Source organism: Brachyhypopomus gauderio, unplaced genomic scaffold (genome assembly GCF_052324685.1).
Source record: "Brachyhypopomus gauderio isolate BG-103 unplaced genomic scaffold, BGAUD_0.2 sc354, whole genome shotgun sequence".
Taxonomy (NCBI): Eukaryota; Metazoa; Chordata; class Actinopteri; order Gymnotiformes; family Hypopomidae; genus Brachyhypopomus; species Brachyhypopomus gauderio.
Genome location: NW_027507175.1, coordinates 23,092 through 86,421, shown reverse-complemented (window position 1 = coordinate 86,421; position 63,330 = coordinate 23,092). Strand labels below are relative to the sequence as shown.

At 48.1% G+C, this 63,330-nt stretch overlaps 2 protein-coding genes across 2 annotated transcripts in view; one reads left to right on the top strand and one right to left on the bottom strand.

The window, feature by feature from the left end:
- Positions 1-3,281: 3,281 nt before the first annotated feature.
- On the top strand, positions 3,282-24,623 carry LOC143504968 (roundabout homolog 2-like). The gene is made up of 11 exons (XM_076996077.1): positions 3,282-3,405; positions 5,962-6,237; positions 7,155-7,280; positions 12,216-12,375; positions 13,352-13,615; positions 14,519-14,730; positions 18,515-18,700; positions 19,280-19,432; positions 20,006-20,269; positions 21,255-21,455; positions 21,723-24,623. Coding segments are annotated over exons 1-11 (1,902 nt in total). The 5' UTR covers positions 3,282-3,347; the 3' UTR covers positions 21,725-24,623.
- A 19,377-nt stretch (positions 24,624-44,000) lies between these two features.
- LOC143504967 (roundabout homolog 1-like) overlaps positions 44,001-63,330 on the bottom strand; it is a 34,528-nt gene continuing 15,198 nt past the window's right edge. Inside the window, 16 exon segments of the mRNA XM_076996076.1 lie at positions 44,001-45,182; positions 45,588-45,799; positions 45,900-46,115; positions 47,730-47,900; positions 48,130-48,442; positions 48,444-48,642; positions 49,837-50,073; positions 50,188-50,323; positions 52,069-52,182; positions 53,187-53,528; positions 54,812-54,966; positions 55,915-55,957; positions 57,534-57,560; positions 59,584-59,787; positions 61,153-61,324; positions 62,673-62,794. Coding sequence (XP_076852191.1) covers positions 45,168-45,182; positions 45,588-45,799; positions 45,900-46,115; positions 47,730-47,900; positions 48,130-48,442; positions 48,444-48,642; positions 49,837-50,073; positions 50,188-50,323; positions 52,069-52,182; positions 53,187-53,528; positions 54,812-54,966; positions 55,915-55,957; positions 57,534-57,560; positions 59,584-59,787; positions 61,153-61,324; positions 62,673-62,794 — 2,678 coding nt within the window. The 3' untranslated portion in view covers positions 44,001-45,167.

The following is a 63,330-nucleotide window of genomic DNA, read 5'->3' as shown; positions in this document are numbered from 1 at the left end:
AGTGTGGTGTTGTAGAGGGTGGAGGTGTTGTAGAGGGTGGAGGTGTTGTAGAGGACAGTGTGGTGTTGTAGAGGACAGTGTGGTGTTGTAGAGGGTGGAGGTGTTGTAGAGGACAGTGTGGTTGTTGTAGAGGGTGGAGGTGTTGTAGAGGACAGTGTGGTGTTGTAGAGGGTGGAGGTGTTGTAGAGGACAGTGTGGTGTTGTAGAGGGCTGAGGTGTTGTAGAGGGTGGAGGTGTTGTAGAGGGTGGAGGTGTTGTAGAGGACAGTGTGGTGTTGTAGAGGGTGAAGGTGTTGTAGAGGACAGTGTGGTGTTGTAGAGGGTGAGGTGTTGTAGAGGACAGTGTGGTGTTGTAGAGGACAATGTGGTGTTCTAGAGGGTGAAGGTGTTGTAGAGGGCAGTGTGGTGTTGTAGAGGGCAGTGTGGTGTTGTAGGGTGAGGTGTTGTAGAGGACAGTGTGGTGTTGTAGAGGGTGGAGGTGTTGTAGAGGACAGTGTGGTGTTGTAGAGGGTGGAGGTGTTGTAGAGGACAGTGTGGTGTTGTAGAGGGTGGAGGTGTTGTAGAGGACAGTGTGGTGTTGTAGAGGGTGGAGGTGTTGTAGAGGACAGTGTGGTGTTGTAGAGGGTGAAGGTGTTGTAGAGGACAGTGTGGTGTTGTAGAGGGTGGAGGTGTTGTAGAGGACAGTGTGTGTGTTGTAAGAGGACAGTGTGGTGTTGTAGAGGGTGGAGGTGTTGTAGAGGACAGTGTGGTGTTCTAGAGGGTGAAGGTGTTGTAGAGGCAGTGTGGTGTTGTAGAGGGCAGTGTGGTGTTGTAGAGGGCAGTGTGGTGTTGTAGAGGGTGGAGGTGTTGTAGAGGACAGTGTGGTGTTGTAGAGGGTGGAGGTGTTGTAGAGGACAGTGTGGTGTTGTAGAGGGTGGAGGTGTTGTAGAGGACAGTGTGGTGTTGTAGAGGGTGGAGGTGTTGTACAGGACAGTGTGGTGTTGTAGAGGGTGGAGGTGTTGTAGAGGACAGTGTGGTGTTGTAGAGGGTGAAGGTGTTGTAGAGGACAGTGTGGTGTTGTAGAGGGCAGTGGGTGGTGTTGTAGAGGGCAGTGTGGTGTTGTAGAGGGTGGAGGTGTTGTAGAGGACAGTGTGGTGTTGTAGAGGGTGGAGGTGTTGTACAGGACAGTGTGGTGTTGTAGAGGGTGGAGGTGTTGTACAGGACAGTGTGGTGTTGTAGAGGGTGGAGGTGGTGTGTAGAGGACAGTGTGGTGTTGTAGAGGGTGAAGGTGTTGTAGAGGACAGTGTGGTGTTGTAGAGGGCAGTGTGGTGTTGTAGATGGCAGTGTGGTGTTGTAGAGGACAGTGTGGTGTTGTAGAGGGTGGAGGTGTTGTAGAGGACAGTGTGGTGTTGTAGAGGGTGGAGGTGTTGTAGAGGACAGTGTGGTGTTGTAGAGGGTGGAGGTGTTGTAGAGGACAGTGTGGTGTTGTAGAGGGTGGAGGTGTTGTAGAGGACAGTGTGGTGTTGTAGAGGGTGAAGGTGTTGTAGAGGACAGTGTGGTGTTGTAGAGGGCAGTGTGGTGTTGTAGAGGGTGGAGGTGTTGTAGAGGACAGTGTGGTGTTGTAGAGGGTGGAGGTGTTGTAGAGGACAGTGTGGTGTTGTAGAGGGTGGAGGTGTTGTAGAGGACTGCTCATGTCTGATGTGCAGCCTTCAGCTGGAATGACTGCTCTCCCCTGGGCCCTGTTCTGGCATTCAGCTGACATGTTAGAGGGCTTTTAGTCTGTCAGGACCCCCCCCCCCCCGCTACCTCCCCACCTCACTACCTCGCCCCCCACACCCCACACTGTGCCTCGTCTCATTAAAAACCTGGGGCAGGAGAACTCCCATTATCCGTCAATACCCCCCGGGGCACAGGAGCTCAGGCCGTCTCCCAACGCCTGCCAGAGTCCTGCAGGCCCAGGGGTGACAGGACCCCGCGGCATGCCCCCACCACCACCATCAACACCACCACCACCCCCCGCCGCCCCCCACCACCACCAACACCACCACCACCCCCACCACCATCAACACCACGAAAGGCGAAAGAGATGGAGATAAAGGATGGAGGGGAGAGGGAAAGAGAGAAGAAGAGAAAGCGTAGAGCAGAGAGGAAAAGAGGGAGACTGAAAGAGAGAGGGTGTGTGTGTGTGTGTGTGTGGTGTGTGTGTGTGTGTGTGTGTGTGTGTGCGTACCACCTCTGCTGTGAGACAGCTCATTTGCTTGTGTGTGAGTGTATAGTGCCGTCCCGGTGGACCTGCTGGGCGGAGTCTCTGGCCCTGGGGTGAACACTTCTGGGATAAAAGCAAAGAAAAAGAAGTAGAAATACCAGAGCCATTCCTCTCTCTCTCTCTCTCCTCTGTTCTCCTCCCTCTCAGTTCTGATGTTCTCCTCCTCTACCCCTTCTCTCCATCTCTCTCTAATCACCTCTCACGTGATCTTTTCGTGGGTCGGACGTTAGCATCGTTTCTACGGCGAGACACGTTCCGTTCACACTGACTCAAATTTAAGAAGGGAGGGCGGGGCAGTGGGGCCCATGGTAACGTGTTGCCCATGGTAACAAGCTGAGGAGACATGAGCGAATGCTAAAGTGGTGGTAATGGCCCCCTGGCTCTCACCCATGACAGGTTAAAGTCTTAATGACGGCCTTTATGACACACACACACACACACCCGCGGGGGGACACACAGCACCTGTTAAATTAAAGCCCCTACACACACACACACACACACACACGCTTGTAGGATGTAATGGAGAGAAACTCATATAGTGTGGAAAGCAATGGTGCAAGAAGTGAAGTGAATTAACGGAGTGACTGTGAGAATCATGGACAGTGTGTTGTGTGTTTCTCATATACCACACACAAACCCCCCTCACTTTTTTTTTTTTTTGCTAAAAAACAAAAGCTGTGTCAGCATGTGAATACAATACACACACACACACACAACACCCTCCATATGTTTACCTTCATGTCTGTATTTGTATTTAGACTCCTGTAGACTCCTGTCATGTCACAAATTCATTTCGTCTCTATTGTATCTGAACACTGCCACCGTACTGTCACGCTGGCGCTAGTGTGAGCGTCGGGCAGTAAGACTCACCACCCCCCCCACCCCTCCATCACCACCCCCCTACCCCCACACCTATTAGTTCATTTGGAGACTCCTTTATAATACAGTACACTAATACAGTAATACAATTTTTTCTGTAATTGACTCTCTCTCTCTCTCTCTCTCTCCTCTCTCTCTCTCTCTCTCTCTCTAGTCGCCCTGGTATCCTGAATTCCGGTGAAGCCAGTTATCCTTGGTTGGCGGACTCCTGGCCGACCACCAGTATGCCTGTCAACAGTGGCTCTGGGGGATCCAACGACCTCGGCAACTTCAGCCGTGGAGGTGATGCAACACTCCCACACCCTGCCCACACCCCGCCCACAACACTCCCACACCCTGCCCACACCCCGCCCACAACACTCCCACACCCTGCCCACACCCCACCCACACCCCGCCTACACCACTATCACACCACGCCCACAACACTCCCACACCATGCCCACACCCCGCCCACAACACTCCCACACCCTGCCCACACCACTATCACACCCTGCCCACACCACTCTCACACCCTGCCCACACCACTCTCACACCCTGCCCACACCACTATCACATCCTGCCCACACCACGCCCACAACACTCCCACACCACTCTCACGCCCAAACCCCACCCACACCACTCCCACACCCTGCCCAAACCCTACATTTACATTTATGGCATTTAGCAGACGCTCTTATCCAGAGTGACTTACAAAAGTGCTACGTAGTTGCTTGGAATCTCCAAGGTAGTATAGATCAGGGGTGCCCACAGTTTTCAGCTTGCGAGCTACTTATAAGATGACCAAGTCAGAAAGATCTATCGGGGTGGCGGCGAACGTAATTTGTTGAGCGGGGGGGGGGGGGGGGGGGGGGGGGGTGTGGCGACGTAATTTGTTGAGTGGATTGCAGATTGGCTACCGTGAATGTCAATCAAAATACAACCGTCAGTGCAGATGTGCGATTCATCTACTACTATTTTATGTGACGCGATCTACGCACATTCCAGGGTGTGGGACCGACACGTCCGGATCGATCGCGATCGACGTAATGAGCACCCCTGGTATAGATAGTCCTGAACACAAGGTACTCTAAGCTGGAAAAAACCACTAGACGAAAGTCATATGATACCTAACAATTATGCCAAGTCATTATTATACCTAAATATACACATCACCTGAGGAAAAAGACAGTAAGCACTTCCTATAACCCAATTATGCACAATACCTGAGAAAAGGACAGTAAGCAATACCTATAACAAACACCTGAGGAAAGAGACGATAAAGCACAGTAGACGAAAGCATAATTATGTAAAGTGCACTTAAAAGAGGTGGGTCTTCAGTCGTCGTCTGAAGACAGCAAGTGACTCCGATGTTCAGACACACAAGCGAAGTTCATTCCACCACCTTGGAGCAAGGACAGAGAAAAGTCTGGATGCATGTCTCCCTGCCCACACCATGCCCACTCCCTGCCCACACCACACCCACTCCCTGCCCACACAACCGCCCACACCACTCACACCCCGCCCACACCACTCACACCCCGCCCACACCACTCACACACCCCGCCCACACCACTCACACACCCCGCCCACACCACTCTCACACCCCGCCCACACCACTCTCACACCCCGCCCACACCACTCACACCCCCGCCCACACCACTCTCACATCCCCGCCCACACCACTCTCACATCCCCGCCCACACCACTCTCACACCCCCGCCCACACCACTCTCACATCCCCGCCCACACCACGCCCACACCCATCTGGAAGTCAAACTACTGCTCATACCAGAAATTTGAAAGCATGATAACACTCTCTACCCACATGACTCTTGTTCTTTGGGTATTTTCATGTTTTGCTAAGATGTATTCCTGTATGCATACGGCCTGTTTGTGTGTGAATACACACACATACATCAGAACACAGGGACGCTCTCACTGGGCCACTCTGTTCACAACGTCACTCTCAGACTAATAGAGGGCGTTCTGGCCTGCTGTCATCCCCCATAGAGCAGAGGAGAGAGAGAGAGAGGGGTGGATACAGACAGAAAGAGAGAGGGAGAGAGAGGGAGATGGAGAGAGAAAGATAGAGTGAGGGGTATGGGGAAGGGAGAAGAAGAGATACTCACTGGTGTGGGCAGCAGCTCGTGAAGGACAAGCACAGCTTGAGCAGCACAGATGAGACACTTCACACACACACACACACACATATACGGACACTCAACACACACATACGTCTGCACGCACACACGCGCACACGCACACACACACACACACACACACACATATACGGACACTCAACACACACACACGTCTGCACGCACACACACGCACACACACACACACACACACACACACACACACATATGGCACTTCACACTCACACATAGAGACACTTCACACACACACACACAGAAACAGACACTTCACACACACAGAGACACTTCACACACACACACACATAGACACTTCCGTCATGACTGTACATCATCTCCCCTTCAGTGAGCGTGCAGACACACACACACACACACACACACACACAGACACACACACAAAGGCAAACAGATGCAGACACTTCACACACATACACATACATGCAGACACATACACACACATACAGACAGACACATACACACACGCAGACTCACACACACACACACACAGAGACACACGCACACACAGAACAGCAGTGTTTTTTTCTGAATGGTAGGGAGGGAGATGAAGAGTGTGATGGTGTGCTGAAGGACTGTAGTAGACAGAGGAGTGGAGAAGCGAGAGAGGACCAGCGCCTCACACACATCTCTCCCTCTCACTCATCCCTCCCTCTCTCCGTTTTCAACCCTCTCTCCTCCCCTCCAGACGGGATGCCCGCCGGCCAGGCAGAAAAGTCGGGCACCATGCTGTCGGACGGCGCCATCTACAGCAGCATCGACTTCACCACCAAGGGCGGGTACGGGGGCGCTAGCCCCGCCTCCCAGGCCACGCCCTACGCCACCACGCAGATCCTTCACTCCAGCAGCATCCACGAGCTGGCGGTGGAGCTCCCAGAGGCCCAGTGGAAGACCTCCCTTCAGACCAAGCAGGAGATGACCAGCCTGGGTTACTCTCTGCCTGACAAGAATTCCTGCAACAACAGTGAGTGGGCGGAGCCTCTTGCGGGAGGGGAGGGGCCTGTGGTGGGAGCGGTCCATACACTTTGCGTCGAAATGCGTGTCTGTGTGTGTGTGTGGTGTTACTGCTATAGCGCTGTTATAGTGTAATCTAATCAGCCTTTTGAGATGAGGCCAATTTTTCTATCTAGAGATTGCCTCCAATTAAAAGTTCTGTCCATGCAAAGTTGGATAAGTGTAATGGGTTTCAATGCAATTGTTTCCACCCCTTTATTTTCTCAATTGTGTTTAGGCTAAAGCGTTTCAGGCCTTATTATCAAAGCTTTCATGTATTTCAGAAGTGCTTTTTAAAAACAAATTCATTGGATTGCATGTTTAATAGGCTCAAGAGATGTATTACATTTATCATGTTCTGTGCAATAAGTGGTCTTTGATCTGTATTTTAATTACAACTCTGTTTCAGAATATACATGATGTACATTATGCATTAGACATATACATGTCTCAGTGTTTTACTGAGCAGTTATTAGAATTTTTCTGAATAAAATCTAGTGTTAGATCGTTTTGAATGCGATCTTCCGTCACTGTACAGGGTCAGTAGAGGTCAAAGGAGTGCTAAAATAATCAAACTAAAACAATAATAATAGTAATATCTTTTATGAGCAAAAAAATAACTGAACAGAAACGCACACGTGTGTGTCTCCTTGTATGTCCGTGTCTCTGTGTCTCCTTGTATGTCCATGTCTCTGTGTCTCCGTGTGTGTATGAGTGTGTGTGTGAGTGTGTGTATATGTGTGTGTGTGTGCGTGCGTGTATATGTGTGTGTGTGTGTGTGTGTGTGTAAATCTCAGGCCGTTGGCTCTAACTGCACGTTCTGCATGCGCTCACGCTTGTCCTGCCACTCACCTGACGCCACTGTTTTTGACCTTCAACCCCCACTAGCACTCCTTTTCATTCCTGACTACCGATTGGCTGATGGATTGTCTAATAGAATGCCCCACAACCAATCACAGGATTTCAGCACCACCAGTTCCCACAACAGCTCAGAGCGGAGCGGCAGTCTGTCAGGTTGGTATAACACTAGGACACGCTCCGCAGGCCCCGCCCTCTCCTGCCCTCCTCCACCCGCCTTCCTGCCCCCCTGACCTCTGCTCTGGGTTACAGCCACCAGGTAGTCACACATCAGCATGTTCATAGGTTGAGAGTTCTCCGCAGGTAGGGAACTGCCTGTAGCGTCTGCACCAATGAGAACCCTGGCTTCACTAGGGGGGGTCCTGCGAGACTCCGTCCAGTCAGAGATGGTGCCTACAGTTTTTACAGTGATAGCAGCTTGAAACTGATAGGATTCTGCCCCTAGTAACACATTTACATGTTTTTGCAATAAAGCACTTTTCTGTTCCTGCAGAGATCAATTAAGGCCCTGTTACAGTCGTCGTCCGAACGAGAACCGGTAGAAAAAGATTTAACAAGACTTCTAGAGTTCACCAGAAGGGCTAGAAAGCTTTTGGACTCCAGATAGTTCAAGGACTAAAAATGGTGCACTCAACAACCGATTTGCCGTACATGATAAATTTAGCAACGATCTGAGCATTGATCTACAGATCGATTCATCGAGCAACTCATCCATCGATTAACTGCCTGCATGCGGCGTTAGGGGAGTGGCCATTAACCCTTTCTTGGGCTTCCCCACTCACACTGCTTTCAGCTCTGCTGCTACACTACACCACCTTAACCACATCCACTACACCACCTTAACCACATCCTCCTTTCACCTGCATAGGCTGCCTAGGCAGGCCACTTACCACCAGTACACACTTTGCTGTCTGGTATATATGGACCAACATGATGCATAATTCATTGTAATCCACACACACACCAAAAAACATACACACGTAAGTGCACAACGCACGCGCACACAGTTATACTGACTATAAACACCCCTCTCCCCACCACACCTCATCCCTCGCTCTAAAGTTCACTACCTTCTATAAAACTCGTCTACTGAATATTACTGTGTCATTCAGAGGGTGTAAAGACAGTCCTTCATCTCTCTCTCTCTCTCTCTCTCTGTGTCTCTCTCCATCATAAACCAGAACTGTAACTGTGCTGTACCTTTCTCTTAACAAAGGCAGCAAGGGGCAAATTTCTCAAGTGCCGGGCCTCGGGACATTCTTAGAGGTAGTTTTCCATCAGAAAGCAATCCAGCCTCTCCAGTCTTAGAGGTGCACTTATCAGCAATCCAGGAAAATGCCAGACCGACCCTGGGCCCGAATAACCTAATGATCAACCTAATGAAGCCAAATCAATTGTTTTGTTTTTTCTAAAGCATTTTAGATAATAGGAAAGGCAAAGCTCTTTACCGTCTAGCCCGAGCAAGAAACAACCCACTCACGGGCGTGTCTGGCTTCAAGCCAAGCCAAGTCCCATAAAGACGAGACACAGTCCACCACTACTGCTTTGTCTAAGTGAATGCTGTTGTGTACGTGAGCAGGATAGCATAAGTTGGAGACATATATATATACATATATATATATATATATATATATATATATATATATATATATATATATATATATATATATAGAAAGAGAGAGAGAGAGCACTGAACTTGGTAATTTCATTTTATAAACAATAAGTAGCAAGCTGAGCTACTTTTGGAAGCTGGTTGTTCCTATTGGTGATCGGAGGCCACTGATAGCCCTTCTCCACCAACGAGGAATGGGTTCCGTTCCGGATTACGATATGACTGATTAAAAAGGACGAGACACCTATTAGCAGATGTGATTGTTGCGTTGTTAAATAATATGAAAAAAAAAACCACTCCAAGAGTGGCAGGCCATGTGACTGGTAGTTGAGTTCCTGGTTAGGGCTCCGCCCCTCCTGTTTGTTCATTATGTCACCAGTGTTTACAATCAGACATTTTACATCATGATGGTTCTGACTACGAAATGTTGTCTGAAGTGTGAGGCAAACGAATCACAAAGCAGTCTACTGTAAACAAGCAGCGATATTAAATCAAGTGCTGAAGGCCGTTGGAAATCCACCATGATCCATAAAGGGTGGGAGCATGAAACGAGATCTATCCCTATGATGAGAGAGAGAGAGAGAGAGCGCAGTGGGGTTGAACACAACGAGATTGAGAAGATATCCCAGGCTTGTATTAGCATTTCTAAAGAGGGAGGCCATAGGCCAAGCTGCTCTTGATTGTTTCCCGAGCTAGCATGTGTGCTCCATTTGCCTGCCCCGGGATATTTTACCTCGCTATCTCAAATAATTAGAAGATATGTGGTTGTACAAACTCCTACTGAGTAGAATTTTAATTGGAGGTGTGTTGTGCAGTGGGAGTTAAATGTCGATAAGGTGGTACAGGAAGCATGTCTGAGAAAGGCTGTAGCTCTGAGGCATCTGAGAGCTTTTGTGTGTGTGTGTGTGTGTGTGTGTGTGTGTGTGTGTGTGTGTGTCTTTCAAATTTCAAAAGCATAAATGTAGTTATGTTCGCTGGCTTGGTGTTGTTCCAGGTGGCTGCATTCAACTACATTTTTCCGCATAACTGAGTCATAATAAGTAAACGTTAATATGTGCATGCAAACGTACAGAGGATCATCTGTGATGCTTTAAGATGAAGGTCCCAGGGTTTGGGTGTGGTGTTTGAACCGTGCACCAAGCCCGTGTGCGGGGGGAAGACTCCAGATGCTTCTGCGTCCTGGGGTTCTGCAGCCAATGTGGTGCTGCTACGAAGCCTTTATAGATGACAGAGGGAGTTACGGACAGCACGTGAGGAACTTTGTGTGAAGGCAGCGCACTGTCAGTGAGTGGGGCTTTCAGCTTGAGAAGTGATTCACAACTGTCTGAAAGACAAGGCAGGGATGAAAATGAGCATAGAATAACTGAAAGAGAAAGAGGGAGACAGAGAGGGGGAGGGAAAGAGGGGGAGGGAGAGAGAGAGAGAGAGAGAAAATTACTGAATATGAACAGGGGAGCTGAAGACTGATGGTGGCTGTCCGTAATAGGCAGAGGAATAGAGACGCTGTCTCTTGTGTTGCTGCTGTCGGTGTGTGTGTGTGTGTGTGTGTGTGTGTGATGTAGGCTGCTGGCTTCTCCAGTGCTGGATGAACTCTTGTGTCCGTAAACGTTGCCATGACGCTCTCCTGGGCTGCACCACTGCAACCACGTCAGTAAAAGGCAGCAGGGCAGCCAACATTTGGGCGTGGATGCATTTCAACCACTGATATAAAGTATATTAATTATTATAGATTAGCAGTCTCAGCCACTGATCTATAATATGTTCTTTATTAGAGATCAGTGGAATGACCAGCTCCCCCCAGGGGTCTGTCTACTTCCTGTCCGGGGCAGACATGATTTCAGGGGACTGGACAGAGTTCCGTTCAAAATATCGATGGCCTCTCTTCAACAGAGAGCATGACACAGAGCGAGAGAGAGAGAGCGGAGGGGGAGAGAGAGAGAGAGAGTGATTGAGCGATCACACTATTTCCACATTTATCGGCCGCAGCCTAAGTGTCGCCCAGAGGAGCGATTAGGGAACCCAATTACTTCCCCCCCCTTCACTTGTACCGTCGCCTCTCCCGCCTCTGGCCTGTTGTTATTTCCTTTTATTACTAGCGTGCTTTATTCATCTTTGTTTGACACCTCTGTCCACCTAACGCCTGTGGAACAGTAGTGTTCCCTCAGCCAGAAGCTCCTCTCCCAGAGCCCCTCTCTAATAGGCGCGCTGCAGAGAGCGTCATAAACGTCTCACGCTCGTGACAAATCTGCTGTTTGTTGTGTGGAGTCCCAGATGCTGGGCTCCACCCCCTCTTTCTCTCTCTCTCTCTCTCTCTCTCTTCCCTCTCTCCATCTCCCTCCCTCTCTCTCTCTGTCTACCCATCTCTGACGCCAGACAATTTTTACTTTTGCTACAAAGGACAAAAAAAAAAGACTCAGAAGTGTTTCTTTTGTTCGTTTGTTTGTTTGTTCTTTGGGAGTGAATTTTGTAGCTATGTCATCATGCTGGTCTCGCATATATACCGCCGCCTTGCTGTGCTCCTCGGGCCACAGCACCACACAGAACCAAAGTCGTGTAATGTAGTGGGGGTGGTTACAGGCCACGGGCGGAGGGGTGGATGCTGACGGAGAGGACTCTCCCTCTATTCTCTCCACCTCGCATTTGTCCGGCTGGCTACGTCAGCCTGCTTACACCCATCTACACAGCCTGGAGTCACGGTCCGCTGTAGCAGCATGTAGCCCTAACTAGTCCATAGGGAGTCTGACCACCCATGCTGCTATCCCAGAATGCACTGCTCACGGGCCAAGGTTCGATGGAGTCTTGTTCTTTTTGGACTGTAAAGAGGTTCTAACATCTTTACATGAACTGTATTGGCATTTAAACCACAAGGATCCACATGGCCAAATATCTTTTATTTCAATGTTACTATAGTAACTAAATAATTCATAGTAGTTACTGCTTATTATGCTTTAAGGTTATTAATAGAATATTGATCCTGGAGTTTATGAGATTAAGCCAAGGACACTACTGAAAGAGAGCTTAATTAATCACTAGTCTGTTCATTCGTGTGCCTTCTTGCAGTGTTAGTGGTTAAATTCTGCTGTGAAAATCAGCTCCAAGGTTCAAGTTCTGTTTCACTGGCTCCGCCCCCCTCCACATTCCGTTTCCTCTGCCGTCCTGTATCATGCTGGGCGGAGCAATGAAGGAAGGGGAAATGAAGCCCGCCCCCGCAGACTGCAATCAGACTGGTGGGCGGGGTCAATACTGGGAGGAGGTCATATTTCACACCAGGCTTCAAGTGAGGAGAGAAAGATGCCGATGTGTCTCTCTCTCCCTGTCTCCATTGTGCCTTGTATCCTCGGAGCCCCTGAGACAGCAGGTACCCGTGCAGATAAGAGCCTTGAGAGGCGGAGCTAACACGCAGCGCCAGGCGGGTGTGGGCGGTCTTTCGGAGCAGCGGCACAGGGACGGTCTGCAGTCATGATCGCTTGTTTCCGCAGGTGGGAAAGGGGGGAAGAAGAAGAAGACCAAAGCAGGGCCCAAGGCCACCAAGGCCAACGGCTCCGGCTGGGCCAACGTGCCCCTGCCCCCGCCCCCGGTCCACCCTCTGCCAGGCACGGAGCTGGACCATTACCCCAGGGAGCCGCACGACGGAGGAGGGTAAGCCAGACAACACGGCAGCCTCCATGCCAACAGTGGGTCCTCTGCAGACAGCAGGGCAGGTGATTGGTCACAGCTACATCAGGGGCCTCGTGTGGACGGTTTGTCCACGAGCCGAACCAGCTTCTAGGATCTTGTTCGTAATGTATTCTTACTCTTCATTGCCTGAAGGGTCTCTGTGTAGGTATGGAGATGTATGGGACCTGTACAGTTATTATGAGAGTCATTATGTAAGCTTACATTTGGCAAAAACAGTACCGGGCTGCTGTTACTAACTGACAGTGTTCCGTTTAAGGAGACACAAGAAGAAGTCATTTTCCAGTCAAGCATGGGTGTTTTCACCAGCCTTCGTGTCAGCGTTTTGTCCCGTCGTGTTAAGAGCAGAGCGTCTCTGCGCAGAGGCAGGAAAACAAGAAGGCGGAATCACAAATTAGGTCTCTTGCTTGAGAGGTGTGCTTGCCTTTCGACCCCATTCATTTCCGCCACAGAGAGTCATCTTGCTTAATAGGCTCTCTGGCAAATGAGGACTCTCCTGCACTGTAAATCTGAGCACTGTCTTTAATGGCTTCAGCTTAAAACCATTATGTCCTCTGGGCTGTGCGCTGACAAATTCCTTTAATGAATACTGGCTTTATGATGAGTGTTTTCCCAGTGCTAGGGCCAGGCACGCCACCCTCACCCTCTTGATGAGGATGACGACAGTAAGCAGCCCGGACTTGTTTGCCCTCAGAGGCCAAACGAGATGCAAAGATATCGCGCTCTTACAACGGACCAATTATGGAAGTCAAAATTAATTTGTATAAGAACCACAGATGATTATTCACAGTGGAAGTTTGTGTTGGAGCCATTTTGTTTTTCTGGCCACACCTCTCTCACTCTTTCTCCCTCCTCCTTTCTTCCTCCCTCCTCCTTTCTTTCTCCCTCCTCCTTTCTTCCTCCCTCCTCCTTTCTTTCTCTCTGCTCCTGGGGACGGCAGCTACGAGAGTGACGGCTGGGGTCCTCAGCTGCCCGTGCAGACCTACCTGCACCAGGGTCTGGAGGACGAGCTGGAGGAGGAGGAGGAGCGTGTGCCGACCCCGCCCATACGGGGCGTGGCCTCCTCCCCCGCGGCGGTCTCCTTCGGCAAGCAGTCCACCGCCACGTTGACGCCGTCGCCTGGCGAGGAGGTGCAGCCCATGCTCCAAGCGCACCTGGACGAGCTGACGCGGGCGTACCAGCTGGACATGGCCAAGCAGAACTGGTGAGGGCCCAGTGGCCGCCGCGGCCGGACCACAGAGGTGCCGGACGTGAAGACCCGGGGTGATGCTTACGAAATAGGCCCATTTATTTGACTGACGTTGAAATTGTGTAAACTGTGTAAATTTGAGTCCAGATTTCCAGATAAAAAACAGAGGTAAACAAACAACGTGCTATAAACTCCACTGTCGGAATGTCACTCATTCCAGTAAAACTCACTAATCAAGGTTTTCCCCCCCCAAACACTCCGCTTCTCCCGTTTAGACTTAGGAGTAAGATCGGACTGTCGTAGTTACCGTTCAGTTCCCTTTGCCAACTCTTCCCCTGTGGGCTCTGGGTTTGAGCAGCTCCACGTCATCCTACTACCCAGAGAGCCAGCGCGCTCATTACGCCACCCGCCCGCGGAGGAGCGCGTCCTGCTTGTCAACAGGGAGAAGTCACGTTCCCGGAGTAACGACCACGTTACTCCACGTGCGTCTTTGACAACGGGGGGGGGAGAGCCCGTGATTATACAACAATGCTGACGTTCGCTCACACGCGGAAGAGTCCTGACTGACTGGGACACTCCGGTCCGACAGCAGGCACGTCTGGGGCCTTCACCATTGTGTCTTCCTCAGCTGCAATTAGAGGGCGATTGTGTTAGCAGTGCGGCAGGCTGCAGTGTGGAATTAGCCGAATTGTCCCGATTCATCCGCGACATGACAGGGAAAGTTTCAGGAATCGCAAATTCGCCGTGACAGGTCGTCCTCCCCCCCGCCCCCGGAACGCATCTCTCTCGTCTAGAGGTGCCGTTTGACACGCATTGTCTCCAGCTGACATGCTGTCTCCCACTCAAATTTGGAAATGTTCGTGTGTGTGTGTGTGTGCAGCTGCTGAAGCATTCCGTATTTTTTATTTTTTGGCGCAGGCATATGCAAGGAGGCCCGTATCCTCCCCAAGCCCCAGCACCTCCTGTAGGATACATGTCCAGCACCCTCATGTCTGACATTGAGACGGACCTCCCTGATGATGATGAGGATGATGAAGAAGAGGACGAAGGCTACGAGATGTCCCCTCCCCTCCGGGGAATCGAACACACACCTGGCTCCAGTATGGACAATTTGGACAGCTCCGTCACAGGTAAGCTAGAGACTACACTGTGTCTACCCCGCAATAGGACAAACAAGCTACATCTAGACAACAACTATTGCAGACCGCAAGCCCTAAATCATAAAAATGACGTGCTTGCATACTCTCACGTTAAGAAGAGAAGCGATACGCGCGAGTTCTGGAACTTCACAGTCTTCGTCGTTTAATTAGCTTCTTATCCGCCAACCGTCTTTTCCTCATTTGACGGATTTCAATCAGCGTAATTGGGTGAGGAGCCCAGCTCCACTCTGCCGTGCACCGGGACAAAAGGCAGGAGCAGCAGGGCCAGAAACGTGCGATTACGCGACGGCCCCGCGTGTGCAGCACGCCCTTATCCCCTCCCATATCAAATTACAGCTCAAAGCCACGTGCGGTGCAAAGGTAAAACAAAGAAAACAGTCGCCCGCTAATGATCTCTCATCTACATGCAGCATGTTTCATTTCAGTTATCGCGTTATGATTATGTTAGCAGTGTCTGTCAGGAAGGCATTTGTGAATGTTTGCATTTATTTACACGTTTAAAGGATGGCATGGCATTGTTTACGTTTACAAGGCAGTGTAAATCAAACGCCTTGTGTCACGTGTGATGACGGGCTAAATAGCTAGGACATCTGTGTGGACTGTATATGGGACAGTAGTGTTGGTGATTGCGCGTGTGTGTGTGTGTGTGTGTGTGTGTGTGTTATTTCCCCTTTACCTGAAAATGAACATATTCAAATTGGGTTTGTTCATGCAGTTGGTGCTAAACTCTCCTGAATTATAATTACCACTATGAGAAGAGATAAAGAAAAGTCCATGAATTTTAAAAAGAGGCCGTCAAAATGGAGAAAGAGAGAGAAGACAGAGCAACAGAAAAGTGAGAGAAGAGAGAAGAAAGAGAGAGTGTAACTGGATACCAAACCTGCCTACAGCCCATATCTGTATTTTTTCCCAGGCAGATTTGGAATAAATCTCACGTCCGGCTCCCCAGTTCTGGCCAAGAAGCACCATTTCCATTTTTACAACTTATTGGAGCGCTTTTATGGGCAGTCTGTCATAGGGGACGCGTGAGACGCATGAAGGGTATGACATTGGAGGACTGGAAGCTGAGAGCCTGTGTTTTCATGCCTCTCCTTCCTCACTGACCACAGCGCAGAGGGCAGGAGGGTGAGCAAACGTCCCTACACACCACCTCTTTTCCTCGCAGATGGAGTGTGTAGTCTGTAAAGTGTGTGTGTTGTGCCGTTAGTAGACACCCTTCGGATTTGACCTCCAGCACCCGCCATCGAGGTCTCGAATTCAATTTTCAGCACCTCTGCTGATTACACACAGGAATGGAAACCTCAGCATACAAAACAGACACAATATACACAATATACAGAAGGACAAAGAAGAACGTGAAGATGGAAAGACCGAGGGACTGTTTGACCGATACAGATCAAACCCAGTGAGCAGGAGGGTGGGATCCGCTGGAGCGTACCCTCCTCCCCGGGACGTGTGTCTCTGTGGCGATGGGCCCAGACACCTCGCGGGGCTGATGTGGTGTAGAAGGCGTTTGGGTCTGGGCCTTATCCCCAGCATCTCTCCTCCGCATGGCAGACAGGGCTATTTTCTTTTATCTGGCCATGCGGCTGCCTCGATCACCACTCTGACAGCAGCGGCCACTGTACGAGCTCACGGAGATACGGTGAGAGAGAGGGAGAGAGAGAGGGAGAAAAAGAGACAGAGAGCAGTGACGGTTAATCGTCTAGATCTGAATGTAGGAGCAGAAGCATGCTCCAGCTGGTCTGCACACAGCAGTGGCTGGGCGGAGCGATAAATGCACCTGCCACAATAAAAGTTCTTTAAGCAAGAGACAGCACAAGGCCCTGCAAGGACGCTACACTTCCCATGGCTGTGTGCTGAAGGGGATGTGCTGCTGCTCTCCCACCGATGGAGGGAAATCAAAAGGGAAACCGGGAGTGTGTCAACAGCCGACAACGCCACCCAATGCCAGCAACGTCACCAACGCCACCCAATGCCACCCAATGCCAGCAACGTCACCAACACCACCAAAGTCAGCAACGCCGCCCATTAAGAGCTTAAGCGGCTTTAGCGTTCGCTAGCATTCGCCGACAAAGCTCAGCACGGGACGCCCAGAGCAAGGTCACATGTCCCCAAGGCAGGAGCAGTCGCCCGCTCGTCAAGGGGAATAATTACGATGCTTAACGATATGCAGATGAGGGCCAGGACCGGCGTAAATCAGCTTTAGCGCCAGCAGGGTGCGGGGCGGCTTTTATGACCCAGATAACTCTGCTTAGCAGAGCCGCGAATATTAAATAGGCGTCAATGGGACAAGTAACCCCCACTTCTGGAGTGGGGGGGGGGGGGGGGGGTGTCATTCAGAACTGTATGTACATCACAGAATTATGAACTGAGAAGTCATTTAATTTAAATTAGCTGTTTTAAGTGGTCCATTAAAATATCCTATATGGCTTATATTTGAAAAAAATCCACAAGGGATAAAGATTTCTTTGATTTTGAAACATTAGTAAAAAGTACTACATTTATTAATAGTAATATATGTTAGTAATAATAGATTTTAATAAAAAAAACAACTGTTATTATTGGTGTTGTTATTAACTGGTGAGCTCCACAGGCATCCCTGGGATGAAGATAGTTTTTGTGATTGTTGTTTCCACCTGCTAAGCCCATACCCCCACGTAGCAGGGCTCACTGGAACCACCGCACACTCTGAGACACATTTAGCCAACACATTATTAGTGCTGACATCCACTCGCAGGATCCGTGAGTGTAGCGCGGGGTTCCACCGGGCAGAATGCTCCCTCCGTGAGGGGGGTAGGGGGTGGGGGAGTTGGGGGGGGGGGTTGATGCACAGCAGAACATGGCCTGGCTTCACAGCGAATTCATTACACTTCATATTCCCATGGAGACAGGAGGACCCAGGGGAGGTGGCTTTCTTTTTGGTGAAGCTATGCACTGTTTCAGTGCTGAGACAGGCAGAGATGTCACTGGCAGGAGGATTTTTTTTGGTTTTATTTTCTTTATAGAAACATTTTTTCCTATGCTGTTGTTACTATATATTAAAACAGGGATTTTTATTTATTTAATTTAAATTACAAAAATGATTATCGTTCTCAAGAATCACAGTAATATTTGGTGTGGACCCCTATCTACATTAAATCTACAGAGATCTGGCTTCTCTGTCATTCATATGGAAGGTCACACTTTGCTGGAAACTACGTCTCCCCAGACATGTTTCCACAGTCAGTCACACAGAACCTTGCTGTGAATCGATAACTAGCAAAAGACTAGCCTAGCTGTAAAGAGTGAGAGAGCCTAGCTGAGTGTTCTGTAGAGAGTGAGAGAGCCTAGCTGTAAAGAGTGAGAGAGCCTAGCTGAGTGCTCTGTAAAGAGTGAGAGCTTAGCTGAGTGCTCTGTAAAGAGTGAGAGAGCCTAGCTGTAGCGTGAGAGTGCCTAGCTGAGTGCTCCATAGAGTGAGACAGCCTAGCTGAATGCTCCGTAAAGAGTGAGAGAGCCTAGCTGAGTGCTCCGTAAAGAGTGAGAGAGCCTAGCTGAGTGCTCCGTAAAGAGTGAGAGAGCCTAGCTGAGTGCTCCGTAGAGAGTGAGAGCCTAGCTGAGTGCTTCATAGAGTGAGAGAGCCTAGCCGAGTGCTCTGTAGAGAGTGAGTAGCTAACACAAGACTCCTAACCCTAGAAACTCATCCCAGAAAGCAAACAGGATGAACTCCTCCCCTAAACTCGGTAAACTCACGCCCTGTGGCCACTGCTCCCAGGCTCCATGGTGAACGGGTGGGGCTCGGCGTCGGAAGAGGACCACAGGCCCTTCTCCAGCCACAGATCCAGCGGGGGGAGCTCGTCCGACGGCTCCCTCTTCACCCAGTGCAGCTTCGCTCGGGCCCTGGCCGCCGCTGCCGACAAAGCCGGCTACCGGTTGGACGGCACCGGTCTCGGCAGGAGAGGTTTGTGCGTGCTGGTCGGTCCATGATCAGCTAGACCTCTGGACGCGCCTCTGGACTCCTGCCCCATCTCTGTCTCTCTGCGGCTCTGGGTTCTTGCTTACTTATGAGGTTTTGGCTTCTCAAATTCTTGGCTGTTTTAGTGGGTCGTGAGAGGAATGTGGTACTAACATTCTTTTATTTTTCTCATTTATTGGGGCATCGTAACCACTTTCCTTCTGTAAGAGTTAGCAAGATGAAGCTGGCAGTGAACCTTTGCAGCTGACCTCTGGGATGTGCATGGCTCAACGCTATGATGCTAATGTGGTATTAGTCGTCACAAACGTTTGGTTGGGCTCTCACTGGCTTTCTGGAATGGATGCCCTGATCTCTTCAAACATCTTCACAGGAACCTATTTCAGTGCTTGGTGGTTTTCTTGCCTTACAAACTACAGCAGAGGATGCTGTTATCATTCCATCCCTTGTTTTCCATTTGGCTTAGTGTCCCTCTCCTCATTTCCAGGTGTGCTGCTAAGCTACAGAACAAGCATGACTCCCCATAACCCTCCCTTACCTGTAATGACTCTCTTACGCCCTCTACAGACAAAGGCCAGAGGCATCGCCCCATCAGCCCATTCTCCACAGACAGCAGCGCAGTAGGCACACACAGTCTGGGGCACCAGCGGGCAGTGCGACCCACACGCAAGCCCAGAGGGCCAGGCACCACTCCCCACCGCAGGGACCCAGGTGCTGACGGTAAGCCCCGCCCCCAGCACACCCACATTACTGAACCAAAATGAAGTACCAGACTCCTTAAACATCAGAATGAGCATTAGCAATAAGCTAATGAATAATGTAGAGAGCAAGGGTACATGGTTAGCGATTAGCATGTTTGAGTTAGACCTTAATCATTAAATGGATGACTTAGTTAAAGTAATAATAGGTAAACATGGCTTTCCTCAAGCCATCAGCACTGGCGAAGCAGCTAAGTTGGAAACCCATGGCAGGTGTTCTCTGCTAGTTTTAATGCCAAGGGCACTGTGTCTTTTACCTGTCAAAAACCTACTGCACCATTTCACATTTCAAAAATTGTGGCAAGCCATAATGATTTTCAGCACAATTACCATATTGCCATTTTGAAAGGCTTGATACAGTTAGATGCCATTGGCGGTCTGTGTTCTCACCCATTGAATGACAAGGTTCCACAAATGTATGCACAAACTGCAGATCCTGCCTTTTGGTTACATTTTCCTGCTGTTACACTGAGAAAAAAATTACTCCCTTGATGTTTTACTGTGGGTGTGTGTGTGTGTTATGTGTGTGCGTTAGACCTACCTCCACCCCCAGAGCCACCCCCCTGCCAGAGCCAACGTGGGCAGGGGCCAAGGAGTGCAGGCAGCCTGGGTAACCCCTCAGAGCGAAAGGCCTCGTCTCTGGAGAGGCAGCCCATGGTGGGGCTGGAGGAGGTGAAGAGCTCCCTGGAGCGCCAGGCGCGGACCTCTCTGGAGCGCCACCGGCAGGCCCAGGAGAGACTGGGCTCCATTGAGAGAGCAGAGGAGGCCCGGAGGGCGCAGAAGAATGGCCCTGCCTCAGGTACAGCCGGTGCGAGGTGGCTATGAGAAACACTTGCAACAGGACACTATGAAGACGTTTGCTAGTAGCACTAGTAGTAGCGGTTAGTAGTTAGCTAACAGTTAGCTTAACTGATCAACGATTTAAGAAACAATATAGGGGAAGGGTGCCCAGATCCTGGATACAGACATCCAGATCCTGGAGAGGTGCCCTGATCCTGGTTAGAGGTACCCAAATCTTGGATAAAGGTGCCCAGATCCTGGGTAGAGGTGCCCAGATCCTGGGTAGAGGGGGTACCCAGATCCTGGGTAGAGGTACCCAGATCCTGGGTAGAGGTGCTAAGATCCTAGAGAGGTGCTAAGATCCTAGAGAGGTGCCCTTAGCCCTGGTCTAAGGTCAAATTCATAGGAGAAAATTATTATACTGTTCCATACAAATCCCAGAGTTGAGAAATAACTGAGAATGACCTTCATTCCAGTGCTCAACCAAGCTTTACGCATGATCAACCGGGTCACCTGGACTGGCACATCCAGATGTAGACCCAGGTGTTCAATTAGGCAGGCTGCTGTGACAAGAGCTGCACCTGGAGTCAACAGACAGGCTCATCTGCGGTTCTCTTCCCCATCCCTAAGCGCTTACCCTGGCTAAGTCTGGGCTCCTTCAGCCGCAGGTGGCCTGGAAGCAGCTCAGATGTACTCTAGTCACCCAGCTTTGCATTCCACGAGCATGTATGTCCATGTGTACAGATCAACCTCTCTGCATCGTGCCTGGGAGATCATTAGGGCCAGCGTAGAACAGAAAGCTCTCTTGTAGGAGACTAGAGTTCAGCCACACCCAGTGTGAACTTCTGAAGCTCATTAGGATTCTCGCAACAAAAATAATCGAAGACCAGTTACTCTAATCAGCTCAGTAAGTCTGACAGCTCATCTCATGCTGGGAGAACTTGATTGGGCATATGTAGTAACCTTTGCTTCGGTGTAACGCTTGTTGTGTGAACATCTCACAGAGGAGGCCATACCGCCCTACAGCAAGCCATCATTCCCATCTCCCGGGGGCCACAGCTCATCCGGCACGGCGTCCTCCACCTGTTCCACAGGACCCCGGAAAGGAGAGAGCTGGAGGGGCCAGCACCATCGGCCCAGCGCCGAACACGCCGACTCCGGCTACCTAGGAACCAACGGCCAGGGACAGTACTCAGGAGAGTTATGTAGGTCCACACCCTCCCTCCCTTCACACAGCTTCTTCTTAAATTAATCAAAAAGGCAGAGACCAGTCGATCATGGGTCCCCGCAATCAGAAAGTCAATTAAGGGGAATCCGTGTTTTTAATTACATATTGAACTGATCGATGCTTGAGATGGGGGTTTGAAAAAAAAAAAGTTTCTCTCAGTCCATACCTTATCTTCATACTGCCGTGCATGATGAGGTGTTGTTGGTGTCGGTGCGTGACTCGGACCTGTGTGTGCTTCCGGCAGAGTGAACAGGTGTGGCAGGAAGCTCGGGCCCACCTCCACCTGCCGTGGAGACCCATCGCCTGTTCAGCGCAGTAGGTGCACTCTGAGACCCCAGCAAGAACCAACCACGAGGGGATCTGACGAGGGCGAAGACGGAAAACAACAGACTGTAAATGAGCTGTAAAGACGGACATTCGACCCACAACCTTGATTTGATGTTTTCTGTCCTTTCTAGAACAAAAAAACAAAAACAAAAAAACACCTTTGTCGTTAAAAAAACAAACAAAAATGCCATCCAGAGAAAAAAAAAAGTTAAAAACATGAAAAGAAAAACCCATAAAAAGCTTTGGTGAACTGGAAAAAGGAATCCTATTTCCTGTAAATACATTCTCAACATTAAAATTGTTATTGCATTGCTATGCAACCAGTTCTGTTTGCTCCACCCCCTTCATCTGCTATTGGTCATTTGTATTATATGTGAATTAATAGGCTGTGGTGCCATGAAAATAATGATTTTGTTGTCATCATTTGTTAATATCTCTCATGGATTTAAATGTTATTATTGTAATAATTATTATGATTCAAATGTTTTTCTTTTGCACTGCAATTTTGGTGATAAGCACAAAAACCATAGCTCCCACTAACATGAAGTACGGGGGAGGGGAGGTGTGAAGAGACGTTACTGTACTGTAACTAGAGAAAAGATAAATATATAGTCATGTACAGAGATATATTAAAATAAGACATGAGGATCCGTGATTGCGAGAGAGGCAGAGTTGCACGATAGGTGTCGGCAGCGGCGGGATTCTCCTGAGGCTATGACAGAGGGCGTGCAAACCCTCTCGACGTTGGAACGGTGCTGAAGGGAGGGGCGTCGACGCTCAGTTAGGTGATTTGCGGGACAAGTGAGACTACGGCAGACCCCATTGCAATAACGCTCAACTCAAAAGCGGTCACGTTTTCCCAATGGCCACCTGTGCGCGTTCATCCGCGGGTCCCGTGCAAACGTACCGTCGTTCTTTGGCTCGCTTAAAGCTGGGAGGCCATACGCGGCGTCGTTTAGCCGTCATCGCCCTCCACCCGTCACTCCATATTGTTTGTTTGTTTGTTTACATCAGCCCTTCTCCTTGAACATCAGTCAGTATCCCTGTCCATCCATGACAAGCGAGCGTCCTGTGTCCGCTGAGTGATGTCGATGTGTGATTGTTGCCATCAGCTCTGTGAATAAAGGCTCCCTCTGACTGCAGCTCTGTCAGATCTGTAGTTTTGTGTAGTTTATGCTTTTTTTTGTGGGTTTACGTTTCTTCATGGTTTATAAGCATTTAAAAACAGGAGCGATTATAAAGCCATATGAACAAAAATGTAGTCTTCATGTATGGTTTTTGGTTATTAAAACCGCTGGTCTAAAAAAATTCCCACAAAGGCATACATGAAGCTAGGTCTCCCGTTTTAATGCTACTGCAAAACCATGATTTGAGATTCTCCGAAAGTGTGTCAAAATAAAGACTATATTATTTACATCTGTTGAGACCCAATTATGGACAAATAACTTTTTAACTGGCTTCAAGCCTGGTATGTTTGTACAACATCCTGGTTATTGGTTATCACTCATCATCCCAGTCAGACTGAACGTGTCGGTTTGTGACTGCATGTTAACGTGTTTGAGATATCAGGGTGAGCTCTCAATTTGCAACACTAACCATGCATAAGAATTGTGATTCCATGTCACATTACACAGACAATTAATACTGGGTCATGGTATATCTAATATGTTCTTAGCCAGGGGAGTTTTTATTCATCTTGAATATTTATTCCTGAATTTTTTTTTGATAGTACCTAATCCCATGGGTTTAATTCACACGTTATGACACTCGAGATGACAGGCCATGGTTCTGTTGTTTCCAGATTATTTTATCTATGCAGTCACTCAAACGCATATGCATTTAGTTACACAATCCAATTCAGACTTGTGTAGAAGAACTTTAGAGAAGTGAAACCTCCCTTTAGCATATTTGGAATTTATTATCAGTTATTGATCCGGTAATATCAGTGCACGACTGACGTAGTGGCCTCACGTGAGCGTTACCTGCTCACTGTCACGTGCGCTCTTCTGATGGCCCACTCTCCATCCTGGCAGCACCACGTCTGCCCCGACAGTAGTAGTGCCCGTCCAGGAGCAGGGCAGTGATGGTGTAGAGATGGATGTTTGTGGTGGCAGCTCTCTCTGGCTGGATCTCTCTCCACGGGGCACACCACTGTCTACAGTCTTGCGACCAACTTCCCTTTATGTCTCTTTCTTTTCTCTTTGGGGTATTTTATATAAAATTGTACAAAATGTTGCCCAAAAAAGAATATTTTTTACCGCTGAGCCTTCAGGAGAATGTTATTGGTTGTTTGTTTCTCTTTTTTTTGGTATGAATAGTTGTGCTGAAGAACGCTTGGAGCGAATAGCTTCCTCAGACTGTTGCCATAGCCACATCTCCCTCGGAAACCCATCTGTTCGTTTCTCCTGTCCACTTGTATGGAAAATGAGGTGCAGAGAGTATCTCAGGTTATTTTATATATATTTTGGTGGTGTTATGTGAGCGTGTGTATATATGTGTATATATCCATATGTATCCTCACACAAAAGTTCATTACAAGGTCACCAATGAAATTCTTCCCCAGCTGTTCAATGGGTCTCTATTCTCTCATGCCTGATGTTCCATGAAGATGTGCCAGAACACTTTATGTTCATATCCATAAAGCAAAGATGTCAGTTACAGAACATACCAAATTAATATTGATATTTCTAATGTCTAATGCATTTAGTGTCTTTTTTAATGCTAATGTTTTTTTTTCTTTGAAAATCACAGTGTTGTTGTTTTTTGTATTTATTAAGATAATAAAGGTATATTGTGAAAAATGCATAAAAAATCTGAATATGAAGTATTTTGTTTTTTTTTCCTGCTGTATTCTTTCACTGTCAGACATAGAAAGCTGTGTGAGCCTCTCGGCTCTGAAGCTTACATTACCACTGAAAGAATCTGCAAGGGAGTCTGCAAGGTCTGAGTTGCTCAGATTGTGATGTGACCACACTTCCTTGACCAATGGACATACATCTAAAAAGATTAACTTGAAGGAAATATTAACATTAGAAAACTTTGCTAAACATCTCATTACTTGCTGTTTCTTTGGAATGATCAGCCATGGTCTTTCTTTCTCTTTCCCATCTCGACACTATCTTTGTAGCCTGTGTGTGTGTGTTGCCTTTTTGCTAAGAAACAAAGATTAAAAAAAGAGGAACATGAGGTGAAGTCTGCAGATGTCCTACCCTTTACACAGCTGGTCTTCTACCTGTAAGCCAGACGTCTCTGTCCATTTGCATGTCCATGAACAAACGGATCAGCGGGGGGGGAGAACACACTCGCCCTGTTCTCATGTCCTGTACAACCAACTCTGTTTCCTTCCTTGTACCTGGACCACAAATAAAATATTTTTGAAAAATGAAACATATGCCTTTGAATGTGAATGTAGATATTCCAAACTTTTCTAAATAATTACATCAGGCATATGCACGTATGAATCCTGGAAAACAGACTACTGTGTTTACTGAAACCAAACCAATCCATTTGGTTACTTATAGGTTAGAATTATAGATGACAATGGGCACAGGTCTAGCAAGGTACATGCAGGAGAATTACCCTACAATGATGGCAATAATCTAAGTATGTACCATACATATTCTGCTAAATCTGTGCATTTACTAATTCGTGTTCTCCTCCAATTTATAAGCCGTCATCATACAAAGCTAAATGTCTGAGTTTTTACTCAAACAAAACCTGTCTCTGAAGAACTCGTGCCAAGGCCACTGACAGAATGAACTGAAGTGAACGGAATTAAATTAACCAACGTGTAATTCATTCATGACCTAAAATCAAGGTGACGGAATGTGAGATTTAAAACGTGATCACTCTAAGTAAATGATGCTGGCTGTTGAGGTCCATTAATCCACACACGATATTTCAATCTGAAGCTGCCATTGCTTCACAACACACACCAACCTCATACCAGGAATAGCAAAAAGACACGGGTGTAGGGCTGCCACAAATGATTATTTTAATAGTCGACTAATCACCGATTAATTTTTACGATTAGTCGACTAGTCGGATTGTACATTAATTGAATATAAAACATACAGCTTATCACACTAGAATGCAACTGCTATTATATAACCATCATTAGATTTCAGCTATAACTAAAAATAAAAACAATTAAGATCATAGTTCATTAAACCTTTAATGAAATATGCAGCTTGTTGCAACAAACAATTATTAAAATAACGATAAGGCACTGCCTTAAAAAACACAAAAATAAATAGGCCTACATTAATAAAGAATTTTTTTTTAGGTTTTTCTTTCTTTCATTAGTCTCTGGCATCAAATTTCGCTACATTTAAATCGAATTAGGTAGGGACCTGAAACTAAGGAGTTATTCACAAAAATAAAGTTTTGGTCTCACTGACGTTACAGGAAATACACGAATGCGTGCTAAGGCTAATTAAACCAATCGCCATCACTAATGTTAACTTTTACAGTTACCACGATAAGCAGGGTTGCCAACTCTCATGCATTGAGAGTGAGACACGCATTTGACCGTCTTCACACGCTCACACACCACACATCCGATATCTCACGCCGAAAAAAAGTTGGCAACCCTGTGATAAGTAAGTACTAAGTTAACGCTCTGTTTATGGTAACTTTAGCAGCTAACGAGCAATTTAGATTACAGAGATGACGGCCCCTATTCATCGTTGTCACAAGTAGCCACAACATGCTTCAGGTACGTGGTTGTGCTGCCGTGGAAGGCAAGTTCTGCCTTGCAGATATTGCACGCGTTTCGGAACCCGACTACGGAAAATGATCCCGCACTTTTGAGTTCCGTAGCCGGGTAGCCACGATACCAGAGCCTGTCTGTATAACGTCCTGGGATGTCGTCAACAGTCTACCCCGGTTTCCACTAAACTGCGCATGTGCGTCAAGGACAGAAACGCAGACGCAGCAGTGGAAACTGTCGCAGCAGTTTGGAGAGGAAAAAAAACGACGCATCGACTAATAAATTAGTCGTCGACTATTTTAGTAGTCGACATAGTCGTGACTAGTCGACTAATCATGGCAGCCCTACACGGGTGCAAACAAGAGTGCCGGGGCTATTGTGGTGAGGTTGCTACAACACACCTGATTCCCCTTGTCAGTTCATTAGGACATCGAGGAGGTGCGTTCCTGCAGAACAGGGGCAATTTCAAACTGCTGGACACCAGCTCTCCTTGATCGGAGCTAGACACGCCAGAGTCAAATCTCATTTGCATTTATAAAAGGTGACTGGATCACATGTTCAGTTTAATACCTTAACGTTTAAACATGTAGTTGCTAAAACAACACAAATGTATAAAGACCCGATAAAGCAGACTGCTCATGTGGAACAAGCGTTCACAGTGCAAATGAACCCAGTCGACTATTTCTCTGTTTCTTTCAGCGTGGGCGCTGGACCGTGCGCTGGATCCCACAGAAAACAAAACAAAAAAAAAGCCAGTTTTCACAGAGCTACTGAAACGCTGCTTTGTCTGTCATTTATTTACGACGCAGCTTAGGCAGCATGAAGGGAATGTTGGCCATTACCCCCCCCCCCCCCACCGCGCCCACGCGACACCCCCCCCCCCACCCGTACCCATGCACCCCCCCTCCCAGGTGCCCGCGAGGGAAGTAATGACCAGACCGTTTTTTATGCCAGCAAAGCAGGTTTTCTCCCTTTCAATTTCATGCCTTTTCCCGCTCATTTTTCACCCACTGCGCCTAAACTCATTTCTTGCCCTCTAAAACAGTCGCGCAAAATGTGCTGGTGTGAATTTTGATGATGTTTACAGAGACTCAGAAGTAAAGAAATTGCAGTGAAAATATTAGGTCATGCATGACTCTTCTTTGTGATATAACTATCTGTGTAATATATATGTATAGATGACATTTGTGGTATTGCTACATGCACATTAGTAGAGATCCAACTGTTCATTTCTTCATTCTCCAAGTTCCACCCATATGGAGCATTTTCAGTGTCACCACAACCATTATTTCTTGAAAAAAAAAGCCTGTGAAATTCAGACAGGTATCCAAAAAATCAAGTAAAAAATTGGGTTCAGGTCAAAATTCAAGTTCGGGTCAAAATTCAGGTTCAAGTTGAAATTTGGGTCGGGAAAGCATCTGGGGTACTTAGGAAGTGCAAACAAACTCAGGGCTAATCGAACTGCATCTGGCCAATCACAAAACAACTGAGAGGTCGTTGGGAGGCGCATCTTTCTGCCAAATTTCCTGTAAGGGTGCGATCCATGTTTGGCGTGTAAGCAGCATGTAAGCAGCACGAAGTGACCTCTGTGCCACCCAGAAATGGCACCTTGTGGCAGCTGCCACATAATCGTGGCACTTAGTGTGGCCAGTGCTACTTGACTGTGACATCTGGTGTCCAGAAATGCAACCTGCCTCTGATGACAGGCATCTAAAGACTCTTTTGGGTGACTCTGCGTATTGGTCACTCACTTAAATCATCCTGACAAGCCCCAAATTACCACTTGTTGAAATGAAGATAGTTCATAACTTTTGTTTGTCAATTATACTGGGTGAAAGATACTAGTCGACAGCCAGCTAGGCAGCTAGCCAGCTCTAAATAACTAGTACAGAATACTGTTTGGCAACAACGTCGAATTTAGATTATAGGAGGGTATGTGAATATATATATATATTTATTATATATATATATAAATAAAATATATTGCCAAAAGTACTCGCTCACCCATTCAAATGATTGGAATCAGGTGTACCAATCACTCCCATGGCCACAGGTGTATAAGATTAAGCACGTAGACATGCAGACATTTTTTACAAACATTTTGTGAAAGAATGGGTCGCTCTCAGGAGCTCAGTGAATTCCAGCATAGAACTGTGAACAAATCCAGTCGTGAAATTTCCTTGCTCCTAAATATTTCATAGTCAACTGTCAGTTGCACTATAAGAAAATGGAAGTGTTTCGGAATTACATATCGGCCATGAAGTGGTAGGCCACGTAAACTGACAGAGCAAGGTCAGCGGATGCTGAAGCACATAGTGTGAAGAGGTCGCCAACTTTCTGTAGTCAATCACTACAGACATCCAAACTTCATTCATATGGTCTGGGCTTGGCCCCTTAGTTCCAGTGAAAGGAACGCTGACTGCATCAGCATACCAAGACATTTTGAACAACTGCATCCTCCCAACATTGTGGGAACAGTTTGACCCCTTCCTCTTCCAACATGACTGTGCACCAGTGCACAAAGCAAGGTCCATAAAGACGTGGATGGCAGAGTCTGGTGCGGATGATCTTGACTGACCTCAACCCGACAGAACACATTTGGGATGAATTAGAGCAGAAACTGAGATTGTCCTTATTGTACAACATCTGTATGTGACCTCACAAATACACTTTTGGAAGAATGGTCAAAAATCCCCATAAACACACTCCTTGTGGACAGCCTTCCCAGAAGAGCTGAAGCTGTTCTAGCTGTAAAGGGTGGACCAACGTCATATTGAACCCTATGGATTTGGAATGGGATGTCACTTAAGGTCATATGTGAGTCAAGGAAGGTGAGCAATTACTTTTGGCAATATAGTAGACCTTCTAAAAAAAATGGGACATAGAAAAAGAGAATATATTTTCATTATTTATTCTACAAAAGTAATGTCTCTAAATTTACCAAGTGCAACAGAAAGTGGACTCTTTTAGGTAGCAGCTTGTGGCACCATTTTGCAGCCATTACTTCAACCAATCGTCTTCTGTCTTCTGTAACCACAAGCGAGTCTCATATCTGCGTTTTGGGATTTTTGCCCACTCCTCCTTGCAGAACTCCACCAGATGAGAGGTTGGAGGGACATCTGGCTTGTACCGCCTGCTTCAGAACTTGCCACAGAATTTCTAAGGGATTGAGGTCCGGAATTTGACGGGGCAAATCCAGAATCAATTTTTTTTTCTGTCTTAAGCCATTCCTTGGTGATTTTGCTGGAAAGCGTGGGGTTGTTGTCTTGTTGCTTAATCCATTTCCATCAACTCCCTGACTGATGGCAGGAGATTCTGGTCAGGAATTTGTTGATGGACCTGGGAATTGATGGTTCCCTGTACAATATGGAGTCGTCCAGGTCAGATGGCCGAAAATCAGGCCCAAACCTTCATATGTCCACCACCATGCTTCACTATTGGGAGGAGGTTCTTCTCTTTATATGCAGTGGTGACTTGTCTCCAAACATGTAATCTGTTATTGTGGCCAAATAATACAATTTTGGACTCATCTGGCCAGAGAATGAACTTCCAGAAAGCCTTTGGTTTATCCAAGTGCTCTCTGGCAAAGCTTAAACAGACAACTTTGTCCTTTCTTGGGAGCAGAGGCTCCCATGCCGTGTCTATTGATTGCAGACACATGTACATTTATCCCAGATGCTGCCGCAGAGGTCTGTAACTCTCTGGAGGTGATGAGTGATTTGGCCGTTACCTGAATTACTATTTTTCTGGTGCTTCTTGGTGTAAGTTTTGATGGCCGTCCACTTCTGTGCAGAGTTGCGGTGATGCTGAGAGCCCTCCATTTGTAAATGATTTGTCTTACAGTCGATGGATGGAGCTGGAATGTTTGGATGGATGGAGCTGGAATCTTCTGGAGATGGTCTTGTAGCTATCTTCCACATTCTTCTTGATGTAGTTGGATGCCTCCTTTCCTCTCATTGTTGATCTGTGAGCTTGCAAACTGGTGATGATAAAATAAGGGGGGCAGTCATGGCCTGGCGGTTAGGGAACTGGTCTTGTGACCGGAGGGTCGTGGGTTCGATTCCCAGACAGGCCATGACTGAGGTGCCCTTGAGCAAGGCACCTAACCCCAACTGCTCCCCGGGCTAGGGCTAGGGCTGCCCACCGCTCTGGGCACGTGTGATCCACAGCCCCCTAGTAATAACTAGTGTGTGTGTGTGTGTTCTGACTGCACAGATGGGTTAAAAGCGGAGGACAAATTTCGATTGGGCTGTAAAAATCACAATTGACAAAAATATGGCACATTTTAAATATGGCACATAAGAGAATCTTGGTAAAACAACAGAAAAATTAACTACTCAAGGAATTCACAAACTTTCAAGTGGCACAGGAATACATATGTCTGAAATACTATGCCTCTAGTTGTATACCTATCTTGTCATGTGTGGGGTGTGTTTTTTTTGTGTGTGTGTGTGTGTGTGTGTGTGTGTATGCATTGTCATTGCAGGGTACTGCGGTTGTGCTGGTAGGTGGGTTAATTAAAGGAAACATCACTGACTGCTGCAGCTGCTACTGTCCAGTTCCCAACCCCCACCACCCCCCACCCCCACCGCTGCCCACCTCTCTCTCCCTCCCTCTCTATCCCTCCCTCCCTCCCTCTCTCTGTCTGTCTACCAAACCTCCCTTCTCTCTCTCCCGATAACATGGAGTGGAGCAATAGAGGGCAGCAGAACCAATAACACACCATTCATCATACATGTCATCCGGACCGAGTCAGCTCCTACAGAGAAGCAGAGAATTAGCATTTCCTCTCTCCATCTCCCTCGTGCTCCCTCACTCCTTCCTTCCCAACCTTTCTAGACTTCTGTCCGTCTCTCTGTCTTACGTAACCTGCAGAGTGAGGGTAATGGTGCATTGAATATCTGGAAAGAGTAATAGTGTCGGAAAAATGGAGAGAGTTTGAGAAGGCGCTAACAAAGAGCAAACAGGAGAGCATTAGCAAGAAGGTCTTGATAAAGGCAGCAATCAGTTCACTTCAGCACATAGACGCCTGTGTTGGTTTTGACAATTCCGACTGAAAGGCACTGCAGCAAACGTGAGTGGTCCTGCATCCCTAGACTTACGGGACACTGGACGCAGCTAAAATGCAGGATGTTTGATACAGGATTCCATGGTGCGGTAGGCTGTGATTATAAACATGCAACAGGACGTCTTTAGGACCTCTCACAACTGGGATCTGAAAGGATTGGCAGGGTTTGGCTCTGATGTTTTTATGAAAGGTTTTGAATAGCTTAGTCCCCAGCAACTGTTGGCAAGGTGATGCCTGTCAATTTTACCTAAGAAGGGAGACTGGAACTTACTAATGAGCTTGAGACCCATCTCCTTATTATGCATGAATTACAAATTTTAACCAACATGTTTGGCCAAATTGAGAAATGACTGATTTTCTGAGCTATAAATATCAAACATACTATGTGTGCCAAAAAGGTCTGGCTGACTCATTTTCCTTGGGAACATATTAAATTAGTTAAAGGGTTATAATTAATGTAGTGACAATAACGATAATTTGGGTATGCTCTTAATAGAGCACAAGAAATCTGTTAATAGGGCAATTTAATCATGGCTATCTTATTAGGGGATCTGAAAACATTTAGGTGTGGCAATGGATTTGAATTCTGGGTCAAACAGCCATATTCAGAAGCATCTGTAATAGATAAAGTTGACAGACGCAGTGCTGAGAGACACTAGCTAAGACTGCACATGCACAGTTGTGCCATTGAACCTTTATGGGGAGGGAGCCCAGTGTAAATCTACAGTGGGCGAACCCATCAGAGACGTGCACTTCACTGCAGGCTTACGCAGATTAACATATTCTCATGGTTACGATAACAAAGCGGGCCGACGTTAAAGAGTATGGCGGGTTTATAAGTAAACGTCCTCGACGATGGTTAACTGAGACATGCGAAGGTGAAAGATCTTCCCCAGATCCTCAGCTGAGGGCCTAAAGTTCATCATCAGGTGCAGGAGAAGTGTGTCGGAGAAGGAGTGTCTAAACGGTCCTGGCTCTGGCTGGCATTGGCCTTCTCCACCCTTTGGCATGAACTGATGGTATTGAAAGAGTTGCTTGCTTGGTACCATCCAGCATATCATACTGTTGCTGGGCTACAACTGCTCGGCACTTTTGCCCATTGGAAGTTGAGGTGTAGAGCTACGGCCTGATGTTCATATAGAGGCGAATCTGAGCTGGTTATGGGATCCAGGGACACATACTGACAGTGCCATACAGAACAAGGGCCCTACAATGACTCACAGGTATTCCTGATTAGATAGGAGGAAGACAGCCTGCACACACATGCTCCCTTTAATCATTCAGTGCCCCAGATCTGGGGAGACAGCCCCAAAGATACAGACAGACGCTGACAGCCCAAGAGAGTGGATATTGCAGAAAGCTCTATGTTAAATCTCTCTCTCCCTTTCACTTCTATTTCAGATAAATGCACATACTCAATAATCATTTTTTTGTCTTAGTTCTTATGAAGGTTTTCCGTATATTGTTGAAAAAACAATTAAACAAATTGAATTCATTTTTGGAGGACGGTACTTGCCTGACGTTTTATCAAGTTCATATATCAGATTCATCCATGGATGGCAGCTAGATAATAGAAAAGTAATGAAAACTGTAACTCTAATATTAGAAAGTGGTTGTTACAGGGTGCTCAGAGTTCTCTTGTATCATCCATTAGTATCTCTCATTTTTACGTTCGTCTTTGCACACTCATGATGGAGTTTCACCTCTTTCACCGATTCTCGGTTCCATTTCTAATCTCAGTTATTCGAGTCCTTGTTCTGCCTTTATCTTTGCCAGGGCCCTGGTCAGTCAGCCGGTCCCACTGAGCTCTGCTGGTTCCCACTTTGTTCTATTTGAACAGTCCATTCAAGAAACTGCCGCCGTCTTTTGTATATCCTCAGCTGAGCAGTTATTGAGCTCTTGATGTGGGATGACATGGGAAACCAGTGCAACAAGAATATGAGTGTTTGACTCAGATCAATCTCAGATCACAAACGTGACCATTTCAAGTAAAGAGGGACTAGAGCTTAAGTGGCAATGACCAGGTCGTGAGATCTGCTGGACTGGATTAAGGGATACTGTACTCGTGACATGCCTCGAGGGCTACAGGAGGCATCATCTAATGAGTATCTGTTAATCAAGCTCTAATTGTTTGAGCATGATGGTTAGTGACCCGACTAATGGGAATTGCCCTGATTAACGATGTGTGTTTACACACAGTAGGAGATGCTACCCAAAATCACAAGTCACTGATTCATTAATTTATTCATTCATTAAAATGATGCAACGAGGAAAGAAGAAAAAAAACAGTGACAAAAGGGCATGAATGTACTGTTTATTTGTCGAAAGATGTTTGGGAGTAAATGAATATTCAAAGAATGTAGCTTTTACTACCTGAATGCTTATTATATGCATACATTATTGATGGTGACACAGGTTTTGCAATTGATATGAACATCAATACAAGGATACAAAATCTAAATCTGTGCTTAAAATTCATGTATTTATATGGTCTCAATTTCCACTTGTGTAAGGATTAATCTTGAAATATAAAATATAAAACAAACGATTTTTTAGGTTTAGACCTACAGGCTGCTGTGATGATGGTTCCAGTGTCATGTTATCATTGCTGGCCATTTTTCTGAGTATAAAAAAGTGAGAAGTGTTATATGTGTGGTTAATAGAAAGTCTGCAGCAGCCTAATAAATTGTGGTCTCCCAACCTATTAAAAGGGGCACATTCTGATTTCCTGACAGTAACCTGAAACATACCCAAACACTGGAAAAACTTGTTTCTTGTGCCCTTTGTGAAACCAACCATTCCCTTGAGGGGGAAAAAAAAATCTTTGCAATAAATCAGATTTTTATAGTGGTCTGAAAGTGCAATTCACTTTAACAAACCAAAAACACAACAGCAAATCAGAAAATGCATCAGCAAAACTGAAAGCTCAACTGCAAATACGAAAACAACAACAAATTATGGAACCACCACATGTCAAAAATTATACAAAAACACCTGAAATGGTACACCAAGAGCAGAAACACGCCAGTATAAACAAAAATCCAGTCAACATGAATAATGTCCTTCATAAATTCCACAAAAACATGCTACTTGTGACAACTGATTCAGAATCCCCCCCTTCCCCTGTGAAGAGCACTTTCAAAGCAAAAAAATAAAGCATACAAGTAGTGAAAATACTTGTGCAAATAAGACGCATATCCACACACACACACACACACACACACACACACACACACAGGCGAACATATGTTGTTGAGCGGGGGGGTGGCAAACGTAACACTCGTGACGGAGTGTTTTTTCAATAGCCCTGAAATAAATGCTCCGTTTTTTTTTTTTGGTCCGTATCCAGTTAATCTGGAATGAGATTGGGTCCGGACAGGACTGCGTTCGGGTCCGGATCTGGACAGCTGTCCGCCAGTTGAGTACCCCTGCTCTAGGCCTACATTAATGCTCACTGTACGTCTCTTGGATGGTTCATTTGGAGTGGCGAACCACTTCTAGCATAACAGTGATACTGATGTGTGCAAAACTGCCAGCAACTTTTTAGATCCAATTACTGAACGTTGCCATATTCAGACCCCTCAGGCGCAGTGGTACCCCCACAGAACCGCTGATAGTGACACCATCACAGTCACATGTGTGGAGTTCGCTTAGAGGTGATGGCCATGCTAAGAATGGCCTGCCACCCAACAATATCCAACAGGAGACTCTAAAATTACCCAGAATTCTGGTTTACGGCCGATATCACAATTGGTCGTGTTGCTTCCGAATGCATGCTTGCAGGATTCATACAGCAGAATCCATTTTAATTTCCAACCAGTTTTTTATTTCCAGTTATTGGAATTAATCATAACGGGTAAGAATCAGCTTATACAGCAGAAGTGGACAATCTGGTGAGATGGTGTTGCTTGAACTGGTTGCTACGGTATTCAGTAATAGAGTAATGGAGACACGCCAGAAAGAGTGTGCTGCATATTATAGAGGATCTTTCATGGGCCACCACTCTTGTAGTGAAAAGGGCACAACAGATAGAGCCTTCTTCACTACAGAGGGCACAGCAGATAGGGCCCTCTTCACTACAGAGGGCACAACAGATAGGGCCCTCTTCACTACAGAGGGCACAACAGATAGGGCCCTCTTCACTACAGAGGGCACAACAGATAGGGCCCTCTTCACTACAGAGGGCACAACAGATAGGGCCTTCTTCACTACAGAGGGCACAGCAGATAGGGCCTTCTTCACTACAGAGGGCACAGCAGATAGGGCCTTCTTCACTACAGAGGGCACAGCAGATAGGGCCTTCTTCACTACAGAGGGCACAGCAGATAGGGCCTTCTTCACTACAGAGGGCACAGCAGATAGGGCCTTCTTCACTACAGAGGGCACAGCAGATAGGGCCTTCTTCACTACAGAGGGCACAGCAGATAGGGCCTTCTTCACTACAGAGGGCACAGCAGATAGGGCCTTCTTCACTACAGAGGGCACAGCAGATAGGGCCTTCTTCACTACAGAGGGCACAGCAGATAGGGCCCTCTTCACTACAGAGGGCACAGCAGATAGGGCCCTCTTCACTACAGAGGGCACAGCAGATAGGGCCTTCTTCACTACAGAGGGCACAGCAGATAGGGCCCTCTTCACTACAGAGGGCACAACAGATAGGGCCCTCTTCACTACAGAGGGCACAACAGATAGGGCCCTCTTCACTACAGAGGGCACTACAGATAGGGCCCTCTTCACTACAGAGGGCACTACAGATAGGGCCCTCTTCACTACAGAGGGCACTACAGATAGGGCCCTCTTCACTACAGAGGGCACTACAGATAGGGCCCTCTTCACTACAGAGGGCACTACAGATAGGGCCTTCTTCACTACAGAGGGCACTACAGATAGGGCCTTCTTCACTACAGAGGGCACAGCAGATAGGGCCTTCTTCACTACAGAGGGCACAGCAGATAGGGCCTTCTTCACTACAGAGGGCACAACAGATAGGGCCCTCTTCACTACAGAGGACACAACAGATAGGGCCCTCTTCACTACAGAGGGCACAACAGATAGGGCCCTCTTCACTACAGAGGGCACAACAGACTGTACTTTCAGAGTGAACTTTGTAAACTCATTCTGCCCAAACAGGTCTGGTGACCTTCTCTCGCTGCATGACAAAGCATGGTGGCAGACTGCATCACAGTGTGTTATGGCAGCTCCACTGCTTCTGGTCACGGGGCTCTTCAAGAGCCTCAGCAACAACGCTGAGAACATAGCTGGACTCCAGCTGCCAACCCTAGAGGCAGTGCGGAGGTTTCACGTCAACTTTGAGGGCAGACAACACCCCTCACACCACCCAGCCTAACACATTACTCTAGTGTGAGTAGGAATTACCCCCCTCACACACACACACGCCTAGAAGACATATACCGAACACACACTCCCTACGGAAACCAATGCAGAAATTCCACTCTCCCCTGCCTGTTATCATCTGGCAAACACTTCAGGACCATCTATTTCCAGACATCAGACTACAAAACCGTTTTTCTATCCACAGTCAGTCAAACTACTAAACAAGACTGACATGCACGTGTGTGTCTGCACATTTATTGGTAAAAACGTGGGTATTTGATGTGGTATACCATCTTAATGTATAGAGCACTTCCAGGCCAATTATTTTCTGAAAATAATTACAATAAAGCGACCTTTTGTTTTACCCGAACTTTAAAAAAGTTGCTTTTCAAACTGCTGCATTTTTTTCAACATCATTTAGCATATAGGCCTACCTCAGATGAGGTCCATGCAACATACCTTGGTGCTCTGAGAAGCGTCCATTCTCGAGGCCTACTGCACAGGGCCCGGTCGCATCTCTCGCGCCTCGGAAGACTGTCGCCGTCATTGTTAATTTTAGAGACACCTTGGCGCGTGACAAGTCTTCTTTGCACGAGGGTGTTGGCTTTGTTGCATACGACTCCTGCGATGATTTGTGTCACTGAAGCAGCAAATTAACACGAGGAGACGGTAACGCACTAAGAACCGCGAAGGGCAGGAGCTGTAAGCTTTTAATCCGCCCGTTCTCGGATCTACTCATCAGCTCTTACAGTTGTAGATGGATCACCTTCGTTCTTCGCCTCGTGTCCTCTTCACTTCTCTCCTCTCATTCGTTCGTTCCCACTTTCCTGTAATTCTAACTAGCATGTCTGTTAAATAGTTTGTTAAAATGGATTAACAACCCCACACAGCCTAAATTTAACTACTGAAACGCTTTGGTGCCACTGTAGAAAAGACTCCAAACATCTCGCACCGTTTCCTTTGAAGGTTTCTTGTTTGCATCCATCCGTTCCTAGTCATTTACCTCCCGGTTTCTTGATCTCAGTTTGAATCACAGCGTGTGTTTAACTGCGGAAGGCAATTAGCTTTCCCCTCGCAGTCATGTTCATTTCCTCATCTCCGACACGGTATTTCCTATTAAGCCCACTAAGCGTTTGACTATGAACATTATATATATATATATATATATATATATATATATATATATATATATATATATATATATATATATATATATATATATACATACATACGTGTCTAATGAAGCCATTTGGAAGCGAACAGAAAGAGGTATTGTTCCAATCTCCGTGCCAACATAGCCCCCAGAGGAGCGAAAATCACATCTCGCTAAGAACCAATTTACGTTATACTGGCCGGTTTCTTTCACGCTTGACTTACTCGCAGAGCACGAACAGATTTCTACGCTCCACGTGTGCACGCGGTTACTAATTAAACACACCAACCGGGGAAAAGAAGGTGTGGGGACGCAACGTTTGTAATACACCGAACACTGGGCACCCAGCTTTTACTGGGACTGTGTAATATTTATCACAGCTGAAGAAAATTAAGAGGATACCTCTGTATTATATCATATTTGTGTCGATGTTGCATGTGTATAGTAAATATGAAACATTCACATATTCCATAAGCGTCTGCAGGTGTGTGTTGACATAGCCATCAAGCTTTAACGTATTTCTATATAGCATACATTAACTCATGAGCCCTTTTACCCTAAAGCACCGATCACTCAACATATTTTTTAGGTAATGTAAACAATGAATCTCATACATTATTCGCCCACAAGGGATCCGAAAACTTCCGAGCACACAGCCGTGTGTCTCCTCTTTCGCTTGGCCAGCTTGCCGTTCCCTGCTCCATCCTAATGAAGACAGATTCATCCAATCTATTCCCTGACACCGGCACAAGCCCGGCCCGTGCCTCGACGCTGCGTGTGTCATCCCCTCTTCCTCCCGAACTCTTTCACTCGCACAGGACGGGTCGCGACGGTGCACCTCGAGAGCAAGAGTGAAAAGGGCAGAGGATTTGTCACCCCCCCCCCCCCCCCCCCCCTCCTCACCACCACCAAGGCCCCGGCACAGAAACAATATCATTAATCTCCTGACATTTCAATATTGTATTAACCTTTCCAGTGGAAAATCAGGCAGCTCATTAGTCTAGTAAAGGCAGATGGGAGCATAATAATCAATAGTACACGCTTCCAACAGGACCTCGACTTACACTGCAGTCTGCAGATGCACTTGTCTTGCAGTTGATATGATAAGAGAGTGCCTTAACTAATTACACGCGCGCGGAGAGGATGGAGAGCTATTCGATGCGGTGAAAGGCGCCGGAGAAGGCGCCACTTCATCACGGGAGACTCCAGCTAAGCGGAACAGTTGCCGGAGACGGTCAGAGCCACAGTCGGGCTGATGAAGCAGGAATGCGGGACAGCACTGAGAGGATGCCGTGGCTCAAACGTCAGGCCTTAAGGAACACACGCAGTGGGTTTGGTTTGGCCCACCTGGTTTTATGCCCCTCAGAACTCCCTAAAACATCCACGATGAAACACTGAGTCAGTCTTAGGGTAGCTCTATGCTCTAGGAACGTTCTGCCAATAGCTGACCTGTTTCTCGCAGTGTAATACCTAAGACCTGTAAAAAGCGATGCTGTCACCACCAAAACGTACACGTGTGTTTATTCAGCTCTCAGAGCCAGTGTCCTGTAACACACTTTCGGCACATCCTGATTAAGGCCTTAAGAAAACACACAAGACAGCTAATCCATTTCAAGCCTGTTGACAGTATTACGTTTAGCAAATGGATGCTTTGCAGCCCAAGTGCTCGTGTGTGTGTGTGTGTGTGGTTTCTGTCAGAAAGACAACAAAAGAGAAATGTGTGTGTGTGTGTGTGTGTGTTAGAGAGAGAGAGAGAGAGAGAGAAGGAAAGTAAAATTCTGCAGTAGCCCCTCCTCCGTTTGAGGTTCTGCTGTCTGTTCACCCGTATCCTAACCTCTCATCCATCATCATGGACCCAGCATGCCCCATTCAGAGCGCCTCTCTTCAGTACGTCATCCCACTATGAAAACACGCCAGTGTAGTTCTATTATGCGCTCACGGCCAGCTTCAAATGCTGTTTACACCGGGTCCATCCTCATAGGGCTTTAGCTTGATAATTGCCGGTGTCAAGGTCTTTTAGAATGCAATGGACACAAAGCTCCGCTACTAAAGACTTTGATTGTGTGTTTACCCTGCGAGGTCCTTTTGTGTGGCATTGCAGAATGACAAATATTTGGAGGGGGTTGGGGGGGGGAGGGGGAGGGTTGCTATGAACATGTTCACTGGTCCTAGTCCATATGATTATACATGGGAAATTATTATACAAGAAAGAGGCTGAATAAATGAAGGAATAAATGAACGAACGAATGAATACATTAATTGGAGTGGACAAAATTATGACAACGCCACATTAAATCTGATTTAATTTGAAGTAATGAAATCACTATTAGAAAGGCAGCTACATGAGTTGCTCATATCGGCTCCCGTGCCAAATTGCATATGTGTCACCTGCAGAAGTCTTGACAACTGGCAACTTAATATTAACATTCCCAGAGCAACATGGCTCCACAAGTAGTGAGATGAATCCAGAGAGGACCAGTAACGAAACGTACGTGGCTCGCAAACACTGCAGAATGAGATTATCTGGGGATTTCTGGACGGGGATTTCAATTGCATACGAGATCACAATAACATAACACGTGAGCTAATGTAACAACAAAGCTGGATCTTTGCCCGTTGAAAGTGAATATTCCTACATCTGGAGATGTTTGCATTTGGAAAAATCCAGGGGACACCTCTGACCCACATCGTCTGTCGCCAGTTGTGAAACATTGATAGTGAACCCGTAATGGTAGAGACTTTTGGTTCTATTATTGATCCTCATAGCTGTTTGGGCTGGTTGGGGTACTTTATGGCACAGTGTGCTAAAATTTCCATGCACACTGCACACTCGCCTTAAGGCATTCAAGAGTGCTTTCATGAAGGCCAACGTGAATTCAAATGGCGTCCCTGACCTTCCCAGTGGTCAGATATCATCATTGCATCTGTATGGAGAGTTCAGGAAAGAACAGATTTTCAGCTCTTTCATTCCTCTAAGGGATAGGAGTCTTATTCCTGAAGAACTACACACCATTCAAAATAATAAAGGACTTGGTTGGCATCATTCCTAAAATACTGATGCTGCTCTGAATGCAAATTGTTGTCTTATTCCCCATTAGAATTTAGCTATTAAGGGTGTAATTGTGTTAAAAGATGCAAGATCGCTTGGGCCTTGTGTAATAACAAAGAAATGTGCAGAATTGTCTTCTTCTGAGTAATCTCAGCCATGCCAAACACCATGTCGCAGTAACATACATGCACCACGTAGCATAGAAAACCCAACACGTTTTTTTTTTGCAATGCAAAGAATCTATATTCCCAAATCCATTGACTATTTCCCCACAAATATTCTGCTCAACAGCAAATAAATGATTTGTGCTTGGGTAAAAGTTCACCTGTTCCACCTTGACGGCTGACATTCAAGCTCATGGAAACCCCATTAAAGTATATCGACATTGGGTTGTCAGCTCTTTAAATTACACCTCCATACAGGCAAGATAATCTTCTGAGTAAGAGATTAATTTCCCTCCTGATAGAACTGAACTACTTTGTCAGCATTTGTTGACAACCACTGTGTGCATTTATTCACAAAGTGCAGAGCCGTCGATGGGGGAGATGAGCAACTTACTGTCAGTCTGTGCTGATTTGGCTCGTTACAGTGTCCCACTTCTGGCACGCAGGATCCGTTCATAAATTTGGCTAAGCGTCCCACTGACAACAGGCCGTGCCGAGAGATGAGACTTTCCGTCGTAATTGATGAGAAGGAATTAGAAAGATGAAAAATGGTCTGTAAGTCATGAGGGGGGAGGAGAGGGCCTGCACCTGCCTGCGTACTGAGCAGAGAAGGCAGTGAGAAAAACCATCTCTCCTCTGGAGCCAGACCCCATCTCTTCTCCTCTCTTGGGCCGGACCCCATCTCTTCTCTGGGGCCAGACCCCATCTCCCGTCTTTGGCTAATGAATCCATGGCACTAAATTTAGATAGAGTGGACTGAATGTCCCAGTTGCTAAATGCACATACCTTAAATGACTTCAGAGATGTTAAAACGATAGAGGTCTATTCCAAGCTTTAATTAAAAGAAGAAAGAGGGAGAATGAGAATATTACGTCATGTTCAATTTGACAAATACCTTCACTGGGAATGTGTGGGAATTTGCCCGTACAGCTTAATTTTATGACAACCTGTCCCCGGCGTTTCCTGTCAGTGCTGTGAGGGAGGAGAGGTCGCGTGTCACTGAGGCCCAGGAGAGGCTGGGCAGGACATGGTCTGCCGGTCCAGGGTGAGAAGCAACAGGAGCCGCCTGCCCCGCGGACGACGTGTGCCGTCTCCTCAGGGAGAGAGCACCGTCGCGGGGGGCTGCGTGAGCTGACAGTCTGCAGCTGCTCCTCTTAATTACCTCCACGTCTGGGGGTGAGTCTAATCAAAGCGGTTTGTGTGAGGCGGAGACACTACACACATTTTACAACAAAGGCAATTAGGTGGAGGTCCCCCCTCCCTCCCCCCTCCCCAACAGGTAATACAGGTATCTTGTCTTGAGCGGGACACTGTCTTGCGAAAGACTTGTGAAGTATTTATATATGCGGAGACACTGAGATACAATGGTGCTGAAAGGGATGCGGTAATTAAACAAAAAAGTATGCAACGTTTCATTTTGTTTCTCAGCCACTCAATCAAGTTAATTTCTCATACTGCGTTGCTATGATTGATTACCCAGCCTTCCTGTTTCTCAGATGGACTGAAGACGTCTCCTCTGCATGGCCTGATTTCACAGGTACGGGCAGGTAAACCTTAATAGCCATGTATTATAAATGGTTACTGAACTCTCTACCATTCATATTCCAGACATCATGAGAACCCAGTGTGAGAGCGAGTCTAGAAGCTTTAATCACTTGCAACTCGTGGCAAAGCTAATGCATAACTCGGCTCATTAAAATGATCGATGGAGGTGGGGAGCAGGTGTGTGTGTGTGTGTGTGTGTGGTGTGTGGGGGGTATCTCTCATTCTGAATTTGTTCTCATTTAGAGGGCTGCTTATTAGGGCAACACCTGGGGGGTAAAACCATTTTGTTTCCAGACAAAACCAAGATGGCGAATTTGCCCGGGGAATGTGAATGAAACCGAGATTTCTAAAAGCATGTCGCAGTACCAACTGTTGAGTTCTGAACTGTGATATTGGTACAAAATTTGGGTTAATTTCTTCATAAATGTTGACTTTCATTTTCGGTCGGTCACAACAGTGCGAGTTCAGTGATTTATGTAGCTTCACAGTCTCCTCTCAGATAAGGACGGTGATTTTAATTTTAGATAACAAATGTCTCTTCCTCCCAGCTGCTATGAGGATATGAAGACATAAAGGTCTTTATAAAAATCTACACTGTGAATGTACATCTGTAAGTGCTCCGTTTTAACATTTAACTGTTCCATTATAGTAACCTTGGGGGGGTGTCGCTAAGTGTTGTCGTGTTGGCGTTTTGGCTGAAACGGTTGCCATTTTCAGTATGACCTTTGAGATAGCCATGGCTCAAATGAATTTCGTATTAAAATATGAAAATAGCCATATCATTAAGTTTATAGGTATATATACAATGGCTTTCCATTACGCGAATGATATGAATGACCATAACCGTAATGTAATCTGCTGGACCGATTCGTTCTTGTCCTATGATGTATAGGTTTATTATTCTGCATGTCCTTGGGTTATTTGTGTATCCATCCTTTTCTGCAGTCAGGCAACACAATGCATTAAACATCGATATTCTCCTTCTAACGTCTCGTTGTGTCTTCTGTCTCTTCATGCCAGGTGAAACTAAAGGTTACAAGAAAATAAACTATGTAGTAAATCTGCTTAAGACAGCAAAATGAAAACATACAGATTCCCTTCTTCTCTCGCTTATTTCTCAATGTATCCAAGCAAATATGATGTAGCAGGTAATAACAACCAAACACAGAAATCTTCCTTATTTTTGTTTATTTTTTTCTTCGTTTTTTGTATGCTTTTTTTGCTTTAAGAAACAAATGTTTGCAGATGCCCTACGAGTAAACGCTTGCCTCCTCTCGTCTCTGATTGGCTCACAGCTAGCCAATCATGCTTCTTCCAGATTCTCTAGGCACCACCCACTGTCTAATTTCTCAAGTCTTCTTAAGTGCATAAGTAGGAGAAAAATATCAATGTAATAAACGAAGACGCACTGAGAGAACAATGCATCATTTTCCAAAACTCGGGATGGGGGCTGGAGAGAGAATCCGTCAGAGCAGCGGAGAGAGGAGAAGAGGGTGTGGTTCATTCACTCCTGTGTAAACAGTTTATGCTCTTTCACCTACGCTGTCAGGGGTAATGAGACCTTTTGTCTTACAGTACCTGTTCATCTCATGTAGGACAGAACGGTTAATCAATAGCATGGTTCAAAATAAAGTTTAGTGATTGTGCTTTTAAAACCAAAGTCAAACAAATACCAACAAACATTGACAAACGACAAAAAATAACAGTGCATTACAAAAAAAAGAAAAAAAAGAAAACAGAAACACAACAAATAAACAAAAACCAGCCCAAACACATCTCAACTGTGGCACTTTTCCTGGGACAGATTAAATGGCATGACAATTTACAACCAGGATGGATGTGATAAAAACATTATCTTTACTGGTATAATAAAATTTTGAAATTATTCAAATAAGCCAAGGAAGACAAATTTAAAGTACCACACAGATTATAAAAGACAATTAGGCATGTATACAGGTTTATTTACAGGTAAGTCTGTCCTTTTAGCTTGTTGCTAATCTTATTAACAGTAATGCTGGGCTTGTTCCAGACTCCAGTGAGCAGAGTTGTACTCACCAACTGGAGTAGATATTTACTCCATATTGCAATGAACCAAAACAAACAACGAATGCTATGACTGCTTTCAACCTTTGAAGTCACCATCTTTTTTTTTCAGTTTGTTTTTGTGTTTTAAAATGAACATTAAATGCACAATTAAAGAAACTAACAGTTGGTCAGTCTTCAGGATGTGACGTAATCCTATGTGGGCAGTTATGACAGACAAGAAATAGTTGAGATGGTTAAAACTGAAGGTGGTTATTAGAACAGAGTCCAGACTGACAGCAGTTTCATGTGCGTTTCAGCTCTGCACCATCTGAGAAAAAAGAACACAGATCACATCAGATCACATCCTTCAAACTGATCCACAGATCCCATCAGATCACATCCTTCAAACTGATCCACAGATCCCATCAGATCACATCCTTCAAACTGATCCACAGATCCCATCAGATCACATCCTTCAAACTGATCCACAGATCACATCAGATCACATCCTTCAAACTGATCCACAGATCCCATTTTTACATTCAGATCCTATTTTTCAAACTAAACTGTTACATTCACTGATCTCATCGTTCAAATTGTTATTTTCACTTTTTGACTTCACAGAGGCTAAAATGCAACATGTTTATGGTTCAGTTATGAGGCTAAAAACACACGTCTGTCCTGGAAACTTCTACCACAACAAACGAGGAGGTGCAGGAGGAGCAGTTCATACCTCCAGTTCCTCCTCTCCTGGCTGGAAGGCTCCTGCGGTGTTCAGGCCCATCTCTGGAGGGTTCCTGCGACTCCCTGGGGGCACCTCTCCTCTCCGCCGGCCCCCAGAACCCCGGGAGGACACGGAGCCGGACGAGCTGGGCTCCCTGTCCCCGCGTGGACTGTGGACGGCTGGGAAGGACGGACGGCTGTAGGGCAGGATGTCCTCTGGACCTGGGAGACAGACGCAGAGTCAGTACGGACCTCCACGTCCTCAGCTAATAAGATCTCGCACATGCTGCGACATGCTCTCGGCGGGGCTCGGATCCGGTACCTGGGTGCTGCCGAACCTTGACGCTCGCGTTTGGGTCTTGCTTGTGGACTTTGCCCGCTCTCGGACCCCTCTGCCTGTCCTGGGCGTCCCGTCGCTCCGACGAGCTGGTCCGGGCCTCCGGGGCTTCCCTGGGCCCCGCTTCCCTGGGCCCCGCCTTGGCCGGGTGGGTGGGGGACTTGAGCAGCGCGGGGGGTGGGATGGGCGGAGGTGGCAGTTCTGTGCGGGGAGAGTGGAGGAAGAGGAGGGTGTCTTAACCTCTGCTTCAAAAGCAGCGTGTGTGTTTGTGCCTGCACGTGTGTGTAACGGTCGCCCGCATCCGAGTTTGCATTCCTGGCGGAGTTTGGCGACGCCACTGTTGACATGCCAGGGTGCCCTTCACAGGCCGAGTGTGGCCGTCTGTTATTGTGACACAGGCTCTCATTTGTCTAGCACCTGCGAGGTGAGAGCGAATCACAGCTGTGCCTCGGCTCCTGCAGCCCCGCCCCCCGCAGATGAGCACAGAGAGGAATTCCACACTGAGCCCTCTTCCATTGTCATTTTTTTATTGGAGTGATACCTATTTGCTTCTTGAAGTGCTGAGCTGGGGATGTTTGCTCGATTCTGAGACATTTCTCTCAACAACTCCAAGCCTGAACCTCATTCTGAACACATCAGCAGGTCCGCTTGCTTTTCTTTTGTTTCATTGGTCCGTGGCGTTTCTGTCTTCCAATCAGGTCTCTCTGAATATCAGGACTGCCACGCCTATACCTTGAACTACCAAGGAGGGTGCACACACACAAGGCAGCGTCCAGAGAGCTTTTCAAATGTCTGCACAAACCCTGCATCATGAAGGCCATCTAGGAATCCCTAGACAACCCCCCCACCCCCAACCCCCCCACAACAACTGCCCTATTCTGCTGTCATCACGCTCCATGTCAGGTCGAGCGATGAAGTGTGCACGTTAGTGTGTGGAGTGTGTGTGTGTGTGTGTACAGGATGGAGTCCTGCTTTATACATGGCACAGTTCAACCACAGGGGATGGTAAATCTTTCCTACAATGCTTCCATAGCCAGATGGTAGTTAAAAAAATAATAAGGTTACAAAAAGGCTAAAATATGAACATGTCCAGTAAACATCCATTACAGTCAGTGTGTTCCAGCGTGCCTTCACCAGTTTATCACCACGGAAACAGGGCAGCTGAATGGGGATTATTATTATTATTGTATTCTCTCACAAAAAATTACACAAAAAATGATTACAGTCAATCCAGTACAGGCTTGTGGGTGGAGGGCGGGTGGATGGTGAGATTACAGCTGAGGTTGGGGGGTGGGGGTGTGTGTGTTTATGGGGGGTGGCATATTCGAGATGTCAGGCTGCTGGTTGTGTGTGTCTGACATTAAATCTCCATGTCAACATACAAGGACGAGCAACTCAATGATGAAGGCCAGCAGATGACTGTGGGTGCCCGCACAGCACAAGGACAACACACACACACACACACACACACACACACACACACAAGATGACCTTTCTGAATGCCCCTGAGAGCAGTGAGATGAGCAGAAAGATGCTTGACTAGCCCACTGAGGGTGTGGACGAGCTCATCTATAAGAGCACAGGGAACACCTGAACAGAAGCACCAGAACTCCTGGTCCAGTTTCATTATTGAGGGTGGAGGACGTGCACCATCCAACATCCACCCACCTGACAATCTCCCCCTCTCTCTCCCTCCCTCCTTCTCGCTCTACTCCCCCCCCCCCCAGTAGCTGACGGAGACGTGCGCTGCCTCTGTGTGTCGTGTGGGAGGAGCCGTCTGTGTAAGTGAGCGTGGTGGGCGGAGCCATCCGTTACCGTCTGTGTAGGGGGCGGGGTGTTGGCCTCGCTGGAAGCCTGCGTGGCCGGACGCCTGCTGCTTCTGTTTCCTCTGAGGTCTTCTCTGGGCCACCGCTGCGCTCATGTTGCTGTCCGTAGACAACGGACTCGCCGGGCGGTGGCTCAAAGGCACGTTTTGGTATTTTCGTGCTATGGATGGAAGGGGAAGAGGGATGAAGAAGTGAGAGGATTCTTTAATTAAAATGATATAACATCATTTAAAGATCCAGTTAATTATACGAAGACATCGGTCTTACTAGTCCAAGCGCAGAATTTAACACTACACGCCGTTACGAAGAGCAGAAAAAATGAAGTAACTATAAAAGATAAACCGCAGGACACAGAAAAGCCCGGAAAGTCCTGGGAAAGCCCGTGTCACCTGCAGGCACTGTCTGTTGCTGCTGACCCTTCCCGGCGTGCTTCGTCACGCGGAGGCCGGCGTACTCTGCGGCGGCCGCCACGGCCTGGGCGAAGTCGGCGTCGGTGAAGAAGGAGCCGTCGGAGGAGCTGAGCGCGCTGGATCGCCCCGACGAAGCGTTGTCCTCCTCGGACGCCGAGCCCCAGCCGTTGATCATGGAGCCCGTGACCGAGCTCTCCAGGTCGCAGGTGCTGGAGGCCGGCGTCTGCTCCAGGGCCCGCAGGTGCGCGCGGGGAGCCGCGGGTACCGGGAGGCTGGGTCGAGCCGGCACGCGCCTGACGCCTGTGCCGCTGCCGGTGGACGCGGGCCACCTCCGCGTCCGTCTCGTCTGCCCCATCCTCCTCTTCCTCCTCCTCCTCCTCGTCTTCCTCCTCCAGACCGTCCGTGTCTAGGCCCAGCGGGCTGGAGATGTAGCCGTAGGTGTGTGGGGGAGAGAGGGGACGCGGGGGGGCCGGGGGGCTCGTTAACTGCCGTCTGAGGGAGGGAGAGAGGGTCAGAGTTGTTGGGACTATACTAAAAACAAAGCAGAAACACAACATAAATAAGTACAAGAACAGTATGACAATTATACAATATAGTAGGGCTCTCAAGTTTTAAATTCATGCCAGAGTGTGAGAGTTGTTGACAGGGGGGTGGGGGGTGGCGAACGTTAAATGTTGAACGGGGGGGGTGGCGAACGTCAGTTGTTGAGCGGGGGGTGGGGGGGGGATTGTATACGTTGTATATCGCGATCGATCGCCAGTGGAGGGCGACATAGATATGGATCGGAGGTAAATAAACTAGATTTTTTTTCTCGCCGTGTAAAATCGGAGGTGTGGCGTGTGAAGACGGTCAAATGTGTGTGTCACACGCTCAATGCGTGAGACTTGAGAGCCCTGAATATAGAGATGAATCGGAATGAGATCTGAACAGTAATTAATAAAGCAGCTGTTTTAAGAAAATTGTCATTAGAAGACTTTAACTGAAACAGTGCCAGATATAAAGTTAGAGCATTTTAATTAAATAGAGCAGTTTGGTGCTACTTAAAATGTTTTTTATCTGTATAATTATTTTAAGAAGAAAATATTATTTACTCCCTACTTACACATATTCTTAAATGAAATTTTCTTGAAATGAAATATTTAAACATCCTTACTATAGTTACTACATAAAACTTGTAGCTAACAAGGTTAACAGTGACTAAAACCTAAAGGAAGCGATCAGTTATTTCATTTAGATAACGCTAACTCATGCTAGCGATTGTTATTAGCGACACTAATAGAGGACTTGGTGGGGGAGGGGATGCGGGGGAGGGGAGGTGGGATGAGGGGAGGCGGGGGAGGGGAGGTGGGATGAGGGGATGCGGGGGAGGGGAGGCGGGATGAGGGGAGGCGGGGGAGGGGAGGCGGGATGAGGGGAGGCGGGGGAGGGGAGGCGGGATGAGGGGAGGCGGGGAAGGGGAGGCGGGATGAGGGGAGGCGGGGGAGGGGAGGTGGGATGAGGGGAGGTGGGATGAGGGGATGCGGGGGAGGGGAGGTGGGATGAGGGGATGCGGGGGAGGGGAGGTGGGATGAGGGGAGGCGGGGGAGGGGAGGTGGGATGAGGGGAGGCGGGGGAGGAGAGGTGGGATGAGGGGAGGCGGGGGAGGGGAGGTGGGATGAGGGGAGGCGGGGGAGGGGAGGTGCCCACCTGCGCTCGTGTGGCCCGTCCAGGGCTTCCTGCAGCATGGGCTGCATCTCCTCCTGGGGGGATGGCGTGAGCGTGGCCGTCGACTGGTGGCTGTAGGACACTGCGGCGGGAGAGGAGGCGTTGCCCCTCACAGGAGGGGTGGGGCCCCGCTCCAGCTCCGCCTCTTCCTCCTCCAGCTCGTCAGGCTGCAGGTACATGCGGGACGGCGGGACGGGACACTGGAGGTCCGCGTCGTAGCTGGGAAACATCAGAGACACACGGCAGGACATCCATCAGGTCGTTCTGTTTCACGTGTGTGTGTGTGTGTGTGTGTGTGTGTGTGTGTGTGTGTGTGTGTGTGTGTTTGCCCACCTTTCGTCCATGGACAGGCTGTAGTCCTGACAGGACGGGGGGCTGATGGGGGGAGGGGGCAGGATGTCAGTCCAGTTCATTGTGCTCTGCTTGGGGACTTTATGGGTTCGTACCACTTTTTTCTGGCCTTGACTACCTGCTTGACAAACAGTGAGACGCACACACACACACACACACACACACACACACAAACACACACACACACACACAAACACAAACACACACACACACACTCCATCAGCACTATCAATATCCATCTCACTGCAAAAATTCATAAATAATTTGGTGGCAAATTAAAATGTATTACTAAACACTGGCTCGTTTTTCCAGAGCTTGATGCGGGTATGACAATTTTACACTCCAACACTAATGGCAGCCTCTCAATAATTTATACAGTGTAAAACGCTCAAACGCATTACTCCTCTATTTGTAATTAACGACCGACTCTCAGAGAAGGAGCCATTCTTCAAACCCAATACTCTCAGCTGCCAACAGAGGCAGGAAGAGAGGCAGAAGAACCAAGCAAACATCAGCGTCCAATCAGGAGCAAGTCGGCAGGACTCTGAGCCAATCGGGTGGAGGACGCCGCACATCAAAGCCTTCCCTTTAATTACCTGATCTTCGGATACAATATAAAAATAGATAGGACGCATTACGGCGGCCGCATCGCGTGCTCCGCGGAATGGCGCCCATTTGTCCTTGTCCTACGACAAACACCGTAGCTCTGACAACATTACCCCCCCCCCCCCCCACCTGCCCTTTTATGATGGAAGATGAAAGACAGGGGTAATTAATGGCTGTGGGGTGCGTTGAGAAAGAAGGAGAGGTGACCCCCCCCCCCCTCCCCCCTTCCCCAGAACGAACCCGAGCCACGAACCGCGGCACCGCCCCGGTGGTCCGGCGGGAGCGACGGCCTTAGCGCTTCAGCTGAGGCGTAGCGATGCCTGCTGAGATGATCCAGGTCTGCACACCTGATGGAGTGAAGGCTCACGCGTCCCATTCATTCTGCTCACGCCGTAACGCTCTACTCCGCCTGCCCGTGTTCCGCCGTGATTTCTCGCCGGGGAAAGGCAATTTGAAGGTGTCAAGTTCTGAATATGATTTATAGGTCTTTAGAACATGCTGGGTTTCAAATGGGACTTACAGGTTGGTGTGATAAAAAAAAAAAAGAAATCTACGTGCTTAGTAATAGTAATAATAATGGCACCAAAAAACAATTAAAATCTAAATGGAAACTAGAGGCTTGGTAATAAGATGAGTCTCTGTGGGCAACTACTTATACACACTCATCTACACATCTTGTGATCCTGGCCACTAGAATTAGAGGTTTACTCAGAATACTGCTGGGTGGGTATCTAAACCCTGGTTCTGTCCCAACATGGCTGTATTATTCATAGGTCCAGTTTACATACACCTACTTCATAGTCGCAGCGCTGGGCTATCCAGCCTTGGTTCAGTCAGTGTTACGTACCGAGACGTTAACTCTGTACAACCATCTCTCGATGCACGACCCGTTCTTTGCTTGCGTGCGTAAATTCTTATGCGTCCACTATCGCCGAATTCATAAGCATCTATTTTGCGTTTTTGAACGCCTTTACGGTGCACGTGTAAGCCCTTGTAAACACGTGTAAACACTCGCTGTGGTCGATCCCAGGTCAGTCCGACAGGGCTAATAAAGGCTGACAGGATGCAGCCTTCGTGCACAGTCAGACCGCCGACCTTAGAGGATAACAGAAGAGGATTCGAAGATCTGACCGTAAAACGTGCCGGAGCTCATTGGGTCCAGCCGCAGACGAGGTGAGCGCAGTAAAGCTATAGGTCGGGGGATCGGACTTCCTACAGCGCCCTTCTGTGTTCAACCCGCGGGCCTCGGCTTCTTACCGGACGTGCTGCTGCCCCGGTCGGAGCTGCTGTAGGTGCCGGCGGGCGGGGGCTCGGGACACTGGTTGTAGGGGATGGTGGCAGGCATCCCACTCTCTCCACCTCTGTAGTGGTCTGGGGGTTTACATGAAGAACTCCATCAGCTCCAACATAGGGACGGTGTTTTCAAATGCATGCGTGTGTAACACAAATACATGAGCGCAGAACAAAGCTGATTTCAGTGCAGTGCAGTTGTGTCGTATTTGGAAAGTTCGTCCGTGCAGAGTAATCCAAGGATAAAGGGAGATTAGTGCAACGTATCCCAGCATGAAAAGAAAAAAAAAACCCCGAAACATACAGGTAAACCAGTAGAAGCATGACTGCAAACTGACTTTTAAGTGACTGGTTGCAATTGTCCTTTGAAAACAGTGTGAAATATCATACCAACATGCTGTTAGACACATGCAAAATGCTTGTCGCTACGAAAGCCGAAAAAGAAAACACTTGTCTTTCTAAACGTGTAAGAACGGGAGGCAAAGAAAGACTCCCATAAAACCTCCCAGCTCTGGTTACGTTCTATTGTACCGAGACGGTAATTTCAAACCAGTGGCTTTACCCAGTTCAAAGGACAGCTGATAGCTAAGAGCAGGTTCATTTTTTCACCACCGTTTTTAAAACAGCGAGACAATGAACACAAACGCAGAGAAACACCGTGCGCTGAGCTCATGGTTGGGCTACTGCCGCTCGTAACCGGAGAAGAGGGTGTGTGTGTGTGTGTGCGTGAAGGAGAGAGAGAACAGGGAGACGGTCCAAAACAGAAAGCCAGATGCGGAAAGTGAAAGGAGCAAGATGTGAAGAAGTGAAGGTGTCTGTAGGAGACGGTTTCTGTGGTCCGCACGGGCCGGCACGTCCGGACCAGAGCGCTGACGCAGCTCCAGACATTCATGGGGATACAGTGACGGTATTCTTCTGTGAAATGCCGTGAGTCATCAATCTTACTGGAAACGGCCCTTAGGCACGAACAAAGCAGCTATCGTGCGTCTGCACCCACGCAAACCTCTGGATCGCTAAGTTAAGCCAAATAAAAGACACCGTTAGCCACCGGGGGGCGCCAACGCCCCCTCCAACTCCACACTCACCCTTGTTCAGCTTGTTCTGCTCCATGATGTTGTACTGCAGCTGCGAGGTCACTTCCTGCTTCTGAGGGCCGCCCAGGACGCCCTTCCAGGCCTGCTTCTCGCCGAGGTCGCCACAGACGCCCGTACCGAGGTGGCCGCCGTGATTGGCCGCCAGGCCGGCCTGAATGAGCTGCGTGGTGGCGTAGGGCGTGGGCCGGCCGTCCTTCAGGTTGGGGCTGTTGAAGGTCTTCATCTCGCCCAGCTTGCCGGTGAGATCCACGTCGCTGTACAGGCCCGAGTCGGACGCCAGCAGGTTGCTGGGTTTGGTGTCCAGCTGGCTGGCGTAGCTGGCGATGCAGTCAGCTGTGTGGCGGGACAGGAGGGGACAGGTCTGGCTAACGGCCTTCCAGAGTCGTGTGTGTGAGGACATGTGGACTTTATCTGATCACAGCTTCACGAATTAACGTTGAAATTTATGTTCAGGTTTTCTGCGTGCCAGGTATGATATATATATGTTTATATTTATGTCCGAACTGACCTACATTAGGTGGGCACTGAGAATACAACATCTGTACATCCTATTATGATCTATTAAATATGATAATCAGTGTGAAGGGCTGAATCTCTGCGGTGGATAGTGAATCTCCACCAGTGTGGAGTTCTTTGGAACCCACACCTGTTACTGGAGAACCGGACTCTCTACTACATCCCTACAGATCCGTCAAAAACAGCTTCCTTCCGGCAAACCCGACCCCCCCCACATTCATAAAATATTCAAATCGTCCATGCAGTCTAATCCTGATTGGAAAGCAGTGGGGTTGTCAGGGGAAACCAAGACCCTGGGGCCGTCCACCCAAAGCCTCTGAGGCAGCGCACACCCCAGGCGTGCGGCCGGAGGGGTGTGGCTTGGGCATGCGGCCTTGCCATTGGTCACTCTTCCTCTCGCTTGAGAGAGGTGAGCGGGGCACATGGTGGTGTTAGCAGCGACACACACACACACACACACACTTCACAACCAGCGTGCAAGGCAGGCATGCAGGCAATACGGTGAGGTATTTATATAAGTGCAGCTTGTGTGTCATAATTCTGAATGTGTGTGTGTGTGTGAGCTGGGACAACCCAGCTCTCTTTTTCCTGTGAAGTCACTGCTGACACCCGCAAAAAAAAACCCCCAACACCTGGAGGTGCTTCATCAGTCTTCCTCCACCCTGCCCTAGTGGAACCTACTTCTGCTCCATCAGCACCCACCATCACGTATGGAGGTGCTCTCCTAGGGGCTCTCTCTCTCCCTCCCTCCCTCCCTCTCTCCCTGACCTCTGCAAGTGCTTCCTGTTTCCTAAATAAGCACTTAGGGGGAATTGCATTTAGGGGCTATAACAACGATATGGAAATCAGTGGGCCAATTTGATTATCTGGCAGAGTAGAGCCCATAAGACCTTTACTCACTGCTTAGAACAGCCCATCAGCAGATCTCTCTCACGCGCGCACACACACACACACACACACACACACACACACACACACACACACACACACACACACACACACACACACACACACACACACACACACACACACACACACACACACACACACACACACACACACACACACACACACACACACACACACACACACACACTCACCAGGGCGGCTGTAGGTGGCCAGGTTGCTATCACTGTTGCCGTTGCTGGAGGTGCAGCAGTTGATGCTACACTCGTTCTGGCTGGTGCAGTTGTTGGGCCACGTGTCTGCCAGCCAGGGCTGAGTGGCTGACTCACCGATGTTCAGTAGACCAGGCCTACACACACGCGCACACACACACACACGCACACACACACACGCACACGCACACGCAGAGGGAACACCACCCTGCTTATGAAGGCACGTCAATACACTTCATTATCATTAGAAGAAATCACTGTTTAAATCCATTCAAGGCTGTAAGGGCTTCTGTAGGTATTTCTGGTAAATCACAGAGTATTTTCTCCTGCACTTGTTATCCCTCAAACAAAATTGTGTTTTTAGAGCTCAAAGCTATAGCAGCTCTCTCTCTCACTCTGTTATACAGGTTCTCTGCTCAATATTCTGTCACTGCTGGCTGTTTTCAGGACACAGCTGATCCTGGTTCAGCCCACAGCTGGGCCACACACGTCAGAAGCACTCTGCCCCAGTCACAGTGAAACACCACCGACCAGAAGAATTACAGAGCGGACATGACACAAAGACGCCACTCGACCAGAAAGTCTGACACAAGGTCAAAGAGAGAGAGAGACTGACAGAGACAGTGAAGGTCTGATCTACAGCGACATTCATCAAAGATGTGGAGCCAGGACTTTAAAGTCAGCGTTCAGTGCTAGGAGACCGCTGCCAACCCCATGGTTGATGAGAAACACCCCCCCCCCCCCCTCCCCACCAGCGGAGCAGAACACGACTTATCTGATGCCCCCTCCCAAACACCGCAGCCTCACTGGTGTGTGCGGTGCACTGGCACTGGTTGCAGTGGCCGTGATGACACAGCACAGACTGATGAGGAAATACAGCTCATTTTTGCAGACAAAAGGCAGACAAGAGGCCCATGAAGGGAGGCCATGAGCTTTTGTCTCAGTGTTCTGTCAGCTTCATGGAACAGGGCGTGCATTCTCCATCGCTGCGGCTGAAAACATCACTGCAAAGCCAATATTGCCCCCTAGTGCCCCAAAGAAGCAATTACACTGAACCACCTATCGGCGATGGTTTCATAACTTACCTCCCAGCACTGCTGACAGCCTCCCCTCCCCTTTGATAGGAAACTGCAGAAGAAAGCAAACATCAATAACAGCAAAAGCCATAAGGGCACGTGTATATTATGCATACATAACAACAGATGGCGCTCACGCTCCCAACACTGATGAACTCGAGACAGACCAACAGGCACATTAAAGCCTCCCATGCCTGTCATGCTGGTTTACTAAGAGACATTTTGTGCTGTATACTATGAAAAATACATAAATGTGTGTGTATGTTTGTGTGTGTGTGTGTGTGTGTGTGTGTATACACAAGTGCCTTGGCCGCCCCACGACTGTGGGCTTGAAGTGGGCCACTCTCGCCGAGAGTTCTCCCTCTCCACCGTGGCTCGCAGAGATAAACTCCGCCTCTCATCCCAGTGCCACTAGTCCTTGGCCAGAGATAAACTCCGCCTCTCATCCCAGTGCCACTAACCCTTGGCCAGAGATAAACTCCGCCTCTCATCCCAGTGCCACTAACCCTTGGCCGGAGTGCGGCCTGCGGTTGCTCTGACCTTCCCTGACTCCACTCCACTCGCTAGCACGCTCATGCACGCTCCTGCATCGATAACCTCCTCAATCACACTCGTACGCCGACACATTTTGGCCCGAAACACTGAAGTGTCTAGCAGTGACACCCTCCATTTTTAGATGCATGAACCCTGATTGGAGAGGCGGTGCTGGGGTGGTTAGCGTTCACGGATCCTCTCATGGATACATTGAGCTCCACTCGATGTTAAGCAGGTTGTCACCGATAGCAATCACGCCTCACACCCACTCACACGGAGGGAAGCACGAGAATCGCACACCATTCCAACCTTCACCGCCACCTTCTTACACTCTCTTATAATCAGAAACGGAGGTAACAAAATGATCACTCTGCCACAAACACCATGGCGGTGTGTGTTGGGCCCTGGAGGTTGGCGTGGAAACGCTAGCACGTTGCTTCGCTGCTCTGGAAAACCCACCCTGGCCACAGCCACTCTCCGAGCTCTCTAATTGGGCCGTGTGAGTTCTGGTGTCTGGTGGCCGGCCCCCGGGAGAGGCCCTGAGCAGCAGGCTGCTTTGAACCGCTCTGTGTGGGTCTAACAGGCTCCTCTTTAGTGGAGTGGCTCTTTGGCTGTAGGCACAAAGGTTTGGCAGCCTTGTGGAGGCTGCAGTGCCCTTTTCTTGTGGAGAGCTGTATTTTTAACCAGGGAGCGTGCTGGCCGAGCTAGGCCTGCTCTGCTATCATTGGCCGTGTCTCCACCGCGTGGAGTTTGACTGGCCGACACCCACACATGCGTTGGAAGCAAAGTGGACAGAATGTAGATAAAACTGATTCCACCTAAAAACAGGGCCATCCACTACACCCTAAACCCTACACCCTAAACCCTACACCCTAACCCGTAAACCCTACATCCTTGCTACTTAGTCCTGCAATTCTCACGTGACTGTCCACGTGGATCGTCCCACATGAATCTTGGCTGGATCATCTGCAGGAAGTGGTCTGTGAAGAACAATGAGTGTTGGGCTCCTACTCCCTTAAACTCCATAATTCTCTCGCACGCGCCTTTGGAAGGTGTGGACTGAGATCTTGTGATGTTGGACTTGCAGCTCTCACCTGTAGGTGTGAACGTGAAGGACGGCACTGCAGGTCCGGCGGGCGGTACATGGCAGAGAGAAGAGCACAAACACAAATCAGTCCCGCAAAGTCCAAAAGAGTCACAAACAGCTCACCAGGTTAAAATACAAGCTCACGACCTTATAACAGGCAACTGCAGGCACCAGCTTACGAAGGTGGACACCCACACACAGCAGAAAAACACGTGTAAGGAAACCCGATCCGGAAGCCCGGTGTGGCAGAACCCGGTGACTCTACCTCTTCTTCCCAGCAACGTGAAAACTATTGTTTTGTTTAATGGAGCGCTGGCGTCACGTGTGATACTCCAGAGCTTGAGCGGAGGCCTGCACCGCTGAGCTTCTCAGCAGACACAGGATACAGTGTATCTGGACACGCCCGGAGCTACCAACCACGGTCTTAAAGCGGCCGTTTGAGGACCCAAACGATAGGGTTCAGGCGTCTTGGGGATATCTCCTCCCCGCGGCCTCTTTTTTTGTGATAATCCGCATGCGAGCCTTCGTTTTTGAACGTCCAAGGGCCCGATGACACAAGAGGTTCCACAACATGTAATGAACCACCAATGCATTGGGCCAGTGTCTGCTATTCATGCTGTCTTTTCCTACCTCTCCACCTTTGAACACCACCCTTTGGCATTTGTCTAGTCGCCTGGCATCGCTCCGAGGTCCCAGCCCGTGAAATGAGCAGTGTGTCTTTTTCGATGCTGCCATCATGTGAATTTATGTGTTAAGATGTAAACAGAGACAGATGCTTGGTGTGTGGGCCATGCTGTGTGACCATGCAAATGGAGGAGATGATAGCTACATCAAAGTGCCCAGGGACAAGGGGGTGTGACTGCCTCCGGGCTGTCTGGAGTTTTGATGGGAGTGTTTCTTATATAACTGGCTGCCAACAGGGATATATATATATATATATATATATATATATATATATATATATATATATATATATATATATATATATATATATATATATATATATATATATTATAGATCCAGTTCCGTGTTTTTGCTCCAACCCATGGTTCAGTTGTACCAGACTTGGACTGGGTGCGTGTGGGCCGAACTCCACTGTAACTCCACTGTAACTCCACTGTAACTCCACTGTAAGGAAAGGCCTACGTTGTCACGGCATCGCTCCCTTTGTGACATCGCGTAAACGTTTAATCTAAGCCTGCGTCCGGCGTCCGTGTCGTAAGACGTGTTGGAGTTCAGAGTTCAGAGTGTGATAATGTTCGTGCGGTTGTGAAGTGAGGTTCCTCACGCTAGCAGAGCTCCGGTTCCGCCTGTAAGAATTCCAGCATCCTCCAGAGCAAACGGTATATACGACGCATAACGACGGAGTTGGGAAAAACAGCGGCGAACAGCACCGCGGGTATGAAAGAGCGACCCCCGGTTCAACCTCCCGCTCTCGCTGAATGAAAAGACTCGAAAACGTTTGTGAAGCAAGGACACACAGGGCGAGAACTATCGCTGTTGTACGGTGGCTTTTACTCTTTGAATATCAAAGGAGATGTGAGCAGCATGTCAAAAGCACCGGCCTTCGCAATAATGTTCAGATTGAAATTGGATTCGTTCGAGGAGACGAGCTAGAAGTCGGGCAGACGTGGGAGCCAGACGTTGTGGTGGAGCGTCTGGAGGTGGTTGCCAGATATAAAAAAAAAAATCTTTTCCACGTAAAGAGCTGCAAAAATGTACAGAGAAAAAGCAAAAGCAAGAACGTGAAAGCACAACTGCCCCCCCCCCCCCCACACACACACACACACACACACACATTCCTGTTCTGAGCGCTCTGTGGCGAGAGCACTTCAAAGGTCACTTTGAAAGATCAGACGAAAACAGGAGACAGCGTCTCACAGGTGGTTTTTTTCCCCCCAAACTCCAGCATCAAGGACGACTCAAAGCTTTTTTGCACGTTAAACGCAGTTCTGAGCGCCGCACTCTTCCACACCAACAGAATGCAACACCGATGACCCCATTCGTCTCGCCGTGCCGGGCCGTGCCGGGCCGAGCCGGGCCATGCCGGGCCGTACCTTTGCGGATGCCGGCGTAGCTGGAGCTCAGGCCGCTCCTCTTCTTGCGGTGCCGGTACAGCCAGACGCTGAACACCATCAGGATGATCCAGCAGGCGGCGCCGATGCCCGCGATGAAGGCCGGCTGCTTCACCACGTCTGAGATCTGCTGCGACAGCGTGTTGTCTGGGTCCACCACCGTCTGGGTCATCCGCCCTGTGGAGTCTGGCTCACGGACAGCGGGAGACACAAGACGGAGAGACAGAGACAAACGGAGACGTCGACAAAGGAAGAGACAAGAGACCATATGTGCTGTTTGTGCAACACTGACTTTCATAAATTTTGAAAATAGATTTTACTGTCGTCATGTAGACTTGTTAAAAACAAGGACGAGCTGTCTTCACTAGCAAGGTATGTGTGTATCTCCTCAGAAGAAGAACATGGTGAATCTACTTCATCTGCAACCTTCTGTCTCTGTCGTACAGTCCCCAGCCCAGAGAGATGAGGTTGTCCTCCCCAAAAGACACATCCCTTCTCCCCACCCCACATTCCTTTTCCCCAGTGTTTCCACCTTACTGTCTTTGAGTTTCATGTCACAGTCACTTTTCATAAAAACCTGAGGCAAGAACACTTCCAGAAGACCATTCCCCAAACGCGACCCCCTGCTCCCGAAGCTTTGCCCCAAGCCCACAGCTCCATCTCATTTACTCTTCTACGTGTTAATCCCTCACTCTCTCTCTCCATCTCCCTCTCCTCTCTATCTGGACGGGTAAAGCCTCTTCCTCCAGGCCATGAGAAGCTACTAGTAAGAACAGTTGGAGTGGAGGGACTCGGTTGGCCCGATCCTCTCTGGGCAACGTTCACTGCCTTCAGCTACTCACACGTAACGTTTCATACACCTGTCATGCTTCAGCGAGCATCTCAAAACTTTGACAATCTTCGCATCTCCTTTCGGTATGTTCGTGTTGCAGGCCTAACGTAAAGTGAAAACCTCGGAATCCGCAAAACTTCTTCCAGATGCATGCGAGAAATCGGTAATAAACTCATCCATCAGCCCTTATCGCGAGCATGTGCTTGGCTTCATCCCGTCTTGTTGCAGAGTGCTTTACATTCTGACGTTCTGTCAAACGTTTGCTCTTTATCTGTAGGCTTCCGATGGAAAAAGAATTTTTCCCTCTTTTGTTGCCAGCAGACCGACACTAATCGAGGTTCCGATCACGGTTAAATTCGAATGAATTTAGAGTGAATTAATGCTGATCAAATTTAGAAGCTCGTCTGTCAATCAAGCATCTCATCTGGCACTTGTCCAGCCTGAAACACTGTTGATCTAATTATTTCAGCTAACCCTTTAACCACTCGCACAGATGCCTCTGGAGACGATGAGCCAAAACATACAACTATATTCCTTATTAATTACTATCTACATATAAACTATGCTTTTGAAATCTGAGCAGAGCAACACTGGAGCACTTTAGTTAGTTTATTACAAATGTTTGCAGGTTTATAACAGTCATAACTTTAAGAAAAGCCCAAAAAAAGCACCCCTGGGTCCAGTGGCCCAGTGACTCTGTGGGAGGGGTAATCACTCACCTAACTGGAAGTAGGTGAGCTCGCTCTTCACGCCGGGCCCCCCAGCCGTGCTGGCCGCCACCTCCACGCCGTAGCGGACCCCGGGGACGAGGCCCGAGATCAGGATGGAGAACGTGGACCCGTCCACCGTGCGGTTGATGTGGTAACGGCTCTCGTTACCCAAACACCAGATCTGGGGGTGCGTGAGAGGAGAGAGACCCGTTAGCGTGGGACACCGTTAGCGTTCACGTCATGCCCAAAGCCTGGAATGTTGTGATGTCACACGTCGTATCTCTTAAGATGCAATTCTGTGGATTCCTCAGAAATAACGAGACTTCTATCACACCATCTGCAGTGCAGACAAGCCACCACATAACCAGGAGACCCGTGCAGTTAAGGGGAAACAGCAGCCTCAAATCCGCTGAAATGGAAACCTGTCTAGAAAGAAATAAAGCTCGTGTTTTTCTTCTCGAGAAATTGAGTTATCGTACTGGCCACTCAACCCAGAGCTGGTTCTCCTGCTTCAGAACCATAACGAACTGCCCTCTGTGCAGCTCCTGTCTAACCGCATGAAAAACTACTACACCGCCGTAATAAAATTACTCCCCAAGCAAGGCAACTGTGGGCAAAAAGCTGACTGCTGCTCCGGCTAAGCCAGCCCGGAGGGGTCGTGGGTGGAGGTGGGGGCCGCGTGTGCTACACCCTGTACTGGCGGGCTGCGTTACCACCGACCCAGCAATGCCAACGAGCCTAAGCTGCCACCACGGCGCCCCCGGGGGAGGCATCGCAGCCCCAGAATCCTCCACGGCTCTTTTGAGGTGTTTCTCTGGTGATTTCTTGCTTCTCACTGCCGGTGGGCAGGTGAACCGAATGGGGGAGAGTAACGCTCTCGTGTCAGACTTAACAAGCATGAAATGACTCGCAAAACGCCCCTCCCTTTGCCAGGAACCGTTTACCTGGAAAATTAGCGACAACTTCACACCCTCCTCCGCTCAGATGTAATCCGCAATTCTTAATGACATCACGCTAGAGTCCCATTAAAAAGTAAAGCGCTGTGAAGGGGGCACCGGAAGCCGAGCCGCACGAGGCCCGGGGAGACTGTGGTTAGGGCAGGAGACTGGGAAGACATGTAGATGTAAATGACACGGACTCCTGTGAGCAATGTAGTGGAAGTCTGTAAATAATCCACTGAAAATGTAGGTAATATATTGGGAGTCTAGAACTGAACAGAGAAAAATTATGCATTCTGTAATAACTCATTCATAGTGATACAGCATTAATCTATAATGAATGGTGCACTGGTGCATCAAAGGAATTTTCAAAACGCCCTTTGCAAGATTCAACGATATGTCTCCGTGGCGTCCAGTAGGTGGCAGCATTTCACCACTTTGTTCCAGAGACCTTGGCGAGCGCATTTCCCAGGGCCAACCCAGCGGAGGACATGAAAGAGTGTGAGTGGCTGGGTGACTAAGGGTGACCACGTCAGTGGACCCTCATGTCCATCGGGCCCCTGTCCCGCCCTCCCCACCCCCGACTCTCACCTTATACTCCTGGACCACCCCGTTCTGGTCGTCCTCCGGAGGGGCCTGCCAGGTTAGCAGGATGGCTGTGCCGTTGTCTCTGCTCTCCTTCACCACCACACCCCTCGGAGCAGCACTGGGGGCTGAGAAACACAACAACTCTTATAGATCTGTGTGTGTGTGTGTGTGTGTGTGTGAGAGAGAGAGAGAGAGAATTGATGCACCCTAATGCAGAGTTTAACAAAAGGAAAGTCATCAGCATACAAGTGAACGTATCAAAGCTCTGAAATACTATTTTTGCTTGATGACGATGATGATGAAGATGATGATGATTATGAACTGCGTATATAAATACTTCAGCCCCTCCTCCAGAGTGTGAGGCTGAATAGGCCTCCAGAATACAACCAGACCCTTGTGAGCAATCAAAGGGTAGAAAACCAAATCCAGCTGCCTTTTTTCACAGTCATTTCCTACTTTCTCACACACACACACACACACACACACACACACACACACACACACACACACACACACACCAAGTGGATTCGGGAAGTCACAGACAGTCACACCCTGTGAACAGCTAGTATGGCATTTGTCTGAGCACTGCACTGGAGTCACTACAACTGTAATAAAGTGCTAAATGTTAGAGCCAGAGAGAGAGAGACGCCAACGAAATACC

Bases quoted from the DNA above. Each gene is read 5' to 3' on its own strand.
- LOC143504968 (XM_076996077.1), top strand. From the start codon at position 3,348: ATGCCTGTCAACAGTGGCTCTGGGGGATCCAACGACCTCGGCAACTTC. The intron at 12,376-13,351 runs GTAAGCCAGACA...TGGGGACGGCAG, and splicing joins GAGCCGCACGACGGAGGAGG to CTACGAGAGTGACGGCTGGG. The intron at 13,616-14,518 runs GTGAGGGCCCAG...TTTTTGGCGCAG, and splicing joins GACATGGCCAAGCAGAACTG to GCATATGCAAGGAGGCCCGT.